At 33.5% G+C, this 72,089-nt stretch overlaps 1 protein-coding gene across 1 annotated transcript; it reads right to left on the bottom strand.

Annotated features, from left to right (window-relative positions):
• Positions 1-3,228: 3,228 nt before the first annotated feature.
• On the bottom strand, positions 3,229-30,525 carry LOC124359812 (lysosomal aspartic protease-like). Its single transcript, XM_046812860.1, has 9 exons — positions 30,382-30,525; positions 30,086-30,305; positions 21,663-21,786; positions 18,106-18,224; positions 17,251-17,453; positions 16,180-16,302; positions 8,903-9,065; positions 7,119-7,211; positions 3,229-5,003 (listed from the first exon to the last, which is right to left on the bottom strand). Exons 1-9 carry the CDS (start codon positions 30,447-30,449, stop codon positions 4,854-4,856), a joined length of 1,263 nt encoding a protein of 420 aa, XP_046668816.1. The 5' UTR covers positions 30,450-30,525; the 3' UTR covers positions 3,229-4,853.
• Positions 30,526-72,089: the final 41,564 nt, after the last annotated feature.

Raw genomic sequence — 72,089 nt, forward strand, 5'->3', positions numbered from 1 at the left:
CGCGTCCTACCGCTCACAGGTTTCTTTACTTTGCTCAGCTTCAATATGCCAGTTATATAGAATCGTTTAACTTACTCTATGTTACGTTACTCATGCAACATGATGTTATTTCAAAGCAACTTCAGCTCAATTTTATTTGAAATTCTTACATATTTATTAAATCAATATTTATATATTTTTTTGTTTGGAATTGTATTAAGGGCAGCAACATCAGTTATTTCAGTCCCGTGAAAAATATAAAATTAATTAGATTTTCAGTCCAATAAATACAAAGTTCACCACATTGTAATAAACAGGAACTGAGAAAAGAATAAAAGATTTCCGTTACATTAAAAATGTCCCAATATGTAACAGAAAATTAAATATGAACAAGTTTAATATTATCGTGTTGAAGGAAGAGATATAGCTAAACATTAATAAAACACATTTTTAAGCTAGAGACAACTGTATCTGTCCGTCATGTATTTTTGTCTGTATTTTTTAAAATGTATTCATAGAATAATATGTAGCATTAATACTTTGAAAGGCAAATCAAGTTTTTAAGATTATAATTTGTGAATTAATAGTATTTTAGAATCTTAGAAATTTTAGAAAACTCGAAGCTTCAGATCTGGAGAAAGAAAAATTTACATGTAATAAGACGTTTCAAATAACTATACAAAGTATAGAGAAAACCCAAACAATTTATTAATAGTCTTTACTTAATAGACTTGACATTTTAAACGTATAATTATTTAATTTATTGTTTTACAGCACAAATGGGCTAGAACACAAAAGTATAAAGTTCAGTATGTAATATTAAAATGAGTTAATGATTATTGTTAACAAAATTACACATCACTAAAGATATTTCGAAACATGTAAACAATAAGGTATTAACTGGTCAATCTGGAGTACAAGCTTATGTGTACTCGTAAAATAGGATTTACTGGCTTGGATTTACACCGTTCTACAATAGGACTGTAACACAAAGCGAACAATTTATCCGGCCTAGCTGCAAGAGAGTACTTACATAGATGTAAACCAGGAATTACTGCCACATGTTGTATTTGCAAGCTGTCTGAAATTGAGAGTACCTCTCAGCGCAAAGTTTCCTGAATACAATCTTTAATTATATTAGTTACACAGGAGTTACACTTACACTTACACGGATAAAGTGTGCTGAGGCCAAGTAGATTATTTCAGTTAGTTCTGATTTTATATGCTAGGAGCTGCACAACTAGAACTGTTACCGTTCAAATATTTATTAGCCCAGCTACCTGAGTCTCTCACTGCACAGATGGCACAGACTGGTTTGCATACACACGCGTCTAGAGTAAGACTGTAACACAAGGCCGATTGCTCATCCTTTCGGCCTAGTTCGTAGGAGATCTCTTATATCAGTATACAATGACAGTATACTTATGACAGTTCAAGTAGGACTTACTGCCACAGGTGGAGATTTGGATAACAGGTTGAAAGTGGTACTGCATCTCAGGACAAAAGCTCCTGAATACAATTATGTAGGATTTAGTGCCTTAAACACCGATCTACAGTAGGACTAACACAAAGCAAACAATTCTTCCGGCCTAGCTTGAAGGAAAGCTTTTATATACTTTTAACCTAGGAATTACTGCCACATGTTGAAATTTACATAGCACATTGAAAGTGATACTGTTTATAAGGAAAACACTCCTGAATACAATTAATGTAGCATTTACTGTATTATTTTACAGTAAGACTGTAACACAAAGTGATCTATTTATTCTGGCCTAGTTGGAAGGGGAATTTCTATATACTTGTATACTTCAAATTACTGCCCCAGATTTGGATTTGCTTGGCAGGTGAAAATAATGGCCCCATTGGAACAGAATTCCTGCGCAAGAAATTATTAAGAGCGCAATTTGTCTGGATGAGTTTGTCTTGAACAGCCCTAACCGGGCTCATTGATTTGAAAATAATTTTACTGTTATTCACTAGGACAACACAAAGTGAGCAAGAGCATTCACAAATAAAATATTATAAGTCAATATCTAAGAAGTATCCTTAGTATACTTTGTTGTTCTTATTGCGCGTATGTTTATATATTGTAACAAACACTGTGAGAACGTACACTCTTTGGGTCATACAAACAACAGAGAATGGCGACAGATTGTAGCCGTATCTAGTGCCTAGTGAATCGTTAGTGTTGCGGTAATACATCAGTGAAATCCAATAAATCAAAATTAAATCAAGAATAAGGGCAAACCTTGTCGGTCGTACGAAAAGACTTAAGTCATATTAACAGTTATTAACATATTTTACCAATAATTCGACCTATATTTTGCCTAGCACAAACAACAACCACTTGAAAGGAAATCCTCTTTAATAATTGTAACTCATCTATAAATTCATGTTATAAATATAAAATTTGTGTAAACAAACATATGAAATAGTGAATATCAATACAGAAAGAGTACGTACAAAATAACCGTTCGCCCGTAGATAAGCCACTCGCAAATAGATCTGCGCAGAAGCACATATTGTTAGTTTACCTTTTTTCAGTGGCAGTGGCCAGGTCGGGGATAGAGCAAACGAGCGAGCGCAGAGCGATGGTGGGGATACTGGGATAGCGCTGCGTTACATGAGCGGAGTTTTATGAACTCGCCCAGTGTCTTTTTGTAAGCGGTTTATCTATTGTTTTCTTTTTGGTTAAGCCAAACCATAGGCAATTAAATATATCCCTTATAAAAACTATATCTTCGGAACATAGAACAATTTTGTGTCACATATTACTGCACTTTAAGAAACTAAATAATTAAATTTATTGAGGTAACTTATATTATTAATACGTATTCTATTTTTATTTTTCTAAGTATAATAATGTTAGAAAAAAATACAAAAGTTTCCTTTAAGGTTTGAAAACATTTTATATAGAGCCAACTGTAAAAGAAATTCGACTGATTTTTCTGCAATTTGAGATGTTTTGAGAAGAAACATATCGATGTTTACAATACTTTTGACAGTTACTTCAAAAAAAAACTTTACTTTAGTTACTAAAATAAAACTTTAAATTGATCTGCTTTCAGTAGAATGTTTAATATACTATTAGTTTACACTTATTATTATATTTAAAGCTCGTAGTAAGTAATAATCAATAAATAATTATTAATTGATTAAATATAAATCAATAAGTATGAAACTAAGAAGTTTAAATGTATTCAGTGAGTCAGAACAGTTCAAGTGGGGTTTCAATTAAATTTCACACAATAATTAAAATACAATGTTTATATTTCATATAGTCAAAATACGTTACAATAGTAAACAATCTACAAAACTTTGTACTTATTAATTATGTTATATAAACATGCAAATTTGGTTGTAATAAATCGATCTGATTCATTACTGGAATTTTTAACATAGTCCATAATTTTATGAACATTAAAGTGTATATCTACGAAAGTGGATAATCACACTAATATTATAAATGCAAAAGTGCATTTTTTGTTTTGCTTTCACGCGTGAACTGTTCAACCGATGGTACTGAAAATTTACATGTACGATCTTACGGTCTAAGGGATGAATATAGGCATATTTCTGTTTAGAAAATCCCTTTGGGCTACGCCCCATTGATCTTTAAAGTAGTGAAATATCCCATCTTAGCCTCTAAAGATGTGAAATAATAATTAAAAAAAGCATGTATCATGTAATCAACATGCTTATGTGTAACCTCGTTTATTATTTTTAATTTATTTTACATTTTGTACCATTATCCCCCCGCACTAAAGTGTATGCTGTAATAAACTGATGCTTTGTTCTTCAGCAGTCGTTGGGACATTTGTTTCAGAAGCTGCTCTAATGGGAACCACACCTTCTTTCACGGTTCAGTTCAGGGGTACATTGTCTAAATAATAACAATGAATTCTAACGCAGTTTTAAATTTCTGAGATTAGATAAGTACTCACCTACTTTATAAAATGCCGTAAAACAGCATGGTCAGAATTTGACACTGAATACTCCCTTTGAAGCAGTCGGCAAGAACTATGGAAGTTTGCTGGACTGTGCTTTACTTTTTGTACCAATTCCAACTCTAAAATTTTACAACATTTTTCAGTGAACAAAAAACTAAAAAAAACTCATATATATATATTGATCAGGAAACAAGGTAAAATCAAGTATGAATCAAAACATACTGACGTCAAAGTAAATTTCAGTAAATTGCATACGAGACAATGTATTCAAAAATTCACTTTACATTTAAAGACTGTTATGAAACCTAAATTAGTTGTATTTTGACAAAAGTGAGCTTCTCAGTGCAGTGTTTGCATATATTTTCTTGGTCAGGAAAGAGGTAAAATCACTTATGGAACAAAATATACTAGCTTTGAAGTAAATAGAAATTACCATAAATATACAATTTAACATATTTTTTTGATCGTGGGAAGAAGGGAAATCCAAAATTGGTGTCGGAAATATAAGTAACTGGAACCAACAGTGGTCATTATCGTGCAACGCCTACTAAATTGTACTTAGTTCTTGACTAATACAAGAAGTGCTTATATAGATTTAGAGCCTACGAAACTGCGGGCGAAACCGCGGGTAACTGCTAGTTAGTAATAAATAGTCATTTTAGTCCAAAAATAAATTTTCTTTTAGTTATGCCTGATAGTTCCACACATATGAATTATTGATTAGAAAATAATTAATCTTCTATATTAATTTATAGTCCTAATTGTTTTATCATAAGTTAAAAGACAACTTTGAAATAGGATTATGAAACAAAAACATCTATACTCGAGAATTTCGAGATGTTTGATTTTTCACGTTCTACAATCTCAGCATTTATGATGTTGAGAACTCATAACCAGAAGTTGGATTTGGAGATAAGGTATGATTCAGACAGCTGTAGCGAAGCCAATGCGCATGTTGTCGCCATCGAACATTGTGTAGTATCGGCGCATGAACACGTCCCCGAGGATGGCCCAGTTGATACTCCAGTAGTCCATACCTACGACGCATACCTTCGCCCCTGTGGAGTCGTCTAGCTGCAAAGTATACCAACTCTTATTCATGCTGCATGAAAATATCTCATAATTTAACATGAGAATTAGAGTCCAGAATTTATCTGGACGTCTTAACAATTGGCGATTGATACATACTCGTACATTCATTATTAAATTCAATTTTGCCTTTGTAGAAGGGATGTTTTATGTACGAATTCAAGTCTGTATTTCAATTCGTTATACTGTGGACACGGTAGACTTACAGAAAATACATTTTACCAATATATTAAATCATATGCTAAGTTAACGTTCAGCCAATAAGATACATGTTTAAAACCATTCTTTTACTAACCCCTTAAGTAAGGTCACAACACAATTATAATTGTTGGCTGAAGATTAAGCCTATCACTTAAGTGACTAAAAAATTCATTTCTGTTTGTCTGTCTCTATCCGCACGATATCTCGAGAATTAACTGTCCTACAGACTTGAAATTTTGCGAGAAGCTTTCACTCGGTGGGATTTTACTGAGTGCTAGAAACAATAATTGTTACGTTTATTTTATGGGTAGCCATGATTGAAAGACGTAAAAACAAGCCTTTTTCCTAACATGACACAAACTTATTTCTGCCGCAAGGATCGCAAAAACACTATTGGGTACTGACCTGTGTTCCATAGTGCAGTTTATATATAAAGGCAAGAGAACGCCACACCACATGCCGCATTACATGCTTCGCTGAGGTTGCGTACAGAATTTTAAATCTATAGCCACATGTGTTACCATGGCACATGTTCAAATGTGATATGGATGTATACAGTTCGTTTATACATTTATTTATCCTGCAACGTTATCGTTGTCATTATTGTTACCTATAACGCCAATGTAATACTCATTACAGTTCAGCTGAACACGTTTTAGTGTTTATGATTTTATTCAGTTTATGTCTTTGAGACAGTGGGCATACACTTGTCACGTTTTGTTGTTATTTCTGACTTCAGCCTGTCCCAGTATACGTATGATTGATTTACTTCAACCTAGTTTAACAATTGGCTATGTGTTATACGAGTATCTTTGTATTTATAGTTGTAAATTTGAGTAAGCGATCTGATGTCACATCTAAACATAGTTTTACTTTATTTCAATCATTTAATGATAGAAAATGATTAAAAAACCTTCAAACTTGAAAAGGAAATGTAAATAAAGAAAATATTCCATATCTATATGTCTTAGGCACAAGGAAGCCGGGGTACGGGAAAAGACCATGTCAGAATATATTTACAAAACGAAACATGCGATAGAACAAAAAGGTTTTTGAACTTATTCCATTTTAAACTAACGATACTAACAATCAGGGAAGAAATAGCTTCGTATAAAAATAGTATCAAGCAATAAAAAAACTGTAAATGGAATGTGGCAACTGTATTCACTGTTTGGTCATATTGGTTGTTAGTTGGTACAATCAAGACGATTTCTCCACTCTCAAGTCACCTGTATAAGCGGATATGTATTATTTTCAACTCAGGTTCTATAGATTGGAGATCTTATAGTGAAGGCAAAACATAACACAATTTTAATTGTGTTAAATATGTCGAGACGGTGTGAATAATAAGTCGTAGATTCTTACACCCAGGAACTAAAAGAGTTTTTAATACGTTGCGGTTTTGAGATAATGCATTCTTATTGCCTCAATTCCGTCATACAATGAAGGATCTATTCAGGACCGGGGTGACACATATCATAGAACCTTATTAGTCTGATATAATTGAAGAACATAAATTACGGTGGTTCAAATATGTTTTAACTATCACGGATCATAGAGTCGGTTTGTAACGGGATAACGGGGCAACACTGTTACATTCATTATCGGATCGCTAAACAGTCGAACTAAAATCTCAGCATAGTGAACTATGGACTTTTTCGAAAGTTGTCTTAACTCTTCTTCCGGTGAAGACGAAGATAAAACAATCTGTAAATAATCCTGATCAGAGATTTTAATAGAATTATAATTAATTAATCTATAATTATAACTTAGTGAGTTAATATTGCGTCAACATAAAATGACGTACTCTAGACTCTATATTTACAAAAAAGTACTCAGTAAATAATTTTCTCCCGCCAATATCTGAAAAACTAGCATAGGTCAAATATTAAAACTTACTTGTATAACATAATCACTTCCCTTTAGAGGGTAGGCTTGACCTCCGATTGTGAAGGAGATGGTTGGCAGGTTGTCAGTAGTGGAACAATTTACCTTGGAAATAAAAAAGCGTAAAATATTTAGACAAAATAATATGATTAGTACAGATATTGTACACGCAGGGGTATATAAAAATGTGTGTAAGAAATAAAATAACGATAATAGGCTAGGATAGGGTTTTGTGAAACTATATGTTGATTTTCTTAGCACTAAACAAACAGAAATTATAGTATTATAAAAGGTAGGTGAAATGAGTCTGGAATGTTGGCGCAGACTTCACAAACACGATGCAATTAAGCAGTTCAGTTTGGTTATACTTAGTTGGATACTTAGTTGGATCGTGGCGATCAATCCAGGTACGTCAATATGAAAATGCAGTTTTGATGGGTGCTTTGGAGCGGTAGTATTTAAAAAAGGTTGTGTTTTTACCAGGTTTTATTACGTACTCCTCAAATATGTTCTGTGACTGACGTTACGGAATTATAATAATTTCGTTTTTAATTTAAATATCTCTTCCGAATCAGTCGGAAGATAGATTCACATGTGGCCGTCATCTATAAATGTAAAACTAAAGATATATTATTAGTTTATATATTTAATTTGCACATCAGTAACGGGGCAATAGCTTTCAGTGTTGGCACGTTAATACAGTTGTAACACTTTCAAACATTTAGAAACTCCATAATCTTGAAAACTTATGACAAAAATTGTTATAAGCTTATAAATTGTTTGTAAAAACGTTGACTTTATTTAGTTGCAACTAATCCGAAATTATGTATAAGTAAACATATTCACTTCTAACGTTTCAATTGTATACATCCATAACTTTAAAAGGACACTATCTTGAAACCTCAAGAGTTTAAAGAAATAAGTAAGAATAAATGTTCCTTTAAAAGGGTCATTTTTTTTTGGTCATTTATGTAATGGAATACATGAGGTAATATTTGCGTAAATGAAAATTGAAAAGACTTGCTAACCAACTTAATTAAGCTATTTATAAATACCATCTATGTACATAGTGTAGTCTGAATCTGTCAAGAACTACGGTAGTTATCGTGTTCACAACTATTCTAGCAATATCGTATACTACTTAAAATGTTTCTGGAAATCTTAAGAGATATCATGAATAGGGAAAAACATGATTTTAAATGACCTGAGAAAACAATTATTTGGGTTATAATACATACTAATTTATATATAACAATTCTTGCTCAAAACTTTAAATAGCCGCTTAAACTTAAAACCTTAAGAAATTTGGAAAAAACTTATTACCTAATATATTTTTTAAAGTTGTATCGTTTTGGGTATATGTAGGCAATTAGTTGAGTTAAAATATTTGGTCTTATTCGAATGGTCACCATCTTCAAACAGTTTACATGTTAAGACTAGCTAACAAACTTACTCAAACTGTGTGTATTGTGTGAGAACTGTTTAGTCTCGGTATTTTAAAAAATAATGTAGTTATTATGTTCATAAGTTCGCGTTATCTTGCCTATGCCCACACATACATATATATCAAGTTTCGGATTATGGTAGTTTTGGATTCTAGAGGTCATGATTAGAGAAAATCCAAAAACAATTCAGGTGCAAAATTCAGGTATACACACTTAAGTCTGATATCCATTACGGTTATTCGAAAAAAGGTGATAGTTAAACTTGTATTACATTCGTTAATACTCACTTACATATTCACTGCGTTTATTAATTCATATTGATCACTCCTGATATAAACTCTTAGCACTTACCAAACCTTGTTCATTAAACACCCCCGTCTTGTACATCCACGCTGTAACGATGTTGTACACGTCCTTGGGAAGCAGGATCAAGGTGGTCCCGGAGTCTATGAGAGTCGCCATGTTCAGATTGGGCAGAAATAGTCGTGGTTGTTCCTTGTATGTACCACCGATACTAGGGCATATATGTGTTAAAAGAAATTAAATAAATTCTTAAGTTTACGATTTTTCGGATATAAATAAAAACATATGTAAGTAAAATGTCAAAGAAACATGAGTTTTCTGAACATTTGCCATCGTTCTACAACGTAATATACAAATTAATCACAGAATTTGATCATATTTCAGTGATGTTTTATATCACTGAACAATGGAAAATGTCCGGAAAAATTCTGCTTCCTTCAAAACCCTTCTATTGTAAAAAACTTTAAACAAAATAACTCTGGGTACAGGCATGAAATATAATATAAAAATATTTACAAATTAAACCTGAATCCTGAATGTTACTAAATCTAACCATTCTAGATTTCTTTTTGGGTAAAGGAAAATTGTACCAAGGAATAAATTAAAATATAGATCAGCTTTTAAACTAAAAGTGTCATTGAAACTGGTTTATATAAATATTTTTGGTGTTAAATTATCCTTGTTAAAAACAGTAACAAAATCAGAGGTATCAATTTAAAGTGGCTATTTTTGTAGATACTAAAGCATACTAAGATACTAAATACGAATAAAATTAGAATAATTTGAATTAGTTTTTCTTATTTCTTCATTGCAACGGCAACGTCAGTAATTGGATACTATATTACTTATAAGATTAATAATTTGTTTTAGTTGATAAAACATATAATAGTGTATACTGTTTGGCATATATGTGGGTTCAAGGCAACATAAATTATTGTCGACAGTGCGACTCGTTATTTTTCTTTTATGTTTCTTAATATGAATTTATGTATCTTAATAATTTATGTTTCTTTGTAAAGTATTAACATTTGTTTATATGTTATGTTTATGATATTTACCACTATTTTTGTTAGAATAAGATTATATTTTATAGTTTGAAATAATTCAGTGCATTTATCTTCTCTGAAGTAACAAATAAACAGGTATGACAATCCCTAACGGTAGATCAGGGGATTGTCTCTTAATAATTTGAATTTGTGAGACATGAATGAATGTTGCAGTTGACATGGCGCAAATCTCATAGTTTAGGATAACGTCTGCTACCCGTCTATCTTAGAAATTGTTCGCGTCACGGCCTAACGTAAGTGGTCACTCACTTAACAAAGTGCGGCCGTTGCCTCGATTACTTCTTTGTATCCTTTTATCAGTGTACCATTGAGGCTCTTCTCTATATACCCTAGTCCGGTAGTAGTCATTCGATCATCATGTGCCGGCGTTTTATCAAACGCCCATTTATATCCTGTTATCATTGTACCATTGAGGCTCTTCTCTATATACCCTAGTCCGGTAGTCGTGGTCATTCGATCACCATGTGCCGGCGTTTTATCAAACGCCCATTTATATCCTGTTATCAGTGTGCCATTGAGGCTCTTCTCTATATACGAGAGTCCGGTAGTGGGCATTCGATCATCATGTGCCGGCGTTTTATCGATCGCCCATTTATATCCTGTTATCATTGTACCATTGAGGCTCTTCTCTATATACCCTAGTCCGGTAGTGGTCATTCGCTCAACATGTGCGGGCGTTTTATCGATCGTCCATTTATATCCTGTTATCATTGTACCATTGAGGCTCTTCTCTATATACCCTAGTCCGGTAGTGGTCATTCGCTCAACATGTGCCGGCGTTTTATCAAACGGCCATTTATATCCTGTTATCATTGTACCATTGAGGCTCTTCTCTATATACCCTAGTCCGGTAGTGGTCATTCGCTCAACATGTGCGGGCGTTTTATCGATCGTCCATTTATATCCTGTTATCAGTATACCATTGAGGCTCTTCTCTATATACCCTAGTCCGGTAGTGGGCATTCGACCTTCATGTGCCGGCGTTTTATCGATCGCCCATTTATATCCTGTTATCAGTGTGCCATGGAGGCTCTTCTCTATATAACCTAGACCGGTAGTGGTCATTCGCCCAACATGTGCGAGCGTTTTATCGATCGTCCATTTATATCCTGTTATCAGTGTGCCATGGAGGCTCTTCTCTATATACCCTAGTCCGGTAGTGGGCATTCGACCTTCATGTGCCGGCGTTTTATCGATCGCCCATTTATATCCTGTTATCAGTGTGCCATGGAGGCTCTTCTCTATATAACCTAGACCGGTAGTGGTCATTCGCCCAACATGTGCGAGCGTTTTATCGATCGTCCATTTATATCCTGTTATCAGTGTGCCATGGAGGCTCTTCTCTATATAACCTAGACCGGTAGTGGTCATTCGCCCAACATGTGCGAGCGTTTTATCGATCGCCCATTTATATCCTGTTATCAGTGTGCCATGGAGGCTCTTCTCTATATAACCTAGACCGGTAGTGGTCATTCGCCCAACATGTGCGAGCGTTTTTATCGATCGTCCATTTATATCCTGTTATCAGTGTGCCATGGTGGCTCTTCTCTATATAACCTAGACCGGTAGTGGTCATTCGCCCAACATGTGCGAGCGTTTTATCGATCGTCCATTTATATCCTGTTATCAGTGTGCCATGGAGGCTCTTCTCTATATACCCTAGTCCGGTAGTGGTCATTCGCTCAACATGTGCGGGCGTTTTATCGATCGTCCATTTATATCCTGTTATCAGTATACCATTGAGGCACTTCTCTATATACCCTAGTCCGGTAGTGGTCATTCGCCCAACATGTGCCGGCGTTTTATCAAACGGCCATTTATATCCTGTTATCATTGTACCATTGAGGCTCTTTTCTATATACCCTAGTCCGGTAGTGGTCATTCGCTCAACATGTGCGGGCGTTTTATCGATCGTCCATTTATATCCTGTTATCAGTGTACCATTGAGGCTCTTCTCTATATACCCTAGTCCGGTAGTGGGCATTCGATCATCATGTGCCGGCGTTTTATCGATCGCCCATTTATATCCTGTTATCAGTGTGCCATGGAGGCTCTTCTCTATATAACCTAGTCCGGTAGTGGTCATTCGCTCAACATGTGCGGGCGTTTTATCGATCGTCCATTTATATCCTGTTATCAGTGTACCATTGAGGCTCTTCTCTATATACCCTAGTCCGGTAGTGGGCATTCGACCTTCATGTGCCGGCGTTTTATCGATCGCCCATTTATATCCTGTTATCAGTGTGCCATGGAGGCTCTTCTCTATATAACCTAGACCGGTAGTGGTCATTCGCCCAACATGTGCGAGCGTTTTATCGATCGTCCATTTATATCCTGTTATCAGTGTACCATTGAGGCTCTTCTCTATATACCCTAGTCCGGTAGTGGGCATTCGACCTTCATGTGCCGGCGTTTTATCGATCGCCCATTTATATCCTGTTATCAGTGTGCCATGGAGGCTCTTCTCTATATACCCTAGTCCGGTAGTAGTCATTCGCTCAACATGTGCGGGCGTTTTATCGATCGTCCATTTATATCCTGTTATCAGTATACCATTGAGGCTCTTCTCTATATACCCTAGTCCGGTAGTGGTCATTCGCTCAACATGTGCCGGCGTTTTATCAAACGGCCATTTATATCCTGTTATCATTGTACCATTGAGGCTCTTCTCTATATACCCTAGTCCGGTAGTGGTCATTCGCTCAACATGTGCGGGCGTTTTATCGATCGTCCATTTATATCCTGTTATCAGTATACCATTGAGGCTCTTCTCTATATACCCTAGTCCGGTAGTGGGCATTCGACCTTCATGTGCCGGCGTTTTATCGATCGCCCATTTATATCCTGTTATCAGTGTGCCATGGAGGCTCTTCTCTATATAACCTAGACCGGTAGTGGTCATTCGCCCAACATGTGCGAGCGTTTTATCGATCGTCCATTTATATCCTGTTATCAGTATGCCATTGGAGGCTCTTCTCTATATACCCTAGTCCGGTAGTGGGCATTCGACCTTCATGTGCCGGCGTTTTATCGATCGCCCATTTATATCCTGTTATCAGTGTGCCATGGAGGCTCTTCTCTATATAACCCTAGACCGGTAGTGGTCATTCGCTCAACCATGTGCGGGCGTTTTATCGATCGTCCATTTATATCCTGTTATCAGTGTGCCATTGGAGGCTCTTCTCTATATAACCTAGTCCGGTAGTGGTCATTCGCTCAACCATGTGCGGGCGTTTTATCGATCGTCCATTTATATCCTGTTATCAGTATGCCATTGGAGGCTCTTCTCTATATAACCCTAGTCCGGTAGTGGTCATTCGCCCAACATGTGCGAGCGTTTTATCGATCGTCCATTTATATCCTGTTATCAGTGTGCCATGGTGGCTCTTCTCTATATAACCTAGACCGGTAGTGGTCATTCGCCCAACATGTGCGAGCGTTTTATCGATCGTCCATTTATATCCTGTTATCAGTGTGCCATGGAGGCTCTTCTCTATATACCCTAGTCCGGTAGTGGTCATTCGCTCAACATGTGCGGGCGTTTTATCGATCGTCCATTTATATCCTGTTATCAGTATACCATTGAGGCACTTCTCTATATACCCTAGTCCGGTAGTGGTCATTCGCCCATGTGCCGGCGTTTTATCAAACGGCCATTTATATCCTGTTATCATTGTACCATTGAGGCTCTTTTCTATATACCCTAGTCCGGTAGTGGTCATTCGCTCAACATGTGCGGGCGTTTTATCGATCGTCCATTTATATCCTGTTATCAGTGTACCATTGAGGCTCTTCTCTATATACCCTAGTCCGGTAGTGGGCATTCGACCTTCATGTCGTTTTATCGATCGCCCATTTATATCCTGTTATCAGTGTGCCATGGAGGCTCTTCTCTATATAACCTAGTCCGGTAGTGGTCATTCGCTCAACATGTGCGGGCGTTTTATCGATCGTCCATTTATATCCTGTTATCAGTGTACCATTGAGGCTCTTCTCTATATACCCTAGTCCGGTAGTGGGCATTCGACCTTCATGTGCCGGCGTTTTATCGATCGCCCATTTATATCCTGTTATCAGTGTGCCATGGAGGCTCTTCTCTATATAACCTAGACCGGTAGTGGTCATTCGCCCAACATGTGCGAGCGTTTTATCGATCGTCCATTTATATCCTGTTATCAGTGTACCATTGAGGCTCTTCTCTATATACCCTAGTCCGGTAGTGGGCATTCGACCTTCATGTGCCGGCGTTTTATCGATCGCCCATTTATATCCTGTTATCAGTGTGCCATGGAGGCTCTTCTCTATATAACCTCGGTAGTGGTCATTCGCCCAACATGTGCGAGCGTTTTATCGATCGTCCATTTATATCCTGTTATCAGTGTGCCATGGAGGCTCTTCTCTATATAACCTAGACCGGTAGTGGTCATTCGCCCAACATGTGCGAGCGTTTTATCGATCGTCCATTTATATCGTTATCAGTGTGCCATGGAGGCTCTTCTCTATATACCCTAGTCCGGTAGTGGGCATTCGATCATCATGTGCGTTTTATTAAACGCCCATTTATATCCTGTTATCAGTGTGCCATGGAGGCTCTTCTCTATATACCCTAGTCCGGTAGTGGGCATTCGATCATCATGTGCCGGCGTTTTATTAAACGCCCATTTATATCCTGTTATCATTGTACCATTGAGGCTCTTCTCTATATACCCTAGTCCGGTAGTGGTCATTCGCTCAACATGTGCGGGCGTTTTATCGATCTCCCATTTATATCCTGTTATCAGTGTAGCATGGCCTAATCCATGCTCATTTTGCGTATTGGATAAGAATTTGGGGAAGTTTCCCAAAAAACAAAACGGAGCGCGTCTTTAGACTCCAGAAAAATGCTGTCAGAATCATTAAAAATTTGAATTATAGAGATTCGTGTAGGGAATCTTTCGGGGAGTTGAGATTGATGACTTTGCCTTGCTTCTATATTTTTGAGGTGATCATGTACTGCAGATCAAGGTGCACCTTGATTCGTCGCAGGAACGTTCATCAATATGAAACTTAAATAGGGACAACTTTCGCACGCATCAACGCAGATTTACATAAGCGCAAAATCTACCTCAAGAAGTTGGTGTCAGATTAATCAACAGGCTCCCTGAAGAAATAAAAATTTCCAATAATCAAAATCAATTTAAAACGCGTCTTAAATTCCTTTTGGAGTCCAAGGCTTTCTACTCTGTTGATGAATTCATGTCAAGCCGCTGGGATATTTGAGATTGCTGGATCTGAGGTCAATGCGATTGTGACCTGAATGATTGTAAGAATTGTGAGTATGAGGTTGTGTGAATGTGTGGATGAACTAGGGTAAATAGACTTAAACTGTTGAAGATTGCGATACGATGTAAAAATTGTTAAAAGAATGCAATAAAGAGGTTATTTTTATTATTATAGTGTGCCATGGAGGCTCTTCTCTAGGCTATATTTCCTAGTCCGGTTGTGGTCATTCGCTCAACATGTGCGAGCGTTTTATCGATCGCCCATTTATATCCAGTTATCAGCGTACCATGGAGGCTCTTCTCTATATAACCTAGACCGGTAGTGGTCATTCGCCCAACATGTGCGAGCGTTTTATCGATCGCCCATTTATATCCAGTTATCAGCATGCCATGGAGGCTCTTCTCAATACTACCTTCTTCTCGAGATATCATGCCGCATTATACATTCACATGTTCGCTCATTAAATTGGTTTTTGTAACAGTATTTAAATAATAAAACTTTATACACCAAGTCACTATAAAATGATGTATGAGTTGGGATAGTTAAGCTACATGGTTAATATGTCACAAGGTAAAATCACTTACGAATGTAAAGTAATTTCTTATTTAACCAGTGCACTGAGTTTGTTCACAAATTTATTTATTCTGCTATTTTCAAGATTTCATCATAGCTACCCATAAAAATAATGTAAACATATTAGCTAACGCTCATCCAAATCTCATATAGTAACATGCACATTGAGTGGTTCTCACATTGGAATGGAGTATGCAGCACAATTCGTGCGGAGAGACATGAAGATGCAAAATTTTTCCAGTCCCGAGAGACATTCTCACAGGACGCTTCACTAACGCTCAGCCAACAAGAAATTAAGGAAAAATATTACTAGAAATTAGTTACCTAGATTCGGTAAACAACAAGTAGTAGCTGGGAAAAATATTGTTTTAACCAAAAACAATAATTTTACCTTACACTGTAGGGGAGAGTAAAACGTCGTACCTGTTCATGGCGACCATCCAGCGGCTGGTGTAGACGACGGGGGCGAAGGAGAACTGTCCCTGATGGAGGTTATCCAGACATCCCCCAAAAGTCACTTCAGCGTTGGTGTCTGCCGAGCTGTTCCTAGAGACAGCAATTAGAGATTCGGATTATCCCTTCCAGCACAATTGGAAAGAAAGAACTTTTCATATATAGATGTAATCTGAACTCATGAAGTACAATATGCAACAATAATTTTGAAGGTTTACTCTTCGCGGTTGACCAAAAACCGGCAAATAAGTGAAGATTTAAGGGCGGGCAAAATCATTTTTTTTTAAAACAAGTTTTTCTGAAACATTTTGATGTAACATTTAGCGTGCAATAGAAAAATCATACCAGCTATGTTTTGACGGTTTGACGTTGTACAAAAGAAATATGCGGTTGATCTGATTTTTGCGGACATACCCGCAAACCTTCGACGAAGAATGTAACCGTAAGAGGGTATTTACAATCCGTTTGGTACAAACATAAGATTTAGCGGATATATCCGCATCCGTCCGCGAAGGATTTGAACAAAGTTGTTGCTTGACGACTCTTAATGACTGATCTACCATTTAAAGAGCTAACAATGCTAACACCTAACTAGATATTCATTAGAACTTAAGTGGTTTTTATGAAGGTAGATTTTCAAACATAGTAAACATACACTCATAACTTAGAGAAAATTGTTTTATGAAAGTGAAAACCGAGGTACTACCTTAGATAATTGAAATGAAAGTTAAATGCATTATATGGATGTGTAAATATTCTCCCTGTATAAACAGCTGTATCTAAAGATTTTAATTAATTGAAATTATACCCAAAACCCATTTAAAGCGTATAAAATACAATCTTGTCACTTTTAATAGTAGCCAGTTTTCTAGTTCGTCCGTCAGCCTTCGACTTTTATGCTGCTAGGTTTTGTTATATCACAGCACAAGTTATAGTTTTTAATCGAAACATAAACACTTTTCAGTTTTTATGTAATGAAGATGTGCGTTAACTAACATTAATCTCTAAGTTATATCTTTCACAAAGCTGTTCTCCTCTTACTTGTTGAGGTAGACGCAGAAGACTCTGGAGGAGATGACACGCTGATCCACCATACTCTGCAGCACTGTAGAACCTCCTTCTCGGGGAGGTGATAGCGGGGTACCGAGTCCCATAATACCATCAAACATAGTATCCACGAAAGCCTTGCTTGGTTGTTCCACCACTTCCCCGAAGATTTGGCGTTGTATGCTCACGCCACCAATCTTACAAACATAACGTGAAGAAGATAAGCTATAAAACTATTCTTAATGAAAAGGTAGTGATAATAGTGGCAAAAATTTGTCCAGATTGCCTGTTTGTTTTAAATTGATGTAAATATCGAATTACGTACTGTCCAATCGTTTAGAGCGAAATTAAACTGTCTCCGAGAGTGGAGTTCCTTATCAATTTCGGTTTCAAGTCTCTACTGCTTAGAGGAATTACACTTCTCTGAGGTAGCCATGTGGGGTTTTATGGTGAACAAAAGTCACATGGCTGTCTTGGAGAATTCTAGTGGTTCTAGCAAACAAGAGATAAAAATGCTCAAAGTCTCAAAAACTACATGACTGCCTTGGAGAACTAAAGTGGTTCTACTAAAAAAGAGATATAAACAGTTTTCTAGTTGTATTTTAACGAAGTACGATAAATGAAACAGCTAATGTTACAAGCAATCCTGATTACCAGATTCTACGCAAATAATAATACGTGGTTACTTAAACATAAACAAAAGTTACTCCATTTATTATACACTAAAATTAAACTTTAACTATTTATAACTAATGCTATTGCAAACATAGTTATTTGGAGCGTAATAAAGTTATTTTTTTAGAAAAAATATTTATAAAGTTGCCTCAAATGTCCTTGAGGTGTACTTACAGTGATTACATCCCTAGAAGTGTATCCGAATACGTAGCCTGTTCCATATGTGATGTCAAACACTCGTCCAGACTTGCTGTATGTCGTGGAGACGCGACTCTCATATTTGTTGCTCTGCCCTGAACACACAATGTCAGTTGTGAGAGAGACTTTCTTACTGAAAAACTATATCCAACAGGAAAGTCTGCCTTACAACTGATGTCTTTTAGTAATAAAATACGCTGCGTTCATTCACCTGCTATGGAAATATAAATATCCAGGTTAAGTTTTATGTCGTCTGGGTCTATTTTTTAAAAGGAAATAAATCTAAAATTTATATTTTATTGTACTAAATATGCAATTCTCAACATAGATGTTAAACAGTTCCCCGCGGCTTCGCACGCAATTTCGTAGGCTTTGGACGTGCACGAGCTCTTCATGTTCGAGTGAACAATGTATCCGACGCCAATGTTAAGTTTGCCTTATTGCTACGATCAAGAAAAATTGTAAATATGTGTGTATTTATGGCAAATGTAAATTACTCAGGTACTTTTTTTGTTCCACAGTTGAATTTGCCTTGTTTACGATCAAGAAAATACAAACACAGGTCTGAGAAAGCTACTTATTTTAAAAGGCAACTAAGATAGGTTTTATAACAATCTATAAATCTATTTAACACAAGTTAAGTAGTCTTTTTTATATCTAATACTTATTATTTCCTAAAAATGTACAGTTATGAGTATATTTTTATTAAAACTATAAATGTTTTACCTGGATATTTTCCTTCTCTGTGCTCAAAAGCGGTTGCAGAAAACGTTGAAATTATAAGTGATTTCACTCTCTAGGTTATTCTATGAGTTCACACTATAAATGTAATCAAATTGAAACTAGTGTTTAATATAATTAAACATATGGTTATGATGTATTAAAACAATGTTTACACAGAACATTTGATTACATGTAATAGGATATTAAAATTGATATTAAACAAATTTAGAGAGTGAGCTGAGATTTCCGCTACCAATTGGGCTTAGCCCGGATGGATTTTAGAGATAAGAATAGGTGTCTATATTTTATCAGGAACCCTAAGAATGTCCATGTTAAATTTAAGCACAATCGACTGAATAGTTTTTCGCCTGAAAGCAAAACATACAAGTAAAGTCACTTTTGTATTTATGATATTTCTATCAGCTACCCGCAACTTCGCAAGCTATTTTAATAGGGTTTGCACCTGCATGAGCACTTCTGGTTTAATTTAATTATATTTACGACGCTAATGTTGAGATTTTCTTCTTACGACGATCAAGAAAATATATTAAAAAGCGTATATTTCTGGCCATTGTAATTTATTCCGGTCTTCAAAAGTTTTGTTCTATCGTTGATTATGTCTTTTTCAGTCCAAGAAAATACATTCACAGCCCTGAGAAGCCTTCTTCTGTCAAATTAGGTTTCAAAGATAGGTTTCATGACAGGCTTTAAATGTATGGTAAAATTTAGTCTACGTTGTCCTTTATAACTAACTACACTTGTAGCAGATACCCGTTGCTTTGCACACAATTTAGTAGGCGTTGCACGATAATGACCACTGATGGTTCAAGTGAAGTATATTCCCGACGCCAATGTTGAGTTTCTTTTGTTGCCACGACAAAACGAAAAACGTCAAAAATTGTATATTTATGACCATTGTAATTTAGTTCATTCTTAGTACTTTTTTGTTCCACAGTTGATTTTGCCTAGATTCTAACCAAGAAGTTATGTATACATACACAGGTCTGAGATGCCTACTAACACAGGTAAAAAAATAACAACTAAGATCATTTTACAATAGTATTTAAATTTATAGTAAAAGTTAGATAGTAACTTTTTATTTTCTATATAATAATTAATATTTTCTAAAACTTTACAGTGAAAATACATTAAGATGACACTGATTACTGTGTTTTTTATTTATAAACATATTTTTAATACTTTAGAATATTTCGAGCTCAGGTTTGTACATTAGTTCAAAAGCACAGTCCAGCGAACTTACATATAACAGTGTCCTTGCCGACAGCTTCGAAGGGAGTCTTCGGAGTCAAATTTTCACCATCTTATGTTTTGAAATTGTCTAAGGTAAATGAGTACTTATATAATTACTTAAATCTAAAAATGACGTGAAAAATAATGGTTACTCCTTAGAGGATGTATACACTAAAAGTGTAAACAAATTGAAAATAATGGTTAAATTAATTGATCATATAATTGTTATGTCATAAAACAATGTTTATACAGTTTATTATATTTGGGCATATCAAATAATATTCCACAAATTTAGCCCGGAGAGATTTGCTAAATAAGAATAATCTTATAATAATACCAGATACTCTCAGAATGTCCATGTACAATTTCAGTTTAATCGGTTGAATAGTTAACGCGTGAAGGCAAAAAAGTATACAAAGGCACTTTTTAATTTATAATGTTATTAATATTAGGATTTTAAGTTAATGAGTGTATACCCACCTGTTGAAAAGACTGGTAGATGATGTTTGTTATAAGTGTTATTTGATATACTAAAAGAAATATTTTAAACATTGATATATCTCTATTACTAAATCTTAGCTACATGACGAATGATGAGTGTAATGTAATAAACTAATTTTCATAATAGTGCAAATTAAATGTGTGGAAAAAATGGTACACGAAGGCGGGGAAAACATTTTATGAGACAGTTTATTAAAAATCAAGAGTCATAACCTTTCTTACTTTATTCCTTCGTCTGATCCAACAAAATGTAATAATGCAATGGAGGTTCCACATTCGTTGAAGCAATAATATAAACAGTAGTCTGAGTTGAGAACATGGAGGATTATAATATAGACAGTACACACTCAATTTATTATATAGACAATACACTTAAAATAAATTTATCTTCGTAATGTTCCTGAATTTTAAAATTGAATTCGAATACAATGAAATAAATAGTTTTCCTTGAATATTTATATAATTAATAACATTAATTGTATGGACATCTTTTAAAATATGCACAGAAATATGCATTTAATAACAAAGAGCCATGATTACAATTACGCACTATGTAAAATACTATTTTAGAATCAATAAACTGATACAACGGACTGTCGAAGGGCCCGACAGGACCAAACGTTTAGTAACGCTCAGACGAAAGGACTGCCTTTCTATTTTGTGGCCTTAAATAAATAGAGGTCTGCCTTGGACCAAGAGAAACGTATATACAAAAATTCAAACGTCTCCAATATTTCCATCATGGGCATATATGATATTTCTATATAATATATTTTCTTGGTCCAAGAGTGGCAGTGATGTTTCAAGTGTCAAGGATCTTTCTATAATGAGTTATCACACAGAAGATCGGACAGATAATCACGCGGACAGACCCACGGACAAGGACCTGTCCGCGTCATTAAGGCACTGTCGGGTTCGCAATAATATGTATTTATTGGCATAAGAGCATACAGATAAACGTACTCTATGGATGACTTTAGGAACTGCTAAATGTTTCATTACAAAGTAAAATTGAAAATAATGTGCTCTGGCATCATTTCTAATATAATGGAACTTACAACAAGGAAGATTGAACATGCCGCATTGACTGGACGGAACCCAGAGATCATTAGAGCCGGAATCGTAGACTACTTCGAAGTGCTGAGGTGGTGTCCCTATGGAGATTGGTCCGTAGTAGTAAATCTATACAGAACAATAGTGACCTTTCAACCAAAACATCTACAAATTATAACGGATACGATTTTGTAAAACTCTTTACTAGAGTGATCGACTCATGATAAAGTAGTATAAAAAGATTCACAGTTTTGAGGTACAAACATATTTAGCAATACCATTGTAAATAAATGAATTTTAAACTGTCAAGAATTATAAATAATACAGATGATCAAAGTGGATTCCCGAATTGAAGTCACAAATAGTAATAAACTATCTTTTTATCAGTTTAATAAAAAAAATGGAATTATAACAATAGGCCGGTACCACCAATAGCTTATCTATAATATATATACTTCTGTACTCTGAATTAAAATATAGCTTGATTGATCTATTTAACACTATATATTACGCGTACATTTATATTGTTATTGCTATTATTTAGAATGTGGATTGCATATGCAGCATGATTAATATGTCAGAATTAATTTTATATGAGTTTCATAAATTAATTAAGGATTGATGAATTATCATTTCAAATCCTCATTGTGAATAATTTCTGGTATGTATAAATTGGTCTTGGCTGAAAAACAATCTTGAGGCAGGTACGTGTACTCTACCACTCAATAGGAAAATTCTACAGGCAACGACTGCGATCATTGGTATCAATAATTATATTACGAACGCTGACTTAAAGTAACCCTTCGGGAAATACTGGTACACACACCATTTGACTTGTATCTAGGAACCCTCTGTTGTGAGTAGGTAAAATATACAAATTACTACGCGTACTGTACAAGTGATGGCTACAGTAATGTAATCAGTAATCTAGTAACTAGCACTGACGTGAGTACTGCACTAGTCTTGGGGAAATACTGGTACACACACCATTGTCTTGTAACCTGAAAACCTTTTGAGGTGAGTATGTGAAATATACCAATTACTACGCGTACTGTACAAGTGATGGCTACAGTAATGTAATCAGTAATCTAGTAACTAGCACTGACGTGAGTACTGCACTTGCCTTGGGGAAATACTGGTACACACACCATTGTTTTGTAACCTGAAAACTTTTGAGGTGAGTATGTGAAATATACCAAATTACCACGTGTACTGAACAAGTGATGGCTACAGTAATGTAATCAGTAATCTAGTAACTAGCACTGACGTGAGTACTGCACTAGTCTTGGGGAAATACTGGTACACACACACCATTGTCTTGTAACCTGAAAACCTTTTGAGGTGAGTATGTGAAATATACCAATTACTACGCGTACTGTACAAATGATGGCTACAGTAATGTAATCAGTAATCTAGTAACTAGCACTGACGTGAGTACTGCACTAGTCTTGGGGAAATACTGGTACACACACCATTGTCTTGTAACCCGAAAACCTTTTGAGGTGAGTATGTGAAATATACCAATTACTACGCGTACTGTACAAGTGATGGCTACAGTAATGTAATCAGTAATCTAGTAACTAGCACTGACGTGAGTACTGCACTAGTCTTGGGGAAATACTGGTACACACACCATTGTCTTGTAACCCGAAAACCTTTTGAGGTGAGTATGTGAAATATACCAATTACTACGCGTACTGTACAAGTGATGGCTACAGTAATGTAATCAGTAATCTAGTAACTAGCACTGACGTGAGTACTGCACTTGCCTTGGGGAAATACTGGTACACACACCATTGTTTTGTAACCTGAAAACCTTTTGAGGTGAGTATGTGAAATATACAAATTACTACGCGTACTGTACAAGTGATGGCTACAGTAATGTAATCAGTAATCTAGTAACTAGCACTGACGTGAGTACTGCACTAGTCTTGGGGAAATACTGGTACACACACCATTGTCTTGTAACCTGAAAACCTTTTGAGGTGAGTATGTGAAAATATACCAATTACTACGCGTACTGTACAAGTGATGGCTACAGTAATGTAATCAGTAATCTAGTAACTAGCACTGACGTGAGTACTGCACTAGTCTTGGGGAAATACTGGTACACACACCATTGTCTTGTAACCAGAAAACCTTTTGAGGTGAGTATGTGAAATATACCAATTACTACGCGTACTGTACAAGTGATGGCTACAGTAATGTAATCAGTAATCTAGTAACTAGCACTGACGTGAGTACTGCACTAGTCTTGGGGAAATACTGGTACACACACCATTGTCTTGTAACCAGAAAACCTTTTGAGGTGAGTATGTGAAATATACCAATTACTACGCGTACTGTACAAGTGATGGCTACAGTAATGTAATCAGTAATCTAGTAACTAGCACTGACGTGAGTACTGCACTAGTCTTGGGGAAATACTGGTACACACACCATTGTCTTGTAACCCGAAAACCTTTGAGGTGAGTATGTGAAATATACCAATTACTACGCGTACTGTACAAATGATGGCTACAGTAATGTAATCAGTAATCTAGTAACTAGCACTGACGTGAGTACTGCACTAGTCTTGGGGAAATACTGGTACACACACCATTGTCTTGTAACCTGAAACCTTTTGAGGTGAGTATGTGAAATATACCAAACTACGCGTACTGTACAAATGATGGCTACAGTAATGTAATCAGTAATCTAGTAACTAGCACTGACGTGAGTACTGCACTAGTCTTGGGGAAATACTGGTACACACACCATTGTCTTGTAACCTGAAAACCTTTTGAGGTGAGTATGTGAAATATACCAATTACTACGCGTACTGTACAAGTGATGGCTACAGTAATGTAATCAGTAATCTAGTAACTAGCACTGACGTGAGTACTGCACTAGTCTTGGGGAAATACTGGTACACACACCATTGTCTTGTAACCTGAAAACCTTTTGAGGTGAGTATGTGAAATATACCAATTACTACGCGTACTGTACAAGTGATGGCTACAGTAATGTAATCAGTAATCTAGTAACTAGCACTGACGTGAGTACTGCACTAGTCTTGGGGAAATACTGGTACACACACCATTGTCTTGTAACCTGAAAACCTTTTGAGGTGAGTATGTGAAATATACCAATTACTACGCGTACTGTACAAGTGATGGCTACAGTAATGTAATCAGTAATCTAGTAACTAGCACTGACGTGAGTACTGCACTAGTCTTGGGGAAATACTGGTACACACACCATTGTCTTGTAACCCGAAAACCTTTTGAGGTGAGTATGTGAAATATACCAATTACTACGCGTACTGTACAAGTGATGGCTACAGTAATGTAATCAGTAATCTAGTAACTAGCACTGACGTGAGTACTGCACTAGTCTTGGGGAAATACTGGTACACACACACCATTGTTTTGTAACCCGAAAACCTTTTGAGGTGAGTATGTGAAATATACCAATTACCACGTGTACTGTACAAGTGATGGCTACAGTAATGTAATCAGTAATCTAGTAACTAGCACTGACGTGAGTACTGCACTAGTCTTGGGGAAATACTGGTACACACACCATTGGTAACCTGAAAACTGAGTATGTGAAATATACATTACCACGTGTACTGAACAAGTGATGGCTACAGTAATGTAATCAGTACTAGTAACTAGCACTGACGTGAGTACCATTAGTCTTGGGGAAATACTGGTACACACACCATTGTCTTGTAACCCGAAAACCTTTTGAGGTGAGTATGTGAAATATACCAATTACTACGCGTACTGTACAAGTGATGGCTACAGTAATGTAATCAGTAATCTAGTAACTAGCACTGACATGAGGCTGCACTAGCCTTGGGGAAATACTGGTACACACACCATTGTCTTGTAACCTGAAAACCTTTTGAGGTGAGTATGTGAAATATACCAATTAATACGCGTACTGTACAAGTGATGGCTACAGTAATGTAATCAGTAATCTAGTAACTAGCACTGACGTGAGTACTGCATTAGTCTTGGGGAAATGCTGGTACAAAACACCATTGTCTTATAACCTGAAGACCTTTTGAGGTGAGTAGGTGAAATATACCAATTCCTAGGCGTACTGTATAGGTACTCCTACAGTCATATAATTAATAATCTAGTAACTAGTGGTGACTGAGTACTGTACCAACCTTGGCCAAATACTAATACTAATTCACATCGTCTTGTAAAAAAACCTCCTCAGTTGAGCACAAAAATAAATTTTCATTGCGCCTGCACATTAAAAACTGCAATTACTACACAGTTACGTTAATAAATAGCAAAACACTATTTTAAGGCACTAACTATGATGTATGATACAAGACATCTCCGACTACAACAAATTTAAATTAGTTTATAAATATGAGCAATGATGACCATCATGAAGCAATTTTTATTATTTATTAAATGTTAGTTTAAATATTCTGTGTTTATAAAATTAAATAGATTTTTCTCATATCTGAAATATCCGTCAAATAAACATTTTTATTTTGTTAGAATTATTCAAAACTGTATTTTCCAATTCTAAACCTAATCCTAATAATATTATAAGTGCAATAATTCGTTTGTTTTATTGTGTTATTTTCACACGTAAACTACTCAACCGATTGTACTGAAATTTTAGATAGAAATTCTTACGGTTCCTGGATTGAATATAATCGTATTTTGAAATTCCTTCCGGGCTACACCCCATTGGTATTTAAAGTAGTGAAAAGCTCATATTGGTGTCTAAGGTTGTGTAGTATTAACTTAATGAGCCTGTCAATGTAATCAATGTCCTGTGTAAACAGTGTTTATTATTTTCAGTTTATTTACATTAATAGTGAGTAAATTGATTTTCACATAGTTTTAGATTTCAGCGATTAGGTAAGTAATTATATACCCTAGCCTAGAAATGTCCTAAAACATGAGATGGTCAGAATTTCACTACGAAGACTCTCTTCAATGCAGTCGACAAGAACTATGCTAGATGCAATTTCGCTGAACTGTTATTTTGAACTAATGTACCAATTCCAGCTTTAAATGTTCTAAAATATTTAAAAACTTGTATTATAATATTAAAGATTGAGATAAAACCCATCTTATTCACTTTTGACTCCGATCTATTATATATGTTTTCTTAATCGAGAAACTAAACAAAAATAGCCATGGAACAAAACATACTAAGAACAAAGTAAATTATGATGAAAATAAAATTATGTATGACTATTATCAACTGTTGTCGTATTTTCTTGATCATGGCAACAAGGTAAACTCAGCAAGCATAATTCACTCGAACCAGCAGTAGTCCTACACGCGTAACGCCTACTAAATTGCATGCGAAGTGGCGGGTAACTGCTAGCAGAGCAGGTATGAGACAATATAGTCTATCTTTTACTATATATTTAAAGACTTTTATTAAAACTATTTAAGTTATCTTTTGTCAAAAGTAGTACCTTCTCAGAGCTGTGTATGTACATTTTCTTGACCGGGAGAGAGGAAACTCAGTTTTGGAAAAAAAATACTAAGACTGAAGTAAATTAAAATGACTCTTGATTGTGGCAGCAAGACAAACTCACCATTGGTGTCGGAAATATAATTTCCTCGAATCAGAAATGCTTATACACGTGTAAAACCTAGGAAGTTGCGTCCGAAGCCGCGGGTAAATGCTAGTAATATTATAAATGCGAATGTGCCTTTGTTTGTTTGATTTGGATTCACGCATAAACTATTCAACCGATTGTGCTGAGATATGACATGGACATTCATAGGGCCCCTTCGATGAATATAGATCCGTATTTCGAAAATCCCTCCGGGCTACGCCTCACTTGTCTTTCAAGTAGTAAGAAAATTCCACTTTGGTCTCTAAAGTTGTGGAATTTGAATTAAAAGAACGTGTCTAAAAATACTAACATCGAAATTAATTGCAATGACCAAAAATATACACTTTAAAACATATTTTCTTGGTCGTAGGAAGAGGGAAAACTCAACATTAGTGTGGGAAATATAATTCACACGAACTAAAAGTACTCATACAGGGGTCAAACCTACGAAATTGCGTACGAAGTCGCCGGTATCTGCTAGTAAACAATAATACTGTTGTGAGTAGGTGATATAACAATTAGGCTACTAGGCGAACTGTACAGATAATGGCTACCGTCATATAATCAATAATCTAGTAACTAGCAGTGACATGAGTGCTGCAGCAGTAGCCTTGGGGAAATACTGGTACATATAGACCATTGTCTTGTATCTTGGGAACTTCCTGTAGTAAGTAGACGAGTGATTACAAAAAATCTCTTTATATATGATAAAATTAAAGCATTTGGAAACAAATTAAACAAATGTATTAATCAAAAGGCTGTTCAGAATAGGGTGTCATAAACTTCTGTCACTTAACTTATAATTTGGAAAGTTCTGTAAACATGGGTAGAAATATGTGTCGTTTACCTGTTTTACCCCCAAAAAATCAGTACTATACGATGTTAATTATTTAAATTTTAAATTATAATTCTAACAGTAAATTTTCAATGCAGTATGTCCAAGTATTAGTGTGGACGACCACTTTAAAGGTTCTTTTGCACAACCAGGCTCTTTGCATATTTGTTGCTTATATTCATTGTCAGTCTAGAGTAACAGTTGCTTTGATATGTTTGGTGCATTCGGCTTTTAAAAGCATAACTGGTCGTGGTCGCTTGTGGTGACGGATTGCTTTGAAAGTACCATTGAATTGAAATAAAAATTTTAAAATAGTTGGAGTCTTGTAAATGCTTTACTGCTATACTCCTTTTTCTTGTTATTTGACTTAAAACATTTTCAACAGCCACCATTTTTTTTAGTAAAATGACAGAATTACTTTTTTTCTTTATCGCAACCTGTGTGGAAAGTTTGGTATCTGTAGCTTTACTAACTCTAGAGATAATATTTATTTTATAAAAAATATAAAATGACGGCTAGCGGCTAAACGACACGTTTCTCGATCTATGCGTATAAGTCATATTTTATTTGACGTGATGAGTACTATTAGCCACATAGGCTTTTGACACTCTTTCCGAACATCCTGTATAAGATAGGATACCTCCTATTTTTTGTGAACACATAACATTAAACTTCTTTACGATTTAAAAATCTTTTATCTGAATTTGGCTGTATTAGTGAGATTTATATTTAGTTACCAATACATACTTTTGTAAAGTAACCACCTAAATGTGTCCGTCAGTCCGTCTACCTTTAAATACTTTATACAAAACATCAGAAAATGTATTGCATTTCGGATGTTTGGGGCAATGGGAATCCACATTTGTCAGCCCACGTGTGACAAGTGACTATCAAGGAAGTTAACAATTCCTGGCTTGATTAGAGGATGTCATTTGAGCTTCAGGCGGCGTGGCGAGGCGTCGCGACTGTGAGTCAACTTTATCAATTAGCAGAACACGACAGACCGATAGTCAGTTTGTGGTGAGAGCCATTCAGAGTTTACGTTTAATTGCAAGTATCTTCCTATTGTTCGCTTTAATTATTGGACAATTAAAACGATAACCTTTTATAAGGAACAGTGTACATTCAATCTATAAAGGTTTACGAGGATATTAATTATGGATTGGCCCGTGTATATAATTTAACGGTCTCTATTGTTAGAAAAAAATGTCGCAATCATACTTCATAAGATTTATTAATTACAATGGTAGCTGTTGAAATAAGGACAATATTGTAGCTTAAAAGATCGCAATTTTGTATAGGATAGTCAATAATAATTTTGTGTAGGACTTATGTACTTATGTATAGGGATCACTATAAAATACATACTTTCTATAATCACTCATATTATTATACGTAATGAATTTGGTAAAAGTAATGTAAATTTTGAATAGTGAATTCAAAGAATGATATGTTGGGTATTTAATCTGTTACGGACGGATGAAATATATGGGGAAAATCTCATTAAATAACAACTAAACAGTTTAAACAGGATTTACTTATTTCGATATTATACAATATAATGCACATTTCGACATTAAAAATTATTTTATCTTTCCATAGTCGTATTTTATGTAATGAAACAAAACTTTTCGTTTTTGACCTTTGTTTTTATGTATAATTAATGTTGTATAACTTCGTTTTTTATAAAAGGTTTGGTCAAATTGATTATTAAAGTTTTTGAAAGGCAAATGTTACGCGATGTATTTTGAGCCATATTTTATTCACGATTATGAAAGTATAATCCATCAGTCACGATACGGATACAACGATGTATTGTCTATTTGAAACAATGCTACAGGCGCGTAAAGCATATGGCAAAAATCCCAATACTCTGTATAAGTTGGAACAGATGGAGAATAAAAGTAGAAATATTTAGAAGTCACTAGTAGGCTATAAATAATACGTCTAATTTACTTATAACATTAAAAATAGCATAGTTATAACGCTAGAGTACTTACATCTTTATTGTTGTGCAGCAGAACATCGGAATCGACTTGTTGGGAAGCGAAACTTCCTGTTGGATCCCAGGAACGACCCTCAGGAGACAGGTCCAACTGTACTGAGATGAAACCATCCTTGTATCCTCTCGCCAGGGAGACGAGAGCTTGCTCGTCTACCTTCACTTCTGAGATCCTGGTCGAGTTTGAGGCGTTGGTTTTGTGTTTCTTCAGCGGTACTCTGGAACAGGGTTGAATGAGCTACTTGGAAATCAAGTCGGACATAGTGAGTAGAGTCACATAAAATGGCTGTGTACCTGAGAACTTGGGCTGAAACCAGAGCGCCTATAAGTGCCACAGTCAGTACACACCTAGCGGCTGCCATGGTGGTACTGCTTGTCGGGTGGCTAACAGCTCAGTACTCGATAAGATAACTTATTGACGTGTCGCGTTGATTAATCCATTGATTGGTTTACGACATCTAGTCTCTGAGGTGGTTGTCAGGTCCCAAATGATATTTTAGAATAGAAACGTGTTAGCGAGTGTTAAATAAGCAATATATTTTATTAAAACTATTTTTGTTATTAATTTTAATGCTTATTAAATGTGTAGAAGTTGCATTACCTTAATTAAAGACAAATACAGATTTATGAAAGGAAAATATTCGTACCACCGCGGTGTGACCCGACCTCTTCGTTTTTGGGTGAGACTGCTGATTGATGGACACCACAGAGCTCTTACGAACGGTTGTCCATCGCCAAGCCGAGCGAGTACTTTTTGTTTACCAATACTTATGTTATTTACCAATACTTATGCTATTACAATTTGCAATCAAATACGACTATTGATGTTTTGGCATGTTTTATCCGCCTACTTATATCCGCCATTTTCTCTGTTTTCTCGACGTTTCTCTGAAAATAAAATGCAAAAGTTCTAATTATAAAAAGATTTGTCTTTTATCTATAACAATGATTGACTGTATTTATTGTGTAAAGATATACTGATAAAAATAAGTCTAATCGTTGTGTATCTCCTCATAATCTAACTGCAATATTACAATTGATTTTTGGTTGATTGGTTTGTTTATTGTATATGTGAAAATTATATGTCAATAAACTGTACTGAGAGGAAGGTGAACTAGAACTAGACTCACCATTTTGCTCCACCGTTCTTTGGAATCGAGTCAGAAAGATCTTAGTGCAGTCATTTATGCGTCTGATGAGAAAATGAGAATATCTTTACCTAGATTACTCTATAATTTGTAGTCAATGTTTCTCTTATGTCGAAACGATGTAAACAGTTCATATTTAGCCTTTTATTCACCGACTTGTTCGGATCTCTTCAGGCGAACATGACGACAGGAGATAATTCAGTGACAGCGTCCGATTTCAGATGCTATACTAAGAAGAGGGTAAACTGGAGTTAAACTCATCATTCACTTTGAATCAATCCTTCCCACCATAGCTACGTTACGTGTGGAAAACTCGGTTGTTTCACCGCGGTTTGGGCAATGAGAATACCTTCTCTCATAGATTACACGCTAGTTTGTAGAGTAATTTATATATCGTAAAATGGGGGATTAAAGGAATTATTGTCTATTTTTGAGGGTGAAAAGATGAGATATGAAAGGATTAAATCCAACTTAATTACGCTACAGTACTTGAGAGCAGCGTTGCTCTAATCGGATTTGGTTCGCAATAAAGTATCTATTTACTGAACTAAACTACACAGCGTTATCTTATCTGTCCACAGCCTCTCCATCCATTATCGCGTTTTTTACTTTTCTATTCATTTTTAAAATTCGATAAATTAGTCTTAGTTAACGTTTTATAAAACAGAGCATATGAATCACTCACTAAAACACCTCTCCAATATGAGTATGAACAACCATAAATCGCGATTTAGTTTAAAATTTGTTTTGATGGTTTGTTCATAATTTAAAACAATGTTTTGTACACAGGAATAGTTGTCACATAAAAACCTAAATGAAACAAGTTTATCCTGTACCATGTTACTAGCATATAGCTAATTGATAATAAAAAATACTAAAATAAATAGATAAAAATAATGCTAACTACGAATAATAACAGTAATTAAATTATAAAAAACAAATTAGTATTGTTTTAGTTACAATATACCAGGAATTTTCACGTTTATATTGACAAAGCCGGTTTTAGACTATAAGAAATAATTCACGATAATATCACGGTACAGTCTCTTCTCATAGTAAGTAGTGCAGTACATTCATGTCAAGTACAACACGTACTGCTGAAAAGGATATCTCATATTGTAGTATTTGTTTTAGTTACAATATTGTACTATCACTAGTGTAAATAAATAAAACATTTTCCAATATAACTTTTATTTTTTCGCAAGGCATTCGCAAGGCCTTTTTTATGTTTATTAACATTTAAAAACTAACATTTGTTAATTTGTGAAGTGCCTGATGATGGAATCTTTGATTACGAAAGGCCTTGCACAAAAATGAAAGTTATATTGGAAAATGTTTTATTTATTTATACTAGTGATAGTACAATAAACCTTTTTTTCAAATGCTCCAAAATTCTACATTAGTTACAATAGTCATGAAGTTCTGAACTAGTTATTCGTAATTATAATCCATTAATTTTTATTTGTTGTTAGAAAATATATGCTTAAAACAAGCCGAATCTCCGACTTGCATCATCTGAAATGTGTACGCAGTCCATTAACTGTATTTAAACCATGCTTTCGTAAATGAACTATAAATTTGATGCATTAGATCTGAGTCATTTGTGTGGTGCGCTTTTGATAATGCAAATCTTTTCAACGTCAGTATTGACATATGCGGGACATAGCCTCATAAACCAATAACATGAAAGGTTTGCCGTCCTAATAATTTATTTACGTTCATGTCAAAACTACTGAACGTGGCACTTGTACATCCGTAACCATGTCGGAGTTGGCTCTTCTGAATGAGACGCACCACCGACGTGACGTCTGCGAGATAGCAGGTTCCTTTACAGTTTCTCATTAATATTTTTATTTTATTATTTAAATTGGAATAAATTCTTATCTTTTCCGCAGGAAGTCGCTATGGGGTAGTGATTTACGTTCAGTGGCGTACTTTTTGTTAGGCCAATTAAGTAAAATATTGAACTTAATTTTTGACCTTTTAAATACAATGTATAAAAATACTGAACTTATTCTTTTTATTTTGCATACTGTTGGATACTGGTTGAACGCTTTCAAATTTTTCGATACCATATCTTGACGTTCGCAAACATTGCCGCTGTAGCTGGCTACGGGCGCTGCTGATCAACCTCGGCTAGGCGACTGTAATTGCATCTCTGAAGTTATAATTCCTTAACGTCATATGTGTATACGATAACGCTATTTAACATTTTAGTTTTCTGCATGTATATGTATGTATTTTTTAAACGAATTTAATTTGACGGTATTTTGCAGGACATGGTTATTTAAATAAATATAACATCCTCACACACAGCACGCAACTGTTATATTTTGTTATAGTTGAATGATTATTTTATTTTATTTGGTTTTTAACTGGCATTACATTTGAACAATTCTAAAAGTTGTTGGCCATGAATAGTTTAATATTTGACTGTACAAATATTTTAACGAAGATTCTAGTACTATAGTTATTTATCTACTTCAGAATTATTTACTCAGCCAGATAAACTTGTATAAGATTGTGATTATGATTTAAATGGTTGGATTAATGAAGCTACTGATGGCGTATTGAAGTTTGGTGAAGTTTAAGGACAGCTGAATGATTTGTGTGGTATGTACACTTGAAAGATAAACTTGACTATTCGAGTGCACAGAGGGACATAGAACGAAATTCTCACCGTTTGGATGAAATATCTCTCTTGACAATAGTGATCATTCAGTTAATGAGAACCGTACTGTAGAAGTTATGATTAAGGAGATTATTGAAAGGTTGTCTAAGGCCGAAAATACAAATTCTCTCTTTAGAAATCTGAAAACATAATATGATGGGATTGAAAGTGACTATGACCGAGTCAAAGTGCTAATTATAGAAAATAGAAAAGGTTGGTAGAAAAATTGAAAATAGATTTAATGTTTTAAAAGGTGAGCTGATTGTAAATTCCAAAAAGATGGTTTGAATAGAGTCTTTACTGACGAAATCTGGGAAACGATAAACTGTGGAAGGGGTATCAAAGGAGTTGTGCCAATCAAAACTTAAATCCAATTAAACAAAATCAAGTACCTCGCACAAAGAGATTTGTGGTTTTAATTATCTGCATACTTATGTTGTGAAAACTGTAAATAGCTCCTCAGGTTTATGGAATGAGAGATCTGGGCCTGTAAAAGACTAATAAAACACTGGGCTGGGGTGCATTTTTTGACCCCCTAAGCTAAAGTTCTACCCAGCTTACATTTGTCCGATCTTCGACTTCTTAGTATTTTGGCTCAGTGAATTCGGTGGGCCACTGTAATCAGTGAGGAGCGCTAATTTGGCTATATAAGAGAACTTAAATTATTCCAGTCTTAAGTGTCATCTTGATGGGATCACAGTCTAAATTGTATAAGTTTCAAGTACCGCCTTTAGATGTCGTTACATGCTCATTGCTGCTCTATAATCCTTAACACTGTCATGATACGATCTTAGTTTAGGTCACAATTATTATGCACAATTATTACCGCATTCAAACTTCTGTACAGTATTTTTAACTTCATGTATAATCGTTAGATCACCATCAAAAAATAGATAACAATAATTGAAATAACCATTTTATGAGTTATAAGGTTAGCTAACGCTGATTTTACAATTAATTACGTATATCACGGTTTGTTTCACGTGTATCAAGTTAAGAAAAATATTATTCGAGAAAGACGTTATTATTTCCAATTTTTACCCTTTTAATACCCTCCCATTTCAACCCAACTAAAACTATCGCGGCTGACGATTGGATTCTTTCTTTCTTTAGATTCCATGGAAAATACGGTTAGACTATAGATACTTATTATAAGATGAAACAATGTGTCTAAAACATGTGTTTAAATACGAGTAAATTAAATAGTGTAAATATACCTAACATGTATTATCATATTTGGCGATTTTTAGGTTCCTTATATATAATAAACAATTAATAATTATTTTAAAAACATATATCCTATTCTAAGAGTTTTATTGCAAATGAACTCGATATAAAGATGTACTATTCTAATAAAAATTCTGAGAATTGACGAAAACTCGAAATATTTAAACTCATTATTTATATTTTTAAATATTATTGTACAATTATTTTTCATGTGAGAATATTATATTTTTCTTGAATCTAAGAAAACCGCTTTCTTATTAACTCAAATGAAAATGCTCTAAACCTTTAAATAAAGACCAAAACATATCTTTAGCCACTACCAGTTTCACGAACTCTTTTTCCAATAAAAAGCAACCTTAATATAAGAGGGTAGTAAACAGATTACTGTGTTAGTTTTAAATATGAATTATACAGCCTATAAATTGACACATTTTAATGCCACGGAGAGAAAATATAACCATACGAACATTTTCAGGTACTTATCTAATGATTAGTTGATAATTTGATTTTGTATAATTTTAGGGTTGTATAATAGAACATATTAAGTAATTAAAATATGTATGAAGGTAGCAGAGACATGTGACTAAGAAAGGCATAAAATTAGATTGACTTGAGGAAGGTTTCATAAGAAAAATGTGGAGGGTGTTCGTAAGAAAAACCATCAAACATCTCATGGTAACTCTAAATCTTAACTATAAGAAATATATATATATATATATATATATATATATATATATATATATATATATATACATATATTTGTTATAAACATATTAAAATGTGTAATCTTCTCAAGATTTCGGCGGATTTTTATAAAACACTGTACTCATATAAAGATCTCCACTGTTGAAATATAATCTGACGTGTACGAAAAGCATCTTAACCAAGATGAAAGGCTGAAAAGTACGAGAGTAGTTAAGGCAGCTGTGTGCGGTCCTTGGCTTTGAATTAAAATTATTTCTACGTAAAATAAAAAAAAAACGGTACCTTATTTGCACTGTAAGGGGTAGTAAATATTAAGCATCTGACAATGCAAGGCATTCACCAGGCAAAAGTACGAGTAATTGTCTATAAAATAGAGCAAGTGTCTATTATTTTATCCCTATAACCCCAAAGCGGTAAATTTAATTAAGTTTAAATCAAACTTGAATATTCGGATTGAAGCTTTGAAAAATTTTGCAGTGGCTGCATTGTGAATAAAATCTTTAGCTAAAAGATAGGCTACATATTTTTTGTGTAAGGAAAATATTGAAGGAACTAAATTTGATGGTTGCAAGGTAAAACAAAAAAATGTTAGTTCAATTCAAGGTGTTTAGACTGATAACAGCAATCAATGGAATGGTCAGTACAATGTATCATTTGTCATAAATAACATTAATTACACGTGTTGATAGTTCAATTATAAATACATACGATTAACCTGAAGATTTTACTCTGTTTACTAATTTCTTTATTCTGTGTTTTTTTAGTTGACATCATGGTTACACATAAGAACAATGCAACCACAGTAATGTTTTACAGACAGATCAAGACTTCCAATAGACTAATGTTTAGCGTTTTCAATAACAATGTAGAGGCAGTAAAGATCAATCTGTATACCAAACAACAAACATCTGGGTTTACTCCTTCGACACTAACATGTGTACAGACAGACATAACATTCGTACACCAGTAGCTGGGGGGGGGGGACATATAATATAAAAATACAAATCATTACAGTATTGTTATTATCCTACATTAGTTGTAATACCGACCGGTTGATCTCAAGGACACAAGAACATGTCTATGGCGATGCTTACAATGACTCGAGCAAAGTTGTATACAGTAGAACTAGAGTTGAGACCTTGCCAGATGAGAAAGCGGAAATGAGGTCTTCAGCACACCCTACTTCCGCGCAAACACGACTTTGACTTGTTCTCTGTTAAGAAGCTACGTGACTTACACTTACAGAGGCGGCTCGAGAACTGACAGGTAAAAAGTGATCTTCAAACGGTTTAATAGTTGTAGTTTAAGTTATGAATTGCCGTGATAAATTAAACTCAGTTGCCTGGCAGACAGTTATATTTTTAATTGGCATATAATGTAATCAATGGATAGTTAATTGTATTTAATTCATATTGATGAGCCAGTTCCGAATAGATTTTCCTCAATCATAGTTTAAACAGCATTGGTAAAAGCCACAATCGAATGTATACGTAGGTGTTTGTTGAGTTATGTAGGGTCAAATAAGTAACTATTACTAAATTACAAACTAATACAGTTTAGGGAGGATATATTTTCTGATTCTGATATATAATACTTGATTCTATTCCATAATATTGAAAAGGAAATTAACATGGATTAATATTTAGGTAGCTGTGTTAAGGAATATGTGTGTAGGAGATATATTTCCAGCTAAACTATCATGATGCAAACTTTACTGCTATTATCCGAGAGCATTTAATAAAGTTAATTAGTCACTTCGTAAAAAGTTAATTATTGAATTAGTAATTGAATGGAGAGGTTTTGCAACAATGCTGAATTAAAAAATAACTCATTGATGCTTATAAATTTGTAATTTTCCTTGGTAGAAGTATCGAATCACCGCTAACACGACAATTGCCTTTGTAGACTATTGGGTGGATTCGGTAATTGTATTCCATTCAACCATATCTCGATTTGAAAAAACTGTCATTTTAGCTTTTGATTGCATTTGACCAACCGTTGATGTGACTGAAGTGAATTCCTAAACTAATTTAACTCTTTAAACCATTTTGACTACCAATTTTATGAGATGTGGCCACGAGCAGACAAAAATATAAATCTAATTATACTAATACTTAGACTCTACCACATCTATATCTATAATTATCATACATATTTTAATGAATAATAATCCTATTTTAAATTATTACTAATTTTAACACTTTAATAATGAACCAATGATGTAATCATTACCAAAGTTCATATCAGTTAACATAATACTTTCCTGTTAAGGTCTCCTAACACTGTATTTGGGTGGCATTTGTCATAGTATGGTTGATATATCTCATGATCTGGATAAGACCCGACATAATCTGGATGAGTGTAATAATATGGATGAGTTGTGTTATAATCTGAATAAGATCTTTCTTAGTTTTCTTAAGATCTCTTATAATATTGAAAGATCCGTCATAATCTGGATGAGTGTGGTAATATGAATGAGTTGTGACTGGATACTATCTGTCATACTTTGCATAAGATATCTCGTAATCTGGATGAGATCTTTAGAAAGGACAATGGAGCTCGCACATTTATTATATCATTTAAAAGGAACTTCAAACTTGATGTGGGGCATATCCATCCATATATTGTATAGGTATACTTCATACATAAAAAATAGGATATAGAACGTAGTGTGTACATGCACATACACATACACATCGTCAGGTGTGTTACGATGATAGTAATTAGAATAATATATCATATTAGTTCCAATTAATTTTACGGTTTAAACATCTGAACATCCTGTAAATTCCAGAAGATATCTTCTTTCTTCAGGGTAGATAAAACATAGCTATTGGTTTATATCAATCCTTGTTAGACTTTAGAGGAAATGAATGTACAAACAATCATGTTTCCAGAAGGATGTTTTACTTTAGTTATATTGATCACATTAAGTTCAAATATTTACATCCTACGTCTGAAGAACATCGTTTGGTTTACTAGCGTACCTGATGATTGATTTCTGGCACAGGAAATATTCTTATGTGATTTCAATAAAACCCAGATGGTGTTCTGGTGCATTGCAAGTTGGCTATTGACCTCTGGTCTAGTAGTCTAATTGAAGATTAACTTTAACACCAGTGTGTATAATATATGGTAATAATAAGCAGGTTTAGATTTCTCGCTCGAACTTTCTGAAACTACGCGATTAGTGATTTGAATATTGTTTTAACGTTAAACAATAAAGAAGAAAATTATTAACAATACTCTCTAAACTCTATCTCTCTTTTCAATCGCACCATTTTATAGAACTTTGAAAATGAAAAACAATAATAACTATGAATCAATCTGGAAACAGAACACGTTTAGGAACAAGTGCCGAAATTTGTGCGGCAATCAGACTTAATTTCCCTGGAGGCGGTTTGTTAAAAACATCGCTTAGTGAGGCGAGGGCGATGCTGTCGTGATGAACATTGGGCAGGTTCAAAGTATATTCCGATAAAATTAGTGTGAACTTCTTCTGTATGTTTTTATTAAGAACAACTCCAAATACAAGAAAAGTATACATATATGGAAATAAAAAGCCAATCTTAATCTAATTATGAAAAGTATAAGTTGAGGTAATAAGAAACAATGATTCATAATTATATTCTGAAATAGAAAACAACTGAATTAATTTGATTGCAAAATTGACACCCAAGAAACATACTTATCTGAATCAATATTAAGGTTCTTAAAAAAGAAACGAAGAAATTAATTTCATATATTTTCATTTAAAACATAAAACGCTTTTCCAATCTATGACTATTGAGATTTGGATAAATAATTTATTAAATTATCATTATACTATTTAATTGTTTGTTCATAATTCTTAATTTCAGATAAATTTACCTTTCGTAAAATATTTGCTGCTTATTTTTCCCGAAATTATGAATATAAAATTTATTGAAATTTTAGTGAGGCAATTGAATTATTTTGGTACAAGGCTGAATACAACTAAATAGTTTTTTAGTTAATTTTACCCTTTATATATATCTTATTATTCTAATATCCTAATACTTTCTACAGCACTTATTAACTCTCTAAACTACCAAACATACGTACTTCTTTAGATTCGGAAAATAACAAAATATATAAACCAATCCAATGGGGAGGTATATAATCAAAATGTTCCAGTTATGAATTTATCTCCATTAGTCTTAATGTTAATAAACAAGAGTTAGATTTTAAACTTGATTCAGGTTTGAGTTTGATTTCTTTTTAATGTGATATTTAAATTGAAGCCATAAATTTCATTCCACAACAAATTCACAGTTGTTTCTTATGCCCCATAATATGATACTATTTTAAAATAAATCCCAATACTAAAAATCCAAATAAGAAATTCTCAAATCTTATATATTTAAAATAAACCTAATCCACAATTAACACGTGTTGTAGGCTTTTTAAAACAATATGATTGTATCCTTAACAAGATTCCTTACAGTACAAGTCCAAATTTAAAAAAAAGTTAAAAGTTCTTAATCTCGTAATTTTTAAGTGCAACATAATACACCAATAACACATTTTGTAAGTATTTGAAAACCAGTAAAAAGTTATTTTCTAGAACCAATATTATTCATGTTAGAGTAAAAACACGTGTTTTCAAAACCATTTATCAAATTTTTAATTTTATGTTCAGTTTTATTGAATCAAGTTAAAAATATTCATTATCAACATTAAGGCATTTTAGTATATTATTCTATTTTTGCGGATAATTTTACTATTCCAAAAAATAGATTATATTGAGAGTCTGATTTTGGGTACATTTTCCTAACTTGGTTATTAGGGTAGCGATCACAATAGCTTATTTACCCAATATACGTTTGCTAATAAAGACAACGGAAATAGTATACGGCAACGTTATTATATACTTTGCTTATGGTTCTCCTAAATGGAGAAACATTACTATTTAATGCAAAAAGAGTGGTAGTAATGTTTTATACGGTACATCGTGCATGCCAGTAAATGGAGTGAATTAGCAAAGTGAGGAATGACTATTCACATGCAACATAAAGCATGGATGGTTGAAACTGTCGATATCCAACTATAGGATACTCCACTCTGCAGTGTCAGTTATATGACACACTAACTGTGTAATGGAACACTTGACCGACAAAGAGGCATACTCCTGCATACGAGAATCCTCTACTGCGATAAACCTGAGCTTTATAACTGCGACTGTGCAGGTAATAATAACTTTGTTTACGTCCTTAATAAAGTGTGTGTTACATGTTTATAAAGTGTGCGAGGGTATTAAAGTAATTTTTTAGTTTACTTTTTAAAATATGAATACATTCTTCTGTCATTCTATTAGATCAGAAATACTAATATCTCACCAAATAGGTATCTACAAATAAAAATAATGATAATAAAAATTTAATAACAGTAAGGTATCTAAAAAATAACTTGCAGTTGTAGTGTACAAAGAGATATGAACACAATTTATTACGTGTTGTAGGACTGTGTACTGTAAGGTAGAGTGTGAAATCAATATTACATTTTATATGTAATACTTGGCTCTAGTTACCGTAGATTTTATTTAAATTGCATCTAAAGCTATAGAGTGTATACGTGGATTCTACAGATTCTCCAAAAGTATTTTAAAACTTATAATAAGTTTATCGATTAGTAAGTAGGCTACAATAATAATTAATCGATTTAAACATGTTCTTGTTTACTTCCTCAGAGTTTTCGTTCTCCAAGATATGCTCAAAATGAAAGGAAATATAATTGTCAATTTACGTAGAAAAATCTACCGATCCGTTCATTTTGAAACCCAGGCAATTCAAAAAATATGATTTGTTTTGAAGTTAGCCTGGCTAAAATGTATATTTCGACACATTTGAATGGGTGAACAAGGTAGGAAGTGTACAAGGAATATAATAATTAAATTATCTGTTTTAAAACCACTAGATAAATGCCATAAAACAATACATAAGGAAGTACTTTGTTAATCATATTCAATTCATAGTTCATTGATGATTATAAAGTTTAGCTCAGTGGATAAACCTGTATCCAGATGAAGGTCTTCTTATTATACCTTCAGAACTAACTGCAAATAATCACATTGTGCTGTGAACTTGGAGATTTTGTTCGGTAATCAAAAAGTTGTTACAGAGGACATGTTGTCCTGCGTACAATATACGCAGGACAACATGTCCTGATTACACTTCTGTAGGGTTCATCGATATTCCACCCCTAATGCAAAGAGATCCTCAGGAGAATTCACACCTGGCTTGATTATTCCTTCCAGTTAAAGCGGCAACACTATAACGAAATCCCATCTGTGGCGTTGAAATATACAGCACCTGGGCAACCCCATGGACATCCAGAAGTAGAAAATCAATAACTCAAAATGTTGAGATATTGCGGTAAATGTGGAGATCGATAAGGTCAAATTTACTGTGGAGGATTTTGAAGTAGTTTTAGCTCCGTTACTGTTAAATTTTTTCATAACTTTCTGCAAGCCTGGACATTTGGAAATATTATCCCTTATCAGCATTAACTGGAAGAGGGTGAAACACAAATATCCTCCCCTAAATCCAAGGTAACTGAGCTAAACATAACTGAGATATAAAGCCCGTCATGCCTCCTCACGGATGTGACATGGGATCTCGACAGATTACGCCCTTCCTGAATATACTTTCACTACGGAAACATGCGCAAAGGTTCTCTAGGACTAATTTCACTTAACTGATTGGTTCCTAACATTCTTGCAGACTGTGATAAAAAATAGGAACACGCTGCAACGATATGAAGATTTCTTGTAATCACTGATATGGGATGCTTAAAAACTTATCAGAGTCTAGAAGAAGATGTTTACTGGTACCCATACTTAACGCAGAATAAAAACTTGACTGACGTCATAATTACATGAATCTAGTTTCAGCACAGAAAACACATTAAATAAATGTCAAAATTAAATTTTCCTTTAGCAGTTATTATTTACACTCCTTACATTTATAGTAATTTGTCTTTAAGTAAATATGTTTCAACAAGTGCTTACTATAAACCAAAGTACATTTCACTGTAGTAACCAGGACATTTCCCATGGAATCAACCTATAAAAACTAAGAATTAAGGAGTAAACTGTATCTGTAGTTCCCAACGACTGAGGAGGGTAGAAAGCGCAGTAATGCACGTTTCCTGCACAATTCACTCAGGCGCTCCGTCAACTCCGTTTACTAAGAGAAATCTGATTATACTTATAAGATTTGTGCATCTCCTTCACCTGTTAATTTACTCACAGAAACATTGGTATATGTGGAAATAACCTTATCAATTTTAAAAGACGTAAATCTAAGGAAGGAGAAATTTACCACTTGGAAGATCCGTACATCTAATAAAGATATTAAGTAATAATATTAAGCGTTTTTTATCCCACTATATTCCACTTGCTTTAAAATATGTTAGAATTAGTTTGACTTATTCTGTAGATTTTAGATTTAGAATTTGTGTAAATATATTAAAGTTAAATTTAGAACACATTGATTACTTTATTTCTAATTATAAAATCCTTTAATAATATTTTAAGAAAAACTAATGTAGTTGTTGATTAAAAATAAAATAAAATAACTATTTAAGTTGTGTGATAATCTCTTGAAAATCTCCAACAAAACATTCTTCCGTAACCTGATATAAAACGTTTAAATATTCATATTTCAACACAGAAAAAGTGGAAGTTCAGCAGCAACTGTTTTAACAATTCATACACAGCCAGAAGGAAATCACAACTTAGCGTCTTTCCACTTTCAACGACGATTAAATATGAACTTTCAATTAAAGATGTTATCCAGTTCTAAAAAGAGATTTCTTTATAAAATTATGTCTAGATATTGTTAAAACCCATGATTTTTTGGTTACCGATCAGATTAATAAATGTACATTTTTATTATTGAAACAGAAAACGATGTTAAACTAGAGAACTTCAATCTATACTTGGTTTTGTTTACTTTGCGTTAACAAGAAAGCGTGTCGCGACGTTACGGAAATTATGTATTGTAACTCAGAAGCGCTAAGTTATTTCAGGAAATTACAAAAATATTTCACTGAGCGTTAGCGAAAACCAGTCAAGCAAAGGACCAGTCTGGTAAAATGTTGATTTTGTCTGTCCGTACGATATCTAAAAAAATGAACAAATCTATAATCCAGAACTTTCTTATGAAACTTAATTCCTATACAAGCAATATTGAGTCTAATGATCGTGCACGTTAATTGGATTTGGCTGAGCGTTAGCTAACAATCTTACTTGATCTTTTGGGTATCCGATATTGCAAAGAGACATTCGGATAATAAACAGAATTCTAACCGAATGATCCACAAGTTATCTATAAAAAGATCTCTACAAGAACTTTTGTTCAGGCATAACAAATCCCCAAAACATTATTTAAAAAAATAATGTCCTCTAGAAAACCCTTTATCTTAACGACAATCAAACTGATAGGCCAACTTATTCCAGGTGTTATTAAATGTAAGGAATGGTAGTGGAAAATAGAAACAAAATAAGAACTGTGTCCCTAAATTATGCAATACACAAACACACACACACACACACACACACACACACACACACACACACACACACACACGTGAGTCTAGGATTAAATGTTTATTAGTAATTGCTTACTGACATTTATCTCAGAACGTAAGAATAAGTGTAAGTTTTTAGTTTTGTGTAATAATCTAAATATTAAATAAAATCCAACTACCACTGACTGACTATCTGATCATATTTTCTCAAAAACTATAAGCCTTTGAAGTATGAAACTTGGTACAAATATTTTAAATCAAAGTCTCCCCCCCATTACATTTCTTATAAATAGAAATAGAGTGATTTGCTTCGGGGATGCTTGTATTACTAACTAAAGAGTTTTTTTATATGTGAACGCGTCTGACTCCCCTCCAAAAATGGTTTATTTTTGTGGCAAGTAAAAATCTTAAATTTACATTCTGAGTAAGTAACACCTCATTTTAAAGGTATTATAAAAAGAAGAAGAAAGGCACAAACTAGAAGTCTCTTATGTTAGTTACTCTATCAAATTTGATGGCCAATTAAAATTTGAATTGTTTATAAAGCCACCACAGTTTGTTACATTTAAAGTTATTGTAAGGCTAATAAAACATTAATTTACTAGTTATTTTGAGAATTTAAGACACAAAATAATAAAACAAGTTATTACACGAATCAACAAACATCAACATACATGGTTAACATAGCATTTATTAGGGGTTTTTGTCTGACCAAAGCTTATTAATCCCGGAAATGACCATAGATAGTTTTGTCAAATTAACTCTTATTGGTTAACATTAAGTATGTGAAGCTCATTCAGTGCACATTGACATTAACTGGTATCCCTTAATTTATTCTTTATGTTCTGTATTTTTGTATGTATTAATACTTTCCCCACCTGACGAAGAGGTTAGATTCCAATCCTCGAAGCGTTGTGTTATACCTTTTTGTTAACATACAACGATGGGAAATTTCCGAAACCCTGTTATATTTGAAACTTTCTTTTTAGTAAAAAACAAGGATTTATTCTTCTTGTTATGCCTAATACCTTTAAAATCAGGGGTCTCTTGCTAGGAGTTCCTATTTAAAACTTGGCTTACCTCAAAAATACCCCACTTTGAAAGAGGGGGAGTAAAGAATTCATATATAAAAGAATCCTTCGTTCGTCATATAAACATTCCCCAAAGTAAATCACTCCATGTCTATTCATAAGAAAGTTAATAATAGTAGGGACTTTTAAGGCACCCGGTATACTATAGATACAGATTAAGAAATAGTTTTAAAAAGTTTTTCTCAAAACCCGTAAGTATCTTAAATATTAAATTCTAAATTGATATTCTGCGTATTGCCGACCTCAGTTTGACGAAGAGGCTTATCTATCATTCTTGACAATATCTATTAAGCCACGTACTAACTTAGAACATGATTTTACCATAAATAGTATATAAGGATAATCGTTGCAAAATCAATATTGAAAAAATTGCATCTATTAATTTACTGAGAATTTCTACTTAAATATGTAAACCAATATGGATTTTTTAATTTTGCGATATCTGTAGAAAATGAACTTTAATAATCCAAGAATCGCACGAGTTTTATGGGAGCGGTTTCCACCAGAATTTAGTTCATATTGTCAAATTGTACAACTTTATTTTAGTGCGTAAAATACTTAATATAATTAATAATTATAAGATAAATAATTATAAGAGTAAAATACTTAAAACTGGTTCTTACAATTACGTTTTGAGCAAAATACTCTTAATCTTTAGTTATCTTATTGCGCGTAAGGCTAAGGAAAGAAAAGATCATAACATTGAGGTCTTATCACCTGGAATATTAGCCACGTCGTACGATGAAAAATGAACTTTGTTATTTTCAGGCAAAAACCACCTTCCCCTTGTCTACTACGCCAGTAAACAAACACATCTGAGAAAATTTACAAATGTAAGTTGATGCCAAATTTATGTCATCGTCTGTACACAATAGTAGTGCACCATGTTAATAATATTATACTACCCAATAATTATTCATTATTTCATTCCTAAAGTAAATTCTATTACATTACAGTGTTGTTTGAGATGTTGATTACTCCAGGGGCGGTGGACACTTATCAGATTGTTGGTTACATGTTGACATAACGCAGACCGGACAATCAGGCTGGAGGATTGGTTCGTGGACTATCGTCTTATCTACTGTTAACACATGATTGCACTACCTCTCGCCGTATTGTCTGCATCACCATAATTCTTGACGGTGCAAAAAGCTTTAATCATATTATGTAAATACTCAACAAAAGAATTTAAATTTATTTAAACACTAGCTGTTACCCGCGGCTCCACGTACGGGTTTTTAAATGATAATCCGTAGGCTACTTTGACAAAGCACACATAATGCAACATAATGATCCTCTATGACATTTTTCAACCGTAAGTAGGCATACGATCAGGTTCATATATAATTATTTCAGTACTCATGGTTAGACGATCAGCGGTTGAAGAAGTAACCCATTTATCAAGTTTAGCGTGTATAGCAGTATTCTAATTTAAATTAATTATATTTTAGATACCACAACTGAGTTTGCCTCGTTTAACTCATCAAGAAAATATATACATAGGTCTAAAATTACTACTTTGGTTATAAAAACAGCTTTTTTCCATCTACTTTCGGTCCAATATATTTCAAGCCCCATTGATGATGAGTTTGCCTCGTTGTCCCGACAAAGGAAATATATTTACCTACTTAGAACTGAGAAACTTACTTCGGCCAAAAAGTGTCTAGTTCCAGGCGTTTCAATTTAGTATGATGTGTTATATCTATATATATAAAAATCTTGAGTCACGATGTATGTTGCCAATAAACTCCAAAACGACTGAACCAATTTCAATCAAATTTCACATGTATCCGTAATTTAGTCTAACTTAGAAGATAGGATAGTTATTATCTGAATTATTCGCTTATGTCGTGAATATAAACGAATAAAATGAAGAAAAGTTTTCAAAGCGCCTGCACATTATAACCTGCAATTACGAGATAGATACGTATATTAAACAGTGAAACACTATTTGAAGGCGCTAAGTTATGATGTATAATTGTCTAAACTAAATTTTTGGTTGAACTTAAAGGTTGAGTGGTAGACCACTTTGTAATAAAATACATTATGCATGTACAATACATTTTTGACATATTTTCTTGATCGTGACATCAAGGTAAAATCTACATCGGGGTTGGAAATATAATTTACTTCAACCAGAAATGCTCATACGCGGGCAAAACTTTTTATATATATATATATATAAATGCAAATGTTTGTTTGTATGTTCCGTTATAACTCTGGAACCAATGCACGAAACATCGTGAAATTTTGTACAGTGATTCTACACGTTCCTGGAAGTAACATAGGCATACTTTTAGAGAGGTGGTTTGGTCCACTGGAAAATGTTTTAATAATTAATTTTTAATTTCTAAGTAGTTGTTGATTTTATAATATTTTACCTTCGATCCGGCAGACTGCGCTGCGACACGTAATACAAAATGAACTGATACTTAACAGCTGTTTATACTTTCAGCTGAAGTTCATCAAAGAGGCAGAAACATTTGTTTACATTTAAAATTTAGAAAATTATTATTGTTAAGTGCTTAATTAGTAGTGTAATGCAGATTGCAAAGACGAAGTTATTACCTAATTTTAAATTTAGATTGCACCAATGGTCAATAAACTATCTAATGCAAAGAAAATACTATTGAACGCTGTTATAAAAAACCACCTCATTGTTGAAAGCCGTGAAAGTTTGTACATAAGGTAATCGAATTTGGTTAGACTGAAGGTAAATGAAAAGAGCCGAAAGAAGACGCTTTATGATCGAAATTGGTTTTCGTTGATACATTTTCTTGATCGGAGCACAAGGCAAACTCCACAACAATACTGGAAATATCTTAGACAGAAAATTAATTTTAACAAACCGAATTTGATTCTTTAAAACAAAATAGTTTATCGACATTCATCTATACATAGTAATTGTACTGAATAACTTATCAACACCTAGCAAAAACCACGAAACACAGATCAGGAAATATTGTTTATACCTTCATAATGCGCTCAAGAGGCTCACGAAGGAACGACTATCAATTATATCAGGAGTGTTTAAGAATGTGACAGAAAAAGAATAAGTGAATATAGTGTATTGTTTTTCAACAGGAAATTGCGTGCGAAGCCGCGGGAAACTGCTAGTATATTATACGTTACACGAGACCAAGATGGGATTTTCGCTACTTTAAAGACCAGCTCGGTGTAGCCCGGAGGGATTTTTGAAATAATAATAGGCCATCTTCAATGGACTTTAAATACTCGTATAACATACTTTCTTGTTTATTGTTTAGCTGAGCGGACAGAAACAAAAATCCTTTATATCTGTCTGTGTCCGCAAAATATCTCTAGAAAGAATTGAGCTATATCTTGAAGTTGTTGCATGAAGCTTTATTTCTATATAGTCAACATCGAGTTCAATGACAGTGGAAAGCACTCCATGGGATTTGGCTGAAATAACATTGGTATACATTGGTTTGAAATATAACCATAATGGCAAGAAGAAATCATAGAATAAACAATTATTTAAACAGGAACTGAGTCCAGCAACTTGATTTTATAGCATTTGGCATAGTAACACATGTTGTGGGGTTGTTCGATCTTTCGTTATTAGAGGAGTAACAGTATTAGTGTATTTTGTTTTAAACAGTTACTCATAACCATTCATTTCATATTTCAATGAAGAATAGTTAGGACCATAAACAATAAAACTACTTTCAGATTGTATAAAACTTAACATTTTAATGTATATTTAATGTTTACGCCTCTAAAAGTGAGGAAATAAGTAAACAATAAAATCTCTATCCCTCACAAATAGCTGTAAGGTAAACCACCAGAATATTATGGCCGGTTGTAGGAACTCCGGATGTAACGGCAGAGGGTTGAAACACATTCGTATCTGCTGGTCCATCCGGTCCCAGAAGTGAGAAGTTTAGTTACAGCAAAACCTTCCTGATCGTACAACTTGTGCATTATTCAGAGAGCCAATGGCGTAATGTTTTAGAAGTTGATTTATTTAAAATACGATTATAAAAAAATATATTAGTTATGTATAACGACTTGGATTGAAGATATTAATATTCAAGAATATTAATATTTAAATTATCAATAAGACATCCAAAACGATATAAAATATTTTTTGATTAGTAAGCTCCGAGTGAATATTCTGTACACTTTATTACTAAATTGTTAACTATTAAAATATTACCTGGTTTGTCTAAAATAAAAATCACAATTCTAAATAAAAATAATGGATTTATTTTAAACTGGCAAATTAATAAGCTCAACGTTTCAGAATTTTCATCACTCTATTTTTCACAAAGAATTGACAAACCGTTTAGTAAATTTAAAGGTTCCTTTGGTAAGAAATAAAAATATTAATCAAATATATCAACCTAAAATCAGAGCTCTCTTCTAAAATAAAATAATAAAGTTTTAAAATAAAAATTAAATACCAATTGGAAATAACTAAAATAAAAATGTTCTCTTCTAAGTTCACTCAAAATTCAAAATAAAAATTTAAAATTTAAAATACACTAGTTGAACCTTAACTTTCAAGTCTCTGCAGTTCAGGTTACAACTCTCTCAAACAATCATTAATGTTCAATTAATTACCAATTAACAATTCACTATAAAACAGTTCCAATTAAATATTAATAAATTACCAAATCTCAATTAAAGTTATTAACAAAGTTCAAATTTAATTCACCTTTCTTGCAAGTATGAACCAAATGTAACTTGTATGATTCTATTATGCTCTATTGTCCATCGATAATTAATTATGCAGATTGCTCTGTAATTTCTGAAATTAATGTTTTCCTTAAAATCCCTCGCAGAAACAAATTTAGAAACACGGCGCACTGTAATTAACTTAACTCACGAAAATAACCAAAAGAAGGGCGAAAAGTATGAGTTGGCGCTTTTATACTCCCTCCCTCCAAGCTACTTTGCAGGACATCCGCGGTGTTCTCTCATTGGTCCAGCTGTATCAAACAAGGTGAACAATAGTCGTAACAAGACAAGTTCTAATCAATTCAAGGTAGTCAACCTGCCTTCCTAACAATTTAAAACTACCAGTACTAACTTGCCAAAGGATAACATGTTCGTTTTTACCCTAACTTTTCACAATCTAATTTAAAATTAAATCCCAATATTTCGTTCCCAAAATTTTCATTTAATTGAAGTTTTAATAAAAAAAATATAAACCAATGTAGCTTTAAAAACGCTACATTATGGTGTATAAATTTACATTTACGTTAATTATTAACGATCCTTATTTGGTGTGTTTGATTCTAGTTTAGATTGATAAATTGAATATTATATCATTTTCAGTCACGGAACCGTGCAGGAAGACGAGGGATACATCAATAAAAGTCTACGGTGTTATGTCTAACGAGGCTGGAGTACGCCACACCATTTGTCATACAGACACACGGACAATCATACAGAAAGAAATATTTACGTAGTCCCGACATACATAAGAGAAATTGTGCCAGCATACTAAATGATGGGTTTAATGCCGATCAGACAAATTCCATCGTTGAACGTGCACCATCGTAAAACTCATTCTTGTCTATGTAGCGATATAGTTTGATGGAAAATTTAAAGCTACAGGTAAAATATTTCTCAAGATATCTTGACACTTGGGACATTCACATTTTTATTCAATAAGGCATATTTCATGGCTGTACTTAAATAATAACAGTTTTGATGGGCTAGATAGTTATTATCTACACAAAAGGTCGCTTAAACAAAGCTTGTCAACAACTTTTATTGTTTAATTCTTACACTTATCTTTTTTGTGCTATTTCTTTCATGAATAAAATTTTCACGTGATTGTACTCAGTTTGATTACACACTTATTTACTCTCCTGTGTTCTTGTTTCAATCATGATTATCCGTATGAACAATGTATGAATATCCGCTAATGATCAGCTTATATATCCCATGGAGTGATATTTACACACTCAGTACATATAAAGAAAGACGCCCATGCAAACTTTTAAGTCTATAATTTCGTTTCCAAGATTTCTTGCTGGCAGACAGACAGACGGAAATGAAATCTTTCAGTTCCTCAAAAGATTGGTACTTTTATGGATGTAAGTTGGCAAAACTGTGATAAGACATAATCAGCTGATGTATAAAAATTGTTTTTTTTCTCTAATTGTTAGCTCTAGGATAATAAGCTTCGGGAAATCCCATGCCGCCTCAATACATTGTTTTGATGGCAAGTCTAATTGAAATTTCCATATTAGTTATTTAATGTTCTGTTATTCGTTTTTTTTTTTACTTATTTGAAGGCGAGAAACGAGTGAATAAATACTGTAGAATGTTCAAAGTTTACGGTGAAGGTTTTATTAATCGTGCAGATGATTGACTATCACCGTTCTGGTCCACCAGCAGAATTTTAACTCCCTCAAAAGTTGAGTTGATGAAATTATTAGTGCCGACCGCCGCGGGCGCCGTGAGCCTGTGGAAATCATAGTTTATGAGGTTTGAGTACTGGCTCAATTCGTAACATTATCGTTAACAAGCTCAAGTACTGCAAAACATTGTTAACTCGGCTACACAAGGAAACAAAGTTGAGACTATACACAGAGGTAAATGAACGATATGTAAGAGAAGTTGAGGACTTCGTAATTAAATTTTAACTTCTGCTGAAACTTGGGTTCAATATTATGAGCGAAAATCAAAAAGGCAAAAAGTGGAATTGAAGCACACCAACTCACCTCTCAAGAAAAAAATCAATATCAAAGCATCTGTAGAAAAAGGCATATTGATGATGTTTTTTGACGGTAAAGGTAGATAGAACCTGGGGGTTTTAAGAGGATTGCGCAGAACAGCTTGTCCCGTTTCATCTATAACCACTTTACACAGCTTCACGGTACACACAGAATTTCTATATATAAGGTATACAAACCTACTCTTAATATGTATAAATGATCTCTATTTTGAATTGAAGAAGTTCAGGAAAACGTTACAATAGACTTATTAAGTTTAATATAAAAATATTGATTTTCAGGTGACAGAAGTAAGTCACTCTGTTTCAATAGCACTCATATTCAAATACCTGTAGACTATATGTAGCACTATTTCAAGTTCTAAGCTAGTCATAAATCACTAGGTCCTCGCATAGTTAGTGTAATGTACATAAACTATTTATAACTAACACCTTTACTGCTGTTCTACTGAGTGAGACCGACAACTCTCGTGATACAGGATTCACTGTGGGGTCCGCCACACACACAACAAACAGACAAAGAAGAACTTTAATTTGAAAACTTTGGAACTACCAAGTATTAGATAGATAGTTACTCGTATTTCGCTCCGTACATTCCATTTTCCATCAGTAATTCCAAAATACGGTAAAGTCCCTTTATCGTTTAGCTTGCTGTGAACATGAAATTAAAGGTTAAGCTGAAAGTTTAAGCTTCCCATAAAATAACTAATACATAAAAGTAACTTCATCACGTGTGTGATAAGTTACTAGAATGAGTTATATGATTAACTAACCTTCACCGTATTCGGCTGTTTACTAACCTGTTTATTCTGAGTTTTTCTTGTTACCAAGATAGTTCATAACATAAATGCAACCAGAGTCAATTGTTGATACACAGAAATTGGAACTTCTAGAGGGCCAATATTTACCAATTTCAATATAAAAGTAGTATAGGCCTAGTTTCAAAACAAATTTTAATTGTCTATGTCAAAACGTTCGACGTTTATCGTTTGTACAGACAGACCGAAATCGAGCTTCGTTCATTACATACTTCCGGAAGAGTCTGTGCAATCAATCATATTTAATACTTTGTCAGTCCATCAAAGTCTCTGTAGAATTTTAGACCTTTATTCTTTTTTCAATTCATTCATTTGTCTGGATGAATAGCATATACCTTAGTCCCTAAAAATATCTTTCTCTAAAGCTTCACAGTATTAGTTACAATAGTATTTTGCAAGTTAGGAGTACGATTGCCCTGTGTCACAGAGCAGGCTTCGCTATGGTTGCATGCAACATTTTATATCCATAGTTCATTTCGTTCTAGAGGTGTTCTGCGGACAGGTAGGCAGGAAAGATAATCATGCAGAAAATACATTTTACATCCCCCGGAAACCGAAATAGAATTTGAATCAGCCTATATGTAATAAACTTTAATTATAAATGTCCATGCAAAAGTGAAGTGTCATACAAAATATAAAATCTACAGATGTTTCTCGTGATATCTTGCCAAATGATGCATATATATTTCTATTTACTGAGTTAGGTTTCATAGCAGCGAATTATACAATTCACTGTCCACTCTATTATTTTATGTTTTTACTTTATGAATACAAACGGCACATATTAAAATCTTAAAGGATCGTACTCAGTTTATTTATAAACTTATTTATTCCAATATTTTCTCATTGCCAGTATGATTAGGCACAGGACCAATGAAAAACTATTCACTAACGTTCAGCCAAATCCCGTGGGATGACAATAACCATCATGGAATTGAGTGTTGCCTGTGTAGAGATAAAGCTTAATACAAATGTTGAAGTACACGTTCGTTTCCAAATATCATGCAGACAGACTCACTTAACTAAACATACCCAAATTAAAATGTTCGTGCCCCTCAAGTGATAGACTTAATAACGCTCAACCGATAGTGATTTCAAAGCTTTGACTAGATCAATAAATAATCTACAAGTAATGTTTTTTTACAATTACTCCATTTCTTTATCGAGTTTATTTTTATAATATTAATAGGCGGTTGTTTGCGCAAAAGAACTAAGGTTAATCAATATTATTAACCCTAGTGTGAGGGACAACAATATCGAGTCCAGAATATTAATTAATCGAATTTATGCTAAACCGTGAAATATGGAACGACATTAGTGTTGATTAACTTCTGACGTCAATTTCATTCGACGTCATTTCCTTGGTCAATATGCCCGACGCGACTACTAGTACGGCAGACTTTGCTGTTATACTCGTATTTTTACTTGCTTTAAAACTGTCATAAAATAAAAATTGTCTTAGTTGAGGTTTTTAATTTTAAAAAACTATACACTAAAATTAACAAGGAAACCAATAGTTGCCATACCATGTGTGCCTATTCAGTGTGATATTTTAAGACGGCTATCGCAGAATAATATATTTATATAAAATATATTTATGTTCTAAACATATAACCATGTAAAATATTCACAAAATATTTAGTATATTAATATTGATTCCAATGGAACCATCGCCTATAAGTTTTCATTTGAACAGAATTGGTTATATACTTTTTAATATTAGAAATGCATGCTTTATTAATACCGTAGGATCAGAGGTGCAGAGTATTAACTGAAAGATTAAGAGGCTAAGACGTTTGAAAACATCTGTAACGTAACCAGAAATAAAATTTAATATTCAATAGGAAACCTTTCGAAAAGAGTTATACGGAGTTAATGTGATTAGGAATGTCACTACAAATCAAATAAAAAATTTAAATATAAAAATATATTTTAAATTGTTAAAGAGAATTGTATAAAAATGGCTAATCAGCACGCAATATCTGAATATACGGTAGACTTACACTTCGTAGTTTCATTGTGGTGATGCATTATAGGTTAATTGAGTGTAAAAGGAAGCGGATCAAACCCTGCAGGAAGGGTGTATATGTCTGCCACGCAATTATCTGAATAAACGGTAGACTTACACTTCGTAGTTTCATTGTGGTGATGCATTATAGGTTAATTGAGTGTAAAAGGAAGCGGATCAAACCCTGCAGGAAGGGTGTATATGTCTGCCACGCAATTATCTGAATAAACGGTATGCTTACACTTCGTAGTTTCATTGTGGTGATGCATTATAGGTTAATTGAGTGTAAAAGGAAGCGGAACAAACCCTGCAGGAAGGGTGTATATGTCTGCCACGCAATTATCTGAATAAACGGTATGCTTACACTTCGTAGTTTCATTGTGGTGATGCATTATACAGGTTAATTGAGTGTAAAAGGAAGCGGAACAAACCCTGCAGGAAGGGTGTATATGTCTGCCACGCAATTATCTGAATAAACGGTATGCTTACACTTCGTAGTTTCATTGTGGTGATGCATTATACAGGTTAATTGAGTGTAAAAGGAAGCGGAACAAACCCTGCAGGAAGGGTGTATATGTCTGCCACGCAATTATCTGAATAAACGGTATGCTTACACTTCGTAGTTTCATTGTGGTGATGCATTATAGGTTAATTGAGTGTAAAAGGAAGCGGAACAAACCCTGCAGGAAGGGTGTATATGTCTGCCACGCAATTATCTGAATAAACGGTATGCTTACACTTCGTAGTTTCATTGTGGTAATGCATTATACAGGTTAATTGAGTGTAAAAGGAAGCGGAACAAACCCTGCAGGAAGGGTGTATATGTCTGCCACGCAATTATCTGAATAAACGGTATGCTTACACTTCGTAGTTTCATTGTGGTAATGCATTATACAGGTTAATTGAGTGTGAACAAACCCTGCAGGAAGGGTGTATATGTCTGCCACGCAATTATCTGAATAAACGGTATGCTTACACTTCGTAGTTTCATTGTGGTGATGCATTATAGGTTAATTGAGTGTAAAAGGAAGCGGTAGGGCGGTATGCTTACACTTCGTACTGCTTGCAGGAAGGGTGTATATGTCTGCCACGCAATTATCTGAATAAACGGTATGCTTACACTTCGTCTAAAAGGAAGCGGAACAAACCCTGCAGAATATGTCTGCCACGCAATTATCTGAATAAACGGTATGCTTACACTTCGTAGTTTCATTGTGGTGATGCATTATACAGTGTGAACAAACCCTGCAAGTGTTCATCTGAATAAACGGTATGGTTGCATTATACAGGTTAATTGAGTGTAAAAGGAAGCGGAACAAACCCTGCAGGAAGGGTGTATATGTCTGGCTGAATAAACGGTATGACACTTCGTAAGGTAATGCATTATACAGGTTAATTGAGTGTTGCAGGAAGGGTGTATATGTCTGCCACGCAATTATCTGAATAAACATGAACAACGAGTGTAAAAGGAAGCGGACTCTGCCACGCAATTATCTGAATAAACGGTATGCTTACACTTCGTTTTCATTGTGGTGATGCATTATAGGTTAATTGAGTGTAAAAGGAAGCGGAACAAACCCTGCAGGAAGGGTGTATATGTCTGCCACGCAATTATCTGAATAAACGGTAGACTTACACTTCGTAGTTTCATTGTGGTGATGCATTATAGGTTAATTGAGTGTAAAAGGAAGCGGATCAAACCCTGCAGGAAGGGTGTATATGTCTGCCACGCAATTATCTGAATAAACGGTAGACTTACACTTCGTAGTTTTATTGTGGTGATGCATTATAGGTTAATTGAGTTTAAAAGGAAGCGGATCAAACCCTGTAGGAAGGGTGTATATGTCTGCCACGCAATTATCTGAATAAGCAGTTACACTACGCTCCAGCTATGTACAACCTTCCTGCTGGGTTTGTTCCGCATCATTTCACACATAAGTAACTTACTATGCATGACCACTAAATAACCATGACGTGTAAGTCAACCGCTTATTCAAATTATCGCGTGCCAGTCAACCACCATCTTCCTTCTGGCTTTCTTCCACTTAGCTAACAGCCAATTACGGTAACCTACTAGGCACCATTATACAGAGTGAGTTTTATGTCCTGGCACAACTGGATATAATTTAAACGGCCCGAGATATCTATGTGAAACCTTGACCCTACCTATTATAACATATTTTTTTTAATTTTTCAAGTTGTTTTCTAAAGGGGGGTAAAGGGGGGCAACTAAACATTTTCAAATACAAACCCCTATCATGTGATCGCTCATTTTAAAGGGAATAAAAAAAGAAATCCAATAATGCAAACTATAGGTCTTTACGGTTATTTTAACAGATTTTATGACAAATTTACAATTGAGTAAAGGGGGGCAACTAAACATTTTCAAATACAAACCCCTATCATGTCTCAAGTTTTTACACATGTCTAGCACACTGTCAAACAGCCGAAGGTGAACAGTGAACACCTGCTACATTAAAACAGGTAACTGGTTTTAGAATTTGCGTTAGTGTTGACTCATGTTACGATAAACAAGACAAGACAGTTACTGATTTTATTATTGTAAATTTGTCATAAAATCTGTTAAAATAAACGTAGAGATCTCTAGTTTGGATTATTGGATTTCTTTTTTTATTCTCTTTAAAATGAGGGGTCACATGATAGGGGTTTGTATTTAAAATTTGAAAAATTAAAACTACATTAAAAAAAATAGAAAAGGGGGGAAAATTTTCAACAACTTGAAAAATTAAAAAAATATGTTATAATAGGTAGGGTCAAGGTTTTACATAGGCATCTCGGGCCGTTTACATTATATCTAGATGTGCCAGGACATAAAACTCACTCTGTATAACTATGTCGTGTAAGTCATATCTTACTGAGATTATTGCTTGTCAGCCAACTACTACATAGGTGCATAGTAGGTTACCTTACTTGGGTGTGAGTGGAAGTGGAAAAACCCAGCAGGAAATTGTTGGCTGACAAGCAATAATCTGAGTAAGCACTAGAATTATTCGATATAGTTAAAATGAAATGTAATTTAGCGAGCTGTTGTGGACAATATAATCTTTTTATTGTCCCAATAATGCCGTTGGTTTTTCTTACGCACTAAAATCTACCTTAACAATTATGAAACAAGGTTGTAGCACGCCCCACAGGCAGGTTGTGTTGCGTAACAGGCATTGCTGATGTTGTTTGCAACATTTTTAATCTATAGAAGTTTATTTTTCAACTTGTCGTGCAAGACAGACAGACAAGCAATTATAATAAAAGATATTTCACTTCCCACCGGGAGGCAAAAGATAAATTGTATAGCCATCTCAGCCAAATTCAATATTTGGACATGTCACATCATGTAACTCACTCTTGTCTATGTAGAAATAAAGTTTAATGCAAAATTCTTTATTAATATCTACATGATATATCTTACAGATAGATACGTTACATATTAGAATGTTAAATATTAAAATTTTACATGATTATAAATACCGTATTCAAACTTGATATTCCTCTTTTCGTAATGAAGCTTCATCGAGATAGGTCAGTGTTTTCTCTAGATATCGCGCTGACAGACATAATAAAGGTATTCCGACCCCAGTAGCGCTAGACTTCTCTAACGCTCTGCCAAGTAATTTATCACTCACTAACTATATATATTGTCTTAGCTGGTTATATAGTTTGGGAAAGTAGAGATTAATTGTAAAAGACTGTTCGAATCGTGTTTCATTACAAAATTGTATAATTTAATAGTTTCTGTATATATATTAGTTTAACAGTGTTTTTTGGTTGATAGGTTCAATATTACGTTTTTAGTATTTTCTTCGTAGTTACGTAGTTATCCTTCATTTAAATTACTCTTCGGCCTTTATTGCAATGAATTCAAAATTGTGTCATTGATTCTCCCGGGAGAGCCTAACCTCTCCCAGTACCACATAACTTAGACTTGAGACAGAATCCAGGGAGTAATCTACTTGGTATCTCAGCCCTTGTTCTTTCTCAACTTTCATTATAGTCTTGCCCTATATTTACTTATCCAATACATTCATCTTACTGCAGTAACTTTTACTTAAAGAGATAATGGAATATAAGCTTTTGTCAGACATTATTAATATTCTGAATGTATATTACCGGTAATACTTTGTGTATAGTATTTTATATATTATGTATTTGTAGATGCATACAAATATTACAGCACAGGATGACGTGTATAATACACATTTCTTCCTAGTAGTCTAATTTTATGCATTTTCAAAATTTATTGAAGTGATTGGAAAGCTCACGAAAAGATTAAAAATACATCTGAAGATTTTGGCATAAGTTTATGTTATTATAATGATTGTTTTATATTTTGAGTATCTAATAAAAATGCAAACAATATTCTGTGTGAGCTGGATCAGTTTATGCTTTTAACTTGATTAATTTAAATGAGCTACCATTTTGTACCGTGTTGGGATAGAGAGCTCTAGTTTCCACTGTAATTTCTTTTTATGAAGAACTTTAAAATGATGAGTCACTTAATAGGTCTTTACATTAAAAACATGTCAAGCTCACACCCTCCCACCCAAAAAATCCCATTTTGTGAAAATGGAAAAAGTTGTAACAGTAACGAAAAATTTTACTGATATTTACTAGAAAGGTGTCCTGAGTTCCATCCCTCCATCTTTATCCATCGAAAACTAAATAGAGTGTATCTACCCTTTTAACTCACACTGTATAATATAACAGGTATTAAAGATTCATCCAAACCCTCCTGTTTACTGTCAAAGTACAAAATCTATCATTAAAAGGAATTCAAACGCTCAGTTAAATTATATTTAATATTTTCCCGTAGATAGAGACAGTTTTTAACTTCTGTAATGTTTGTGCACAACAATAATATGCTTGTCTCCATTAATCTCTTTAATCAATCATTCCATTGTATATAAGGAGTGATTACACTCCTGATTATATTCACTTGTGAGTATAAACACAAATAGTCAACTCAACATGTTATTGAAGTTAAGTTCATAGTATTTAAAACGTTTTTGTTCACAGTAGACAGTAGTGTTTCATCACATATGTTTTGATGTTACCTTTAATTTTTGTTGAAGTCTCAAATATATTTTTTTTATCTTTATTTTATTGATAGATTTAAGTTTTGGAATAGCAATACAAGGAGAAATCGATATACATGTGTAATTAGAGTGGTCCCATTGGACTCGATATAAGCAAATCTACAAAATGTTTCTTTATTTACTAAAACCACTATTTTACATTAGAAGAAGTTTCATAATAAAATTGTTTATTTTAATTTAATCTGCTAGAACTGCTGCTAACTAAAAATACTTTTAATTGAGGAAAAACCTATAACTGTCCTCTTATTTATAAGAGATTGGATCAATAACTTTTACTGCAAAGGCTATAATAATATTCTTACTTAACTTGAATGGAGCAAATCCTGGCTTTTGTCATATTTTACCTTGTATGTTCTAAGACACGCCTTAATTTTTTACCTTGATAAATTTTAATTATTCAGGAACCTTTTAATAGTTTAATATGTAAGCTGTAGAAATTATGCAAACTAAATAATATTTCACCTAACTCAGACATTTTATTTTAAATACAAATTCATATAAATATTATCACTACATCTAAAAACCTAAGCTGTAAAATATTGTACTAAATAGTAACCGCGTAGAACAATAGCCTATAGTCCCGCGCAGTGTAACATACATATCTGCTAACTGGTTGACGTCACCATTCACTCCGCTACATACGCAAGGGTACACTCTTGTTATCTTACATCATACTTTAATGGTCTGTATTATGCGGTCAGATGACGCTGAATTAAAAGTTGTTTATGTATTTTACGATTGGATTTAAATGTGTCAATCTAGAAAAGTATGGTCCGAGAAACAATTGTAATTTATTGAAAATAATTTAACCCATTTTATACCGCCCCATTTTGACCTTCACCTACATATCACGGCTGATTATTGATTTTAGATTATTGAGGAAATTTTGCAATCGATTGAAATATAAAAAAAGGTTGTGGCATATACATTGTAAAGTAGTTCTCGGCTCTGGATCATTAGCCTTGTATGTATTGGAATATCTATTTCATATCAGTAAGTATAGTTTAAAACGCGTTGTATAGTCTCGTAATATATTTAAAGCTCTGCAAAACCGGATGAATTGAGCAAAGACTCGACATCAATACTTAATTGTCAGAACACCGTAGCGGTATTCCGCATTGTAAAGCCACTGTCAAACCCTTGTCATATTAAACAGCAGCGCTCTTGTCTGAGGTATAAGAAAAATATGATTTATTTCTCTTTATAACTTCAGAAATTGTTAATAAAGTTAGATTTAAATGTATTAACTCATTATCAGTACTCATTTCATTATAGCTATCTTTTATACATAAAGAAGTGGAAAAAGTAAAGACGAAAAAGTCTGGGATTTAAAAAAGGCAAACTAAAAACTATCCTCATTTTATATGAACAACCTATTTTACGTGTCATGCTAAATAATAAGAACATTTTAATTGAGTTACTCGAGGTGCAAATACGAATGAAAAATAAATGGTAGTTCCTATTTTATTTTTCTAACAAGTACGTTACCTTCTAATTAATAATGAAACATGTCACCAAGCTGAAGTTTGTCCCACAACAATATTAAACATGTCACCAAGCTGAATGTTGCCCCACAACAATATTAAACATAAAAAATACGTCGTAAACTACTCAAACGCCATAAAAATAATTACAAGATTTTTGGTGTGTATTATAACAGTTTTAAATGGTACAACTCCCACAATTCTATTAAAACCCTTATGGAGTTAATAAGATTCCTGCCAGTCCAGATAGCTCTAGAATTAAAACAGTCTACACACCTATTAAAAGATAAAAATAAAATAGTCTGAGCTATACATTAAGAGGATTAAAATTTGATTTCAGAAATGATAGCATGGGACAGAACGAACAATTATACATTAATTTACAACACACTATAAAGTGTAAATATTTTTGAAACTGTACTAATAATTTCGAATTTTGGGAGGGAAAGTTGCAATTACTTGGTTGAATATTTGATATAGATACATTCTGATATAAGTGTTGCTTAATTAAAAAATATTAATCATTTGCAAGTTGAAAGTTTTACTTAGGCAAGTTCTAATTGCATGCGTTTTATTGGTAGAACGTCACTAAAGCCCATGTGTTTGTCTGCAAGCCTGTTCGCAGAATATTTTACTTTATTATTAAATCATTAAATCGAAAACCAAATGAGCTTTAGATTAAAAATTCCGTTAAAAATTAGCGATGCCTGCTACGAGGAACGTAACGCAACAAAACTGTATGACACTACCACAGTTCTCTATATATTGTCACAGTTACTGATGAATATTGTCTTTTGTCTATTCGGTATAGAGAACTCATACCTTGTTAATATTTGCAAACTTTTACAGCATTACTGACTATATCTAACACATACGTAGGAGTGAAGGAATCATAATAAGGGATGAGTGAGCCACACCATGGCTCTTACACCACACGGCTTTGCTGAGGTTGCATCTAAAATTTCAAATCTATTGCTCATTTCATTAGGCTAATGTGCTACTAAGGTTGATGTCACATGCTAAAGTGTTATACGATTGTATTAATTTGGTTCACAAATATATTTATCCTGCGTTTTTTCCTCTTTCTACTATGGTTATTTATAAGTCAAATGTAAAACTGTTCGCTGACACCAATGCACCATAATCAAACTTAGTGTTGTCTATACAGAAGTAAAGTCTTAAGCAAAATGACAAGTCTACAGGTTAAGTCTTAACTTACTTTTTTTACTACTCGAGTGATAGGCTTCACTAACGATTGGCCATTGAATAACAGCTAATATATATAATTTCATCGATCGTAAACAAATACCGGAACAATGAGAGTATTGCATCTATGAGCCTGCCCAAACTATTTCAATATGAAACTTTATGGAGTGATTTGGATACTCTTCGACCGATAACTAACAAGTAGGCTTATAACACAGTAGTGCAGAAGTTGAGAGCAAATTTTCACTGTATAAGCTCCCACTTCTACCTCAAACAAAACTAGCTTGGTTGATGAATTCACAACGCAAATAGTATTTTATCAGTACATAAACCTAGTGTAGTATTTGATCGGTTTCACAGACAAATTCGGAGTACAATTATTGTTTTTACTGCTTAAGATTGACATTTATTAACATCGAAATGAATAACAATTTCATAGGACAAGTAACAGCTTACTTCATTATTCTTCCTTGAAAGATTAGTACATAACGTATATAATTACATCGGAAAGTACAGACTACTGATGGACACTTAAGTTTATAATTTCCCTCGGGGATGATGCAACGTGGAATCTAAAGCAGCACTTGACTACATGTACATAACAAGGGTTTCATTATCAAGAGCAGTTGCGATAGAACTTTTAAGTATTTAACTTTAAGAGCATTTGAGGTATTACTAAACAAGTTTAGTATTAACAAAGGTAAATAATCTCTTGAGAGTTACATTAAAGTTTAGTAAAATGTTGACTAAAAAAATGTTATAAAACATTAAAAATTAAAACCATTCAGTCCAAGAACAGAGAAACATGTAAAATTTTATAAAAAGATAATCTGGAATTTGTTGAAAGGAATAGAGAAATATCAACCAAAGAACATATGATTCGTTAGCCCCGACAGTTTGGGCGCAAATACATTTTGGAAAGATTCTCATATTAAAAGAGTTGAAAATATGATATTGATTCCTTCTAAAATCATATTCTTTAGCCTGCCACACTAGGAAGCAATCGTCAGGCACTTTAACAAATGTTAAATCATCGTCAACTGACCATACGCAGACGCTTAAAGTGGCAACTTACAGTCTCTTTAACTATTTACCTTAGGATGATAATAATTATTTATGTGTTACATTGGTAATGTTTAAAAAAGATAATCTGACGAAAAAAATTCTTTTGATGTTTTTAATCTTTTGGCATCCTCCCACTTCAACTTCCACCATAATTATCGCGACTTAGACAATGCAAATTAGCTATCGTCTCCTGGAATATTATGAAAATTAAAACTCGGTTTTCCTGTCTATCATTTTTATAAATAGTTGATAAAAATTTCAAAATTAATTCAGGAACAAAAAATTTAAGAACAGTAGAAATAAAATGATATAACGTACAAAATATACATAAACTGAATTATATAGTGCAAGAAATGAAAAAGTAACTCTAATAAATCAATGATAATAATATTATACATGTGCTGAAATATAAATCCATTGACAATTTTTATTACTTAACACAAATCTCTGGATGGAGTAAGGTTGAATATTCATGTTCACACAACAGATGGTGTTTCCCATCAACCCATGCTTGCTCAGTGTGTTGTATATGGAACATAAACACGGTAATGGAAGCTCCTCAGATGCAAGGATTACTGTACTCTTTGGAAGTGGGAATTAAATATAGATCGACAGCAATATTTTCTGACAGAGCTCAGGATGTTTTTGCTATGATTTCCTAAAACTTGTCTTCATTGTTTTGCCTCATGAAATAACCTAATGATATTAAAGGCGGTGTTAATATTATATCTCTTTTGACCACCAGCTATTATCTCTATGGTCATATATTATCTGCTTGATTATCATATCGCCTAATCTAAATATCGCTGCTCTAATACTCGAAGTCGTGGAACTGTTATTTGGTACAAGTGGCTGAACCTTCAATTAAAAATATGCTCTAAAATTGTCAAAAATAGTCATCATAGTGTTTGAACTGATTATTACATCAAAGTAAGAAGGGAACGTGTTATTTTCTTTCATTACTAACATGTCTTAAAAGGTTGTCTTAATAAAACCTATATTCAATGAAACCAAAGTGCAATTTAAGATTTGAAAACCAAATAAACACCCTTAGTTTTATATATAGTTATAAAACTTGTAGATTTCTAATTATTAAAGATTTTAAATTTGTAGAGTTAATTTAATTATTAACTAGCTAATGAGTCAACAAGTACTACGATTAGTTAAATTTTAACCCATGAATGATTGTGCAAAACTAATTGATTTCCATTTATCAAGAAAGATCAAGATAAAATAATTACTAAATAATGTTTGTTTTACAAAAAGAATAATATTTATTTTACTAAAATTTCTTCGCTGAGCATGCACCTCAAGGACTGTTAATATACGTATAATTCAGTATTTCGATATTATATTTTGAGAATGAACTGACCTCTAGACTTGAAATTTTTGGGCGCATCTTCATTTATAAAAAACATCGCATTAGATGATAATTATCAATCCATGTGATTTGAATAAGCGTTAGCAAAAATCCTTGAATTGGTTTTATAAGTAACCATATAAAAAGAAAAACGATGTTGCTGTGTTTCAACATTAAATTCTCTAATTAAATGAGAATTTAAAAATATGAGAATAAATAAACATGAAAACAAACTTGGGTATGATCGTATGAGCTATAAACATCAAAAGGAGTGTGTCGTACTCTAACATTGTAAATAGTGTAGACCTAATTTTATAATGTAGAGAAATAAAATATAAATAAAACTAACAATTCAATATGTCACAACTGCAATAATTGTGACAAGAATAAAACAAATGATACAGTTATAAATATTTCCTCTTGCAATAAATATAGCTTAAGAATATCATTTGTCAAGGGACGTTAAAGGAAACCATTAGCATTGTAAAGTAGTTCCGCTGCTGCAGGTCCGAACGAGGCAAGCATTTCTTCCACGTTGATGTTGGTAATGTGGGTTATATGTAAAGCACGAGATTTATCGATGAACTGATTTAGCGTGCTCTGTCACGTGACGTCATATTTCTAGTTCTACCTCTGGAGGAGAAGTTGGATCTTGTACGATGCCTTCTCTTTGTTTTAAACAATCTTCAAACATGTATTCTTCTTTATTATTCAAGAGCTTTATAGAAATTAAAGTATATGCGATGATCAGAAAACATATAGATATATAAACCATTACATTTTTTGAACTTATAACTAAAAATGTTCAGCATTACTTCTTTATTTACTATATACGAAACTTCCATACAATATATTTTTGTAGCTTCGTCCAACATACCTTCCAAAATGATCTTCGGTCAAAGTGGAAATATAAAATGTAGAGCTGCAGCTCTAACGTTATCAAATATAATTTTAGACCTGAATAGCACGGTTCAGTCTTCCACGTCCTCCAGTGCGGTGCACCCAAAGACTTGCATTGCCCCGTCGTCAAAAAGCGACTCTTTTTCTTCTGTTTCAAATATATTTAAAATCTTCTTTCTGTCAGGCAAGTGCGCAAAAAATAATTATACATTAACACTAGGGTCCCTTCATTCTATGTATTTTAAAACAACTTCCCAACAATAAATTCAAACTTTTTGAAGGGGTTAACTTCATTTGAACATAAATAAAGTTAAATTTTAAGGTCTTTAAATTTTTGATAAAATAAAATACAAGCTTAAATATCCAGACTAACGACATTTCTTAGAAGTAAATGAACAGCTTTGAAATGTTTATGTGGTCTATTGTGATTTAATTATCACAATAATATATATATATATATATTTTTTCTTTTTCTATAAAATGTAGCATATGCCATAGTGTTTACTTTATTTTGACATTTATTTAATTTGTCAACATAACTCTAATATTTTAAGTAGATATTACTAGAAGATTGCAGCCTACAATACAGTTCGTAATTTTGTAATGGAAAATCGCGTTAATTTTATTTTCCACTTGATAGCACTTATGTATAAACGCGAAGATAAACTAAGATATTAATTTATCCCTTTTGTTTCAAAGATTAAGTCGATGTAAAGGTATAAAACAAGAAAGAGCTGAACAAAGAACTGTTCTTGAGATTCAATATCTGAACATCTTCAGACGGGAGAGAAACTTGTGCTCCTTTTAACAGTTTAATTTATATATCCCGCCATTTCAGGATACTTTACCCATTTCAATCTAGAGCCTGATTAAATACCAACACTGCGAGTGGTTACTACTGTACATGATTTGTGTAAATATATTTTCATTGGGTATAAATGTTTCGATAAAAAGTAGTATTTATTTAATACTATATTTTACAAACTACTGTTTCTTTTAAGCAATGAAAATGAATAAGCCCTTTTACATAATTTTCATAATCGTTAGATATATAGTTTTTTCTGTATTCAAAAATTCTAGAACATGCATCGTAAAACAGTTTTGAAATAGTTTAATGTGCGTATTACTATTCAATTATTAGTTTGTATGTATTTGGTTTTACAAAATCTTGGATTCAATAAGATTTGAAAAGTTTGTCATTAATATCCATGATGCATCTTCAAAGTAAAATATTCATATTCTAGGATCTATTAAAAAACTACCATTTCTTTATTATTTGCTTTTAAGTTATGTGTAGTAATATGTATTAGTGTAAGTTTGTTCATAAAAAAGCTGTACATACTTCATTTTGTTAGTTTATTTCTCTATCTGTCCCCACTATATCTCAAGAACAAACAGACCTATAGACATTTTGCATGGGAACATCAGTAAGAAATGGTATGGCTTAACTCTCCCTTGTATTAAGTCAAAATAAGCACTAACTTAGAAAAAATAGTTTTTTTGCTTTAAAAATATGTACAGCTTTAGATTTAACAATAATAAAGTATATTAAATCTAAATAGTGATGTTGCACACTGCAAATTAGTACTCTTAAATTTAGTATAGAACAACTGAATTCCAAAATTACTTAAAATAATATCTCAGAGCAAAACGTTTGGAGGACGCTAGTGAATGAAAATTATATCCTCAAAGTGTATAAATTATACGACCTACTTGTAGTTAAGGCTACACGAGTTCACGAGTTCAACGCAATTACACAATTATGATAAAGAATCATGATTAACCATTTAAGTGTGTGAGTGAATACTGCGAAATATAAGAAATACTGTGAGTGCTTTTTTTAGATATGAAGTAGATTAAACCGGAAATAGCCTATGTCACTATTATTTGATATTTTATCCAATGTTACTGTGTTAAACATTTACAAAAGTTATTCGTCTAATTTACAAGTAATCATTCATCTTTCTGATTTCATGTTTGGGCACTATATACATTATGAAAGTTCTTTGGTTGTTTACCACTTCTCCATTGTCAAGAGTCCATTTATAAAATAGACTTGGCTTTTTGTAATATTTTCTCCGCTCTTTTAATATTTTTTTCCTCTCCCAGTATTAAAACATCAGAAAATAGAAATACCTTTTTATGTTTATTTTCACTTATTATATTCATACATTTAAACACAAACCTATATTAGAAAATAACAGCTAAACATTTCATACTGTTAATTTAATTTTGATTGCCTTTCACAATTTTAAAGGCAGTGAAGAACTTTACAAATATTCCAAGGAGATGACACATGTACCTTATGCAAGCAAAGATATTCTTGACTATAAGGAAAATTCCCGAAAATATGTGCGGTCCAGAAGTTTTTGAAGTCTTCCTCCTCGTCACGGAGGATGGATATTATCCTATACTAAATAATAAATGCTTAAACAATACAGGTATCAAAAATATTTAATGTTAAATTTGTATTTAATTATTTTTCCATTATTTTACGAAATATTGTACTCACTAGTTGTGAATAAATTGTCTATTAGGTTCTTAATGTATCTTATGCGATATTTGGTAATTTTATTCAGACAATCTACCAATCAAATTTATTTCCAAGATCTCTTATACATTAGGATTGGCAGTGACAGGGCAATAGGTATTTATTTTATACCTATATCTTATTTTATATTAACTCCTCATGTGTGTCTTTACACAATCACGGAATACCTAATCTAATATTGCTTTAATAATAAAATTAAATAAGAGTCCTGACCTTTTATCAGAAAATAGTTTTATGTACTTTTACTTACTTTTATCTATTCACTTTTGGTGCAGTGTCTTCAAAGTGTTTTTTTGTGGATGGGAAATTTTCTGGTTTACTCTTAGGTAAATTGTTATTTTGTCCTAAGTTTTGAATGTACAGTCATGCTTTAAACAATCTGTTACAATGATGAAATACTGGTAAATCTATTTACAATATCTTCTATTGCATGTTTCATGTTCAACCATAAAACATCAATGTAATACACATGAAGTTTCCTAATACACGAATGTTCACTCTAACAGTTGGCTGTAATAGTTATTCTTCTTATTTTAATATTGTTACTTAGGGTCTATTTTTAAGTCCTTTGTGAAGCTCTCAACGTTTCTCATAGGACGGCCTAATTTCCAAAATATGCACAACCAACAATAAACATTTCATCTCCATTTCCGATTAAGTTTTCTGTCATTCATTTATCGCAAAAATCTTGCAAAACATAACTGCCATTCTACCCCAACATATAACATACATGCTACAACAAAGAATACAAAATTAAAACTAATTACAGACCATATAAACAAAGATTGTGTAAATTTGCTGTTATTTTGAATTTGCTGAGTTAAAATATAGTGTGCTTTGCTGTAGTATTTAGTGCAGTCAATCATTAATCTACCATTTCCTCATAATCCCTTTTCAAAAATATTTTGGCAGCAGGGCACAAATAGAGATGTTTTTATTTCTGTAGCAATATTGAAGATAGTATTTCTGATAATATACAACAGGTTCACTGACAACTTAAGCTATGAATATGTATTGATGTAGTCACCAAGTTTGTTAAGCTTCCCGTATCTGTACTGGGGATGTTGTCACAGTGTTGGTTTGCTTGTAACTCAATCTTTACCTATACAAGGTTCGAAAATGAAATATTTAAACTACAAAGCATAGCAATATAGATTGCTTGTGAAATTAGAAAGACTTTGGTAACGTAACATGTTTGTCTTGTCTCCCTTTTAAAGGCGCCTCAGAGGTAAAATAAGTCAGACCTGAATAAATACGTTTTAAAACGAAAATAAGATCCTTTAATGTGTTGTAAAATATCAATCTTATATTTTTATTACCAACCACATTTACCGACCTCCCAAGTTGTGCTGCATATAATGTTTAATTGTAATATATAAACATTTACAACAATGTTCAGAAAGTGAATCCGATTGTTTCTATTGAAATACTTTTACAAAAATAATTTTAAATCATTGGAGTCAAACAAATTCCACAATTTTAGGAACCACTATTAATATTCTCGTATGAAAACTGTTATGAATTAAAGTAGTTTTAAAATTTAGAAAGTACTACGAGAATATCAAGTCAGCAAGCATTCGTCTTGCTATCAATATTGTACTATTGTATCTTAAAAACTATTATTGAATTTTCAGTTTGATATTTTGAGATGGCAGCTTCGTATGAAATATGCAATTTTACCGATTACATGGGAAGGGTTATTTTAACGTAATACGTCTAGCAAAATATACCGTATATACTGTACCTGTGTCCATGAATGAATTTGCTCGAATCAGGGAAGTTTCGTACATCACAGTCCAGAAATACGGAATTACATTTTTTCCAGGGTTTTGTTTTACTAACGAATTTGTTTTATCTTGTGCCCAAGCCTTTAAATATTGCGTTATTTAAATCTTCCTTCTTATATCTTAAGCGCGTATTAATAATTAGAGAAAACAATAATTTATTCTGGAAAAACTCTGATTTGTTGGCTGATCCATAATTAACAAAATTGAGAAGTATGTCTTTTAACTGTTATCAATCAGCGCTCTACAACGATTAGTAAATTTGTTCATGAATAAGTTATGATTGTCCAAGCAAATGTAGCATTTATAAAATCAAGTGTCTTTTACTTTTATATTACTTTTGGCAGGGCATGTAGTACACAATCGCACGTAACTGAATTTATATAACATATTTGTATAACTTTATTCAAAGTATTAAGATTCAAAAAGCGTTTTGAAGTCATTATAATTAGAGAATTTCTTCTTTCCGATATTTTTAGTGATTAGAGGATTCCAGTTCAACCTTAACCTAAAGAAACTAGAAAGTTAATGAACACGGTTCATTCGGACATTCGCTTTGGTCTCGATTGAATAAAAATACTCTTTGAAACCCTGGCTGTGACTAAACGCTTTGAGTGTGTACCACATTTCCTTCCGTCTTTAGTATTAATCCACTTTCAGTAAATAATTGTTAAGGAAATTCAAATCACAAATTAATCAATCGCTTTAGTAGCAGCTGTGATTCTAAATTATATGTCACAATGGTTTATGCCAAGCATTAGAGCGTAATATTGCCTTCTAAATAATATTTGCTGTGTGAAAAAATGTGAGGCATAGTTTTACATTGGCATATCGTTACAACATTGTTGCTTTGGACATACGTTATCATTGGAATTTGAATACCTTAATAATGAAAGGTGGAAAATATCAAATCTGTGAAATAAACGTTACAAATAGTACTTGTTAATCTAATGGACCGATTTCGGGCATAGTAGGATCCATATTACGATTGAGAGTATGATAGAGTAGCCTACGCACGTGCTTCGTTTGTGCTCCGCTTAAATATTAAATTTTAGTGGTAAAAAGTTATTAGACTTTGTTGGACTTTTGACTAAGTGGTTGTGTCGACCTTTGGGTGTGTAAGAGTAAGACAATAGTGTGAACTTACTTATCAATTGATATTAATTACTTGATAAAATCAAAGATGTCAGTTAACCATTCGCCTGTCAAGACGCGTAGTGGCAGTGGAGCAGGGTCCAAGGTCAAGCCACCTGCCCAGCGAGCTGTGTCCGACCCGGCCTTATCAGATAGCCCTGATAGCAGGCAGGCCGCCACAATAGCTGCCGTCCGGGTTGCCTTATCAGACGACAGCGTTATTGCGCGCATTGTCGAGCTCGTGGCGACTCAGGTCTCTGAAACAGTGTCTGCCACTCTCAACGCCAAAGTCCAAAATGCGCTCGCAGAAATAGAATTATTAAAGGCAGAGGTGGCGGGACTTAGGCAACAGCTGTCACTTGTAAATCGGGGTTGGGCTCAGAGGGCTGATGAGCTCGAACAATATCAGCGGCGCGACAACTTGAGGGTGTTTGGTGTGAAGGAGGAACAGGGAGAGGACACAGATGAGATGATGGT

Source organism: Homalodisca vitripennis, chromosome 4 (assembly GCF_021130785.1).
Source record: "Homalodisca vitripennis isolate AUS2020 chromosome 4, UT_GWSS_2.1, whole genome shotgun sequence".
NCBI classification, from domain to species: Eukaryota; Metazoa; Arthropoda; class Insecta; order Hemiptera; family Cicadellidae; genus Homalodisca; species Homalodisca vitripennis.

Coding starts and splice junctions, on each gene's coding strand:
- LOC124359812 (XM_046812860.1), bottom strand. CDS start 30,449: ATGGCAGCCGCTAGGTGTGTACTGACTGTGGCACTTATAGGCGCTCTG. Junction 18,225..21,662: donor CATGTTCAATCTTCCTTGTT/GTAAGTTCCATT, acceptor TTGTGTGTTCAG/GGCAGAGCAACAAATATGAG. Junction 16,303..17,250: donor TTCTGCGTCTACCTCAACAA/GTAAGAGGAGAA, acceptor TGCTGTCTCTAG/GAACAGCTCGGCAGACACCA.